This window comes from Dendronephthya gigantea, unplaced genomic scaffold (assembly GCF_004324835.1).
Source record: "Dendronephthya gigantea isolate DGI-Jeju-01 unplaced genomic scaffold, DenGig_1.0 000099F, whole genome shotgun sequence".
In the NCBI taxonomy this organism is placed as follows: domain Eukaryota; kingdom Metazoa; phylum Cnidaria; class Anthozoa; order Malacalcyonacea; family Nephtheidae; genus Dendronephthya; species Dendronephthya gigantea.
The window spans coordinates 558,921-630,000 of NW_021163109.1; the positions used below are offsets into that span (position 1 = coordinate 558,921).

Here is a 71,080-nt window from a genome sequence, read left to right on the forward strand (position 1 = left end):
TAAATGACATAATGTGCAAAAGTTTTAAGTCATACCCACTGAGTTATAATATAACTCATACCCACTGAGTTATAATATAACTCAGTGGTCACACCTGCATCATGACCTCATTATTACAGTTAATATATATATAGTTAATACAAAATGTGTTTGCAAGCAAACACAGTAATCCAATAAAATAATTTAACATATAAACACTTGAAATATCTGAAACTTCTGAAAGGCAAACACAACATTTAGACAAAGTTGTGATCATTAGGGTGTGACCCACTAAACGTCTGTGCATTATTGTTGTATAATTACAATATTATTATATTACCATATAATTTTTACTGCATATACTATTCATATTCTACATTCTTGTGTTATGAGAAGTGATTTTTTTGTTAAAGTTTGGTTACAGCAATTATTCATGGTAATATGGATACATAGGTATTCGACCAAAACCAAACAGTCTGTTTTTTTGGACATTTTACACCCTCTGCCTCTGGCTTGGTCCAAGATGTAAATTTAGATTTCTTACATGCAAGCAGACTATTTTTAAGAATTAGTATGATTGGCTTTTGTCAGTCAAAATAAGTTGTCGTTGAAATAGCCATCACAGAAATTACTGCTATTTATTTCTATGCTTTATATGATTTTCTAATTGAGTTGTGAAGTGGATTTTATTCAAATTTCAACACTGAACACCTTCACATTCATTACTATGTATACTTTTGCATCAATACTGCACACCTTCACATTCAATACTATATGTTACTTAATATTATAGTGCAATATATTACATGCAAGTCTAAAAGCCTGCCTTATCACTATATAGGGCCAGGGCTTCAATTTTGTGCTACAATCCTGGTCAAAACATTGACGACATTCTGTGTTAATTGACACTACAGTCAGCAGTCGCGGGGTTTATTTCAAAATTCTCCCCCTTTCCATCACAAACATTGACTAGGGGGGCAGGGGGGGAAACGAAACAGAAATATTATGTTTTGCGTATAGAAGAACAAACCTTTCAGAGTGTAGTCGATGGTTTTGGCCATGCAGGATTGTAGCTTAGAAAGCATTACAGTTAGGAAAGATCTTTAGAACTTAGTATTTTATATATTTTCAAATTAAGTGACATTTGTTATTTTTTAGTTCTAAATATTACCTGCATGGTTTATAATTATGTGCAGTATACTATACTGATATGATGCAGTATGCGATTTGAAAAAGGGAATGAAGCATACCTCACAATTCAATTAAGAATTTAATCATTTATATCTTCGAGATAATTTATATGATTGTATCTAAAATAAAATTTTAATAACCTTCCCATCAAAAGACAATCTTGTCATTAACAATAATTAGGAGTCGACAACCTTTTTATAAATAATACATCCACGGATCCACCCGATTAAGAAAATAATTAACTTTATATAACCACTTAAATACTTATTTTTCTAAATAAAAACTGTTATTAAAAACAATTTAAGGACCTGGTCATTCTTGGTAATAAAAACTGATATTTTTTTAAGGTGAATTAAAGTACCAAAATTTCGGCCAATTTACAAAATTTGTGTACGTTTTTCCAGCGCTTTCCTTTGAGTTCAGCATTATTTTTATTATGAAACTATAGTTTTATTATTCAACTTTAACCTACGGTAGGCATTTAGCAGTCGACGGGCCGTTTTACTATAGTAATTTGTGTTTTAATTTGTGAACATGTTGAAAATTGAGGCGAGAGTTTCCATCCTTCCCAATAATGTAGTAAGTTACGTCGCTAGTTGCATAGTCAAATCGCAGCGCCACTGGAGCACGCTACATACATGGTTCTAACAGTAGTTTTGTAGTGAAAATGACATTCTTTAATTTATTTTAACACATATCTCAAGTGTTTTATTTTTTAGTTTGTCCAGTGACCACTGACTGAGCCTGCTGGCTCAGGCCCAGCCCCAGCCTTGTTCCCTGGCGCTTTTAATAAAATATAGCAGATTCATCGCGCGCTCGCTCAGTTTAGCGCGCTCGCTCAGTTTAGCCATTTTATTAAAAGCGGCTGGGAACGAGGCTGGCCCAGCCCAATTTCCTTTCTAATACTTCCGTTAAATTCTTTAAATTTCTGCACCAAATATAACTTTTCAAAAACTTTAATTTGACACAAAACCCAAAGTCTGGCGTATTTCGTCTCAAGACTCTGAAAAAATATTTTGACTTCAAGCTGAATAGGGATGTTTTTCAGGAGTTATCGTTCCAGTTGTATAGAGTTCACTCGTCGCCTGCCTGGCATGGTCACATGTCACATATGGTACCCACTACGCATGTTCTTACTTCAGAACCAAGAAATTACATTTCTTTAATAGCTTGTTTATTGGAAATTTTGTCTAAAATCCATCAGCTTGAGAAGCCATCAGCTAATATTGAGTAAGTATCTATAGTGCATGTTATATTTAGCTATTTCTTTTAATAATCTATTCCCAAAATATACAAGAAAACGTCTGTATTGTTGCAATAGAATACGATCAATACGACTTGAATTGAATGCAACTTGTTGAATGGTTCCTAAAGTCTAACTGATCCTTCCATTATTACTGTTACTGTATCTAGCTAGATAGAATTTACCTACATCGCATGAAATGCCAAAAATCATGATTCATGGTCTACCAATATTCCTTAGATATATACTAAGATCATTTAATACACTTTGTAGCATCAATCTCAATCAGGCTTTCAGCCAGGAACCAAAGTACTTCATCTGTAGATATTTACTGATTAATGTTTCCTCCCCAAACTCTTGTCCACAATTGTAGTAAAAGTTAACTTTTTTAACAATTTGTAATTTTCTCCTCATGAAACTTTTAAAAAATTCATGGAGACATAATCATTATTAACTTAAACTTAAAACATGGTATAACTATTTCCCCATAAGCATAATTGATAAATACATCTTCTCAGACTCCTCTGAGTGCTGGCCATCCATGGCAATGGATACAGAAGTATACAATTCTTGGAGCCATTTTGCTTGTTACAGAACCTTACACAGGTGTTAGAAATACCAGTCCTGTGTTATGCTTTTGTCTATTACCGATGTTCATTATCATATACACCATATTCTCACATATCATAGTATTGTATTTGCAAGTTACTATTTACATGAAGGTTGGAATATTATCCATGAAATGAACATTATTTCAGTGTTTTACCTAATTTCTCTTTCAAAATGGTATCAATTTTTCCAACCATAATCATCAAGATTTGAAAATATGGTGGGCTTAAAGTAATCTTATCACAATAAATACAAAAACAGTCCTGATTGGTCACAAAATAACATGCAACATCCTTTAAGTAATAGTATACCGCATACTTGTGGAGGTGACATGGCTTTAAGATGAACGACAACTGCTCTTTTGGAACAAAATACTGTATTGCTACAGTGTTAAGTGTTAGTCTAAGGTCATAACTGCACCTGGAAATGGGTACAGTATTCATGTAAGTGGATTTGAATTCTTAAATGCTAGTCAAGCTTTGAGTTATCCATCTTAGGAATTCTTAGCTACCATCTAGATTTTCATGAGTTACATGCAGTTATTTGAATTAGGATAATAGTTGCAAAATGCATACCATTGAGGTAAGCAAATGAATATATATTATAATCAAAATAGTCCTGGCCAATAGAAACTATTTAATCTATTAAATAGAACAAATGTGAAAAGTACTCTTATTCAGTTAATGAGGCAAGTCATTGGTTCTTGTGCATGATACAGTGAAGGTTTACTAATTCACTTGGCTTTGTGCATTTCTAGCAACTCTTTGAGTCATTGATGTGCTATGATAAACAATCAACATAATACGTATGACTGATACTCCATTGTTTACTGTTTGTAAAGAACTGAGGGTAGTAACCTGATAGTATTTGTGATGTCATAATTCCATATAAAACACCTTTTAATGACTGAAAGTTTAAAGTAAAAGTTGTCGATTAAGAAAGGTACTTTTATGGCAAATTTTTACCCCAGAATACAATTTTTGTAGAATTTCTCACTTCTTGATGCTATCCCCAGTTCTTTTCAAGGTGTATTTTCCCTGCACAGCTTCTGCCATAATCAGCAAATTATACAACCTCGGGTCCAGGGTCTTTTCCTACGCTCCAGGGCCCATGCTGGAACTGCATAATTATTTCGGTTCAAGGAAGTGTTCCAATTTTGCCATGTTCTTGTAATATGTATTATACATTTTGTGTGTATTTTAGTTTCTGATTGATCAGAAAGCAACGGTTAATTCTTAATATTCTGTATTTAATACGTAATTTCAGCTGCTGACGTGCTCAGCGTTTGGATCGAACTTGCATCCAAAAAAACAATTATTGGCCTCTCTCATGCCCAGACCTTGGTGCGCCAGCAACTTCAACCCAAAATAGCACGAAAATAAGATAAACATTAATAAAATAAAATAAGCATTAATGAACTTTCTTTAATCGTTTCTGATGTCTTTAAAATTAATGTAAAATAAAACAATTATTGAATTCGGCTTTTGCATGATATGCTGAGGCGGATAACAGTGACTTTGGTCTGAGCATTTCTTGATATCATGCTCAGCCTCATCCACTAATTGTTTATTATTGATCAATCGAAATACTTCCTGCTTGAATCAGGGTTATGTGTTTAACCTGGTTCTTTAGGCTAGCTTCTACTGTCCGAAGTCAATCTTGATTCTGTATTGTTGTTGCGACAAACGTCTGGTTGCTTAGCTATTGGAGGTCATGAAAATTTTGCACTATCTTTGGATCCCTGGTTAACGATTAGGACTCACCACTGTCCTGTAGAGATTTTTGCATGGGATGTATCCAGCATCTTCCAGTCTATTTTGTGATATCCTCTTTTCAGTAATCTTGAATAACGCGGAAACAAACTTACTGAGCACAAGGGTTAATTTGTTCACTAAACGTATTTCTGTATACGAAGCATAATTTCCAGCATTGTTTTCGACTCGCCCAACAAGATCGAACAAATGATAATAAAAATCTATACCTCTCTAATATCTATGGTTTCAATCATGAGACTTCTAGTTGATATTTTCAACTTTTTGTTTTTGAAAATGAAAACGATGAATTGAATGAATAAAACTTTTCCCATTACTTTCTAGTTGATCTCTCACTTGCAATCATGCCTGGTATAAAGATGACAGATGAAGATCGTAAGAATATTGATCCTAAACTTATGTGCTCTTCGTGTAATCTGCTGCTGACGAGACCCATCCAGACTACTTGTGGTCACTTAATTTGTTCATCCTGTGTTGACACACTGCTGGAGTATGTTGATTTTTTAATTTTAGTAATTCGTATAGTGATATATACAGCATGCGTAAATAGAACTAGGCATTTTATTTGGACGATATATTCGTAAACCAATCAAATCGCAGGAAATTTAACGTCACATGTATTATCCTCGTACAATAACGTAATGGCCATGGATCACCACATTCTGTGAAGCCATGCACATTCATTCGTAGAAGCCACACAGTTTTATGTTCTCTGCTCTTGATCAGGGCTACATACCTCTTCATCGTTCGCGTAGTGCACGCATTAGGGAGCTTTAGCAGGACTACGAGTACGACCACAAGTACGAGATTCGTCATTCCTCGTACTTGTGGTCGTACTCGTAGTACGAGGTCGAATCTCGTACTTGTGGTCGTACTATTGTACGAGGTTAATACATGTGACGTTAATATTTCAGCCCAGCAAATTTATCATTTTAGCCCGCAAAATACAGCGTAATGCCCGCCAAAGTTTCCAGCCAATTCTTTGCCATCTTAAACGAGTCATAACAACGTGTCAGTCATAATCGTATATTGTCAGACAACACAAATAACATATATGTATGTAGGAAAATATGTCATTAAACATTATGCTGCTATGATTTTTGCTTCACATATTTCTTTCAAACATACTCTCCAGAATTTACCGCGCTCATCTTATTTTTTTGAGTAGAGACTTTATAGGGTAATCATTCACTAATCCTCCAATTTCCTGCTTGTTTTTCAGGTGTTCTAACCCAGTTTGCCCTGAAGATGGAACAGAACTGAAAATGGATGAGGTTGGTTGGTTTGAAAACGTGTAGTTAAAAATATGGGTTTTTTATTTGTTTATAAATACATTTTTCCAGGGCAACAATTCGAAATTCGCAATTAATTCAATTTTGAAATTGTTTTTATGGGCAGTGTGCCACATGTCTTCGCTCTCCGTCCAATTCCTGTATAAAAATGCTTCATTTGTTATCCGTGCAGAGCGGCTCTTCGCTTTTCCCCCAACAACTATAACATGTGCTATCATTTCCTTTATACTCCCCACGACATTGAGAGCCAGGGGCCGGTTGTATCAAGCCCGTTTAGCTTAAACGGTGGTTAAGTTCAAAATAGAAAGCAAGTCTATCGTTTGAATTATTCAACAAGCAAACTAAATGTTTTTAACCTTAATACAAAGATACTGTCTACAACTACATAATTACATTCAGTGCATAATATTCAAGTTGACTCATTTAAGAGAGATGTAAGAGTGTTATTTAGTTTTGACTTATCCACCGTTTAAGCTAAACGGGCTTGATACAACGGCCCCAAAGGTATTTACAGGAAGAAAGATCCAGTGTGGTTTTTCAAGGTTGTGCAGGCCAGCTGCTGATAATGGGGTAGGGTATAAGGTGTATAGGGTTACCGTGCCCATTTCATTCGTGCGCGGTAGCCTTAACACTGATAAAATTCGGTACGGGTACCCATTTTAGCCGTGCCGTGCCAATAAATTGAGTGTAGTGTGAACGGGTCTTGATTGTAGTGTAAACGGCTCTTAGCTATAACAGTTTTGTATATTATTCTCTGTCAGTTATTTATTGATCGATTCACTGAACGTGAGTTGCGAGGTTTGGTCTTGCGTTGTCCTAATGAAGGATGTCATTGGCATGGTGCATATGATCAGCTTCTGGTAAGTTTGTGAATGTATGTAAATGTTAACACCCAGCCGTTTACACTTGCAATCTATGCTGCGATTTTATGTGCGATTCTCTTCTTTTGATATAAGTTAACGAGTGAATTAGTTACTGATGTTCAATTAAGAGTTCTTATACACCAGAGCATTCGTAATTAATCACTCGATCACACCTGTCAAAAGAAGAAAATTCGCAAGTAATTACGCAGCAAAAATCGCAAGTGTAAACGGACCTTCAGCTTCGCTTGATAACGACAAACTTCGGTTTGATCATTCTTGGTATCATGTTAAACCATAGAAGCCCAGACAAATGAGTCGGCCATTTGACTATACAACTAGTGACGTAAATATGTACTATATTATTGGGAAGGATGGAAACTCTCGCCTCAATTTTCAACATGTTGACAAATTAAAACACAAATTACTATAGTAAAACGGCACGTCGACTGCTAAATGCCTACCGTAGGTTTAAGTTGAATAATCAAACTATACTTTCATAATAAAAATAGTGCTGAATTCAAAGGAAAGCGCTGGAAAAACGTACACAAACTTTGTAAATTTGCCGAAATTTTCGTGAATACATGCGGGATGTAAGTACCTACCCAAAATGGCGGCTGGCAGAAGAATCTGATTGGTCGATCATTCTTTGTTTACCTTTCTCGACCAATCAGATTGGTTTATCATACTTTGTTTACCTTTCTCGACCAATCAGATTCTTCCGCCGCCGCCATTTTGGGTAGGTACTTACATCCCGCATGTATTCACGAAAATTTCGGCAAATTTACAAAGTTTGTGTACGTTTTTCCAGCGCTTTCTTTTGGATTCAGCACTATTTTTATTATGAAAGTATAGTTTGATTATTCAACTTAAACCTACGGTAGGCATTTAGCAGTCGACGTGCCGTTTCACGACGTGCAGTAATTTGTGTTTTAATTTGTCAACATGTTGAAAATTGAGGTGAGAGTTTCCATCCTTCCCAATAATATAGTAAGTTACGTCACTAGTTCTATAGTCAAGTGGCCGACTCATTTGTCTGGGCTTCCTATGGTTAAACTGCATGCAACGCAGTTAAAATGCGTTAATTATGTAGCGGTCAAGAAGCTTTAGCTTTACCAATGGACCATTCTAGCTTCATACACATGTAAGCTAGCTATATATCAGCGTTCAAAGTAGCTGCTTTGTGTGACAAAACAAAATTCATTAACAACTGTTTTAACTCCTTATCAATGAATGAACTGCTTATACTGTGTAGGCTGGTTGTAAAGAAAGTTAACTGAGAATAATTTACGAGAATTTTTAACTGTATCAATGTTTTGAACTGATATAGGATCATCTCCCGCTCTGTGACCAAGCTCAGAAAGCATGTGTCCATCATCAATGGGGGATATCATGTGGATGTCGTGATGTGAAATCTGATATCGCATCTTCCTACTCTCAGGTAGAGTCCCAGTAACTATTAACTATGTGTTTATAATTTCAGTAGGATTACCTAGGGTACCCGTGCATCATCTGTTTCTTTAGATTTTTAAACTAAATCAGGAGCATTTTGTAGGCGGTGGGTAATATTGTGAATAGTGTGATATACTGCGCACGGTACTAAGCGGTTATTTCGCTCTAGCTATAACCATTTTTCAAAAATATTTCGTATCATGACTATTAAAGATATATATAGGATCCAGAATCAGTTGGATCTTGGAGTTGAAGAAGTAAGAAGCCCAAGAAGTAAATTGGCTAAGTATTTTTCTTTTCTGCCGCGGTGAAGTACCTATATATTATGGTTGCAGATTTTGAATATATCAAGAAAATTTTTTTTTGATGGATTTATTAGCCTTTAAAGTTACTGGACATGACGTTAAATCCAGAATTTCGTGCAACTTAAACGAAAGAAAACTGATTTGCAATTCCCGATTTGATGTCATGTCCGGTAACTTTAACTTTTAATTGTTAAATGCATCAAGACATAATTTTTTAATAACAAAAATTGCAAAAGTTTTTTAATATACCTTAAACTTTTGATATATTCAAAATCAGCAATCATGGCAAAGGCTGTTAAATAGCTTAGCGCATTTAGATTTAGATTCCGTAGACTGTCGGCAGCATTTTTACTGTCGATGTTATCATTATATTCTTACCATCGCTTGGCGGAGTTGTACAAATAAACAAATAAGTTACTTATAGTGCGGACTAAAATCTAAAGTCAAAGATGTTTTAATTTAATCATCCACGGAATCTAAATGCGCACCGCTAAATTATCGTCCCGTTTTCTTAAAGTTCACTGATTGACATACAGTGACAGTTTCTTTCTAGTGTTTCCATCTGCGCTGCTTACGGAAGATCTTTCCAAAATTTCATTTTACTTTATACGAGTTAGTAAATTTCAATTCAGAATACTGTAAAACGAGTGGAAGTGGCGAATGTGCAGTATTCGACATTTTGGATCCAGGTTATTTTCTCATAAATTTTTGGAGGACACTTATTTTCCTTTTTTTATTTTACCGAAATTGTGATGCGGTGATGGATGAATTTGGATGTGGTTACTCCTGTGAAACATTGCTGTGATCTACGGAGATCTCGCTAATGATATCACAAATGGAGAAATTAACCGTATTTGCATGATGTTTGATTCCTCAAAGCTTGCGGATTGGAGATGGTACTTTTTATGAACGTACTCAACCAGAAATAAATTATGAGCAGTTTCACGGATGGATTCGTTCTCGGTCCTCATTATTCCTACTATTCAATTAAGAATGTGTCATGATTAATTTCCCTGATGGTTCTTTCTTTGTCTACATTATTCCTACTACTAGAAATACATGCATGCAAAATCCCCTCGCCTGAGGCCATAAACATATATTTCCAACAAGGTGAAATTCTATAATACTCGTTTCCGCTGAATAATCGAAGTCGTATAAGTAAAATCCTATATCAAGTACAATTATAAAGTCGACTCTCGACCTATCAAATTCAACTATAATTCAAAGAGGTGTCATACATTTGTTGATATCGTATTCCTGGGATGCCTATGATTAAACTTACAAAATACTTCCATGCTTTATATACTTAAACACTTGCAACATTTACCTGTACAAAAATGCTTCGAAATCGTAGATTTTTTACCACCCATTTGAATCAAAGTTTTTTTGTATCCGAAGGCATCTTTTACATCCTCTTTTTTTAAGTGCTCCTGGCAGAAAAATTAGTTTTACATTTTTAGAATCTTTATTAGCAGTTTATATTCTGTTCAAAAACTGAATTGCAATTGCGACTTTAGTTTAGAGTTACTACCACAACATAGCATTTGGCAAAAAAAAAACGCACAAAAGGGATTGGTACAAAATCATTGAGGTGACGTCACAATAGGAACCGCGGTTTCACTCATTTAAATTTCAAGCGTGTATTAATCACATGTTGTTGTAAGAAAGGTGACGACGCAAAAAAGTCACGCAAGAAAACATGCCGAATAGATGTTTTGTCGGGGGTTGCTCTAATACCTCTAATGCCAACAAAGGAATTTCCCTTCATTTTATATTTTTTCTGGCGACGAAAGGCCAGAAACAAAAAAGAGACGAAAGCAGTGGATTGATTTCGTGTGGTTAAAGCGGGCAAAATGGGATCCGACTCCCAATGCGAGTAATTGTTCAGCGCATTTTGACAAGAAAGATTTACCACAAATGTTTTCTGGTTTCTCTGGTGAAGTACCGCGGTTAGCCACCGATGAAATTGACGTAGTCGCAGCCCCTAAGTATCACGCAGTAACTGCAGAGACAGAGGTCAAACCTTCGTCTGCGAGAGCTAGGAGAATGGTAAGTTCGTTCGTATCGTTAATTGTTAATTGTAAATAATCATTTTTATGGTTGCTGTTTCTTAAACGCAGTGCAATTTTCTTTTGTCGTCTACTTGAATACATACATATACGATTATATGCCGCTTTATATGTAAATATTTATCACATTGCAAAGGTTGTAAAAGAAGCGTTGTCTGTTAATGTTACCGCCCAAGGCGAAGAGCCGCATTAACCTTGCCGCGAAGTAGGAAGCAGACCCATTTGAACACACAATGGAAAATATTGGAGAACAACTGCCAAAAAACGCATCTCCGAACAAAGTACGTATAAAGTTTGAACAAACAAATATTTCGGTGTAACATTTGCGGGCACCAAACACTAATTGACAGGCACCCCATTGTGTCTATACATTTTTGTTTTTTGCTTATTGCTTTAGACAAACAGCGTTTCAACTGGGACAGACGGTTGTGTTCGTTGTGCGTATTTAAACGGAAGACTTGGAACAAGTATATAGCGCTTAAAAGCAAATACGATGAATTGGTGAAAGTTAAACATTCCAAAGGTAGCGTGTTTTTATGTTTGGTGCTTTACATATGTGCTGCAGAGAAAACCCATGTTTCATACTGCATGCGCACTGCTTTAATTCATTATGCAAACGTACTACAACGGCGAAATGTAGCAAGTCTAGATATAATGTTAATAATCTCAATAAAACGCATTATTTTGTGACGGTATATTAAATTAAAAATATTCTAATGAAATAGACCATCTACAATTATCCCCGAGCGGGCGCGGAGCGTCTGCGAGGGTAATAATTCCGCACGGAGGTTAGGAATTACACCCGGAACCCGGGAGTACATAGGCATAGCGGGATCCAAAGTTGTCCAAATTCTTTGTCATGGACGGTAGACGTTGGGTGGTTTTGTAAGTTATGCGCATGCGCGAGTAACGACTGGTAATCAACAACGCTCTGATTGGCTAAGACAGAAAGTTTCTAGTTCAATGAGAATGTCAGAAGCCGGTTGTATAAAAACGTAGTTAGCGCTAACTGCAGGTAAAAAGTAGTTAGAAATAGTTAACTTTAATCACGTAGTTAAGCCGGTTGCATAAAAGTGTAGTTAGCCTTAACTGCAGTTAAAAAGTAGTTAAAGTTAACTATCCTCAAGGGCATCGTTAACTTTCCAAATCGTAGTTAAAAATGGCGTCTTGAGCTTTCGAGGAGTGAGAAAACATTAAAATCAACACATACCATGGTTGTCAACCGTTATCCATTCAGAAAAGGTCCCGTCGAAGCTTGTAAACTTTCAATATGCTTTTATTTTTTTTTCATTTAAGCAGCAACGGAGTATATTTTTGCTTCGGGAGATTTGTCGATGCCAAATTACGATCCTAGCCAAGATTAGCCATCTCCATTTTCAACTGCAACCGGTAGTTTGACTCCAAGGGACCTTTTTATATTAAGAGCGCCTTTTTCGTTGAATTATTTGAATTTTTTCCTTGTTTTATTGCATTTTTCCTAATATTTTAGATCAAAATACTGTCAATTTTTGTAAATACGAGTCCACTGTCTTGTTCAAAATCAATAACAGCGGTGAATAATTTCGAGATGCTTCATGCTATTTCTCTGTTTAACAACCCCACCCAAGTTAACTGTATACGTGATTAGTTAATCATCGGACAAGCTACGTTTTGTGCAACGCAGTTTAGGGCCTGTATATATCATCCCGCCTAGCCGGGACGGGACAGTTTCCGAGATCCCGCTTGTACAAAATGAACTCCATATAAACACGCCATCCCGCCTAGGCGAGTTTCCCGGCTAAGCGGGATGAAAACATCCCGTCCCGGCTAGACGGGATCATATAAACAGGCCCTAAGTCGTGTAGTTAACTAATCATAGTTAAGGATTTAACTACAGTGATTAGCGCTTATCATAGTTAAAGTTTTTATACAACCGGCCCCGGCAATTTAACTGTCCTTTTTGTACAAATGCATAAACCTGTGCAAGGCTATTATTACACCTTTGCTTTAACTCCAAAAAATGTTTTTTAAAGTATAATTTGAATTTTGATATCAAAAATATACACTATAAGTATAAAACTTTTAGCCGTCGACTGCAAGATTTTGTACTGTTTTAATCCTTTGAAACTTCTATTTTAAACCATTTTTATTTAATCACTGCCATATTTTATGTACACTAGCTTTATGATTATTTTTGTATTGAATGATGGCAACATTAGCTATAATATACTCGGTAAATATAATAAGACTGATTTGAGTTCTGTGTGATTTCATAAATATAAGTTTAGGTCAGGTTAGGTCAGGAGATTGTGTACTTGGTTTGAAATAGCGAGGGGTTGCTGCATGCATGTATTTCTGGTAGTAGGGAATAATTCCCTATGTAAATAAAGGATGTATAGGTTTTTCCTGCGCACTGCGAGTTTTAGTGATCTATTCATCATCAAGTGCAAACGTTCCAATTTATGTAGGTGTTCAGTGCAATATACTAAATGTGGAAGAACCAAGCCGTGCTGAAATGCTCCTTACACTTCCCGAACCGGGCAGTGAAGAGACAGGAGATGATATGGGCACCAGCGACGAGGATTTCCAATGCGGAGATGAAAGTGAGTCTAATCAGAATTAGGAGACGAAGGCACAAGGTATATTTTTAATACTCAATAGAGTTCACAGACTGAATTTTTTTGGCTTGCAGACTTGCTTAGTACAAAGTTGGAGTATTCTATGATTTTGCATTGGTTGTATAGTGATATACTTATAAATCTTCTCACGTTTAGTAATCCCACTGAGAACCTACGCTAGCAACCTAAATACATCATTTTCCTGTAACAGTTGCTGTTGCTGTTTAAGTTTTGCCATTATGCAAAGCAGATAACTCTCTTGTTGAAACCACGACGAATGGAACCCTGCTAAATTGTGAGGACAACTTGTGACAATCCCGTTTGTAGCAAAAAAAACAACATATGGAGAAGTCAACCACTGATGCCTACGACAAAAGTAAACGCTTGCGATTTCCTGCTAAGTTTAGCTATTCTTGTATCTCCCACAAGTGCATGTTTCGACACATGGGACTTGTTGGAATGTGCAATGAATCTTACTATGGACACCAAAGGGTATGTATATATATATATATATATAATAAATAAATAAATAATATTATATATATATATATATATATATATATATATGTATATATATATATATATATATATATATATATATATATATATATATATATATATATCAAATATGTATTTAGAATCATATATGAGTATAGTGCTCGATATACCAAAGTATAGAGCTAGTATAAAGATAAAATAAAATAAACTTGGTTTACTTCATGAGATTTTATTTCATAAGATTTTATTCATAAGATTTTAAAGATAAAGACATAAGATTTTATTCATAAGATCCCAGAGCAAATTGAGGTTTAACCTCCACTATACCAGTTGTTATTTTTCTTTTAAGAAAATATTGTTTTCAACAAAATATTGTTTTCAACAATCTTTCTTCACTGGGAAGATTACCGAAGTAAGATTCTGGATTGGTTACAAGCATTGGAATCTTTGGTTATTTCTGGTGATGGACGGCATAATAGCATGGGGCATATAGTGCAAAATATGGTGCTTACACAATATTTTGCTGTACGTCTGCTGAAATAATTGATTTTAGTTCGATCCAGGTAATAGCTATAGCTATCAATTAAAAGAAACTTTATGTTCTCTTTTTTGTTCATAATTATAATCGACGCGAAATTATTATAGAGAAATGAAGTTGGATTATTGGAAGCAGCCCTGCGATGGAATTTAAATGGTTCCAAAGATGTTTGAACTTTCTCCTAGATGTAAACCTGGGCATTTCCACCTTTATCTCAGACAGACATCAAACAATATCGAAAAACATGAGAGAGAAACTACCAAAGATAACACATTATTTCGACATATGGCACTTAAAAAAGAGTAAGTATCTATTATTTGCAGCAGTTTTGTTTATAAATACACATCATAATAAGTACACTGCACTATTGTTTTACTCAACCTATGTATTTTTCACTTCAAGAGCTGCATAAGGTCTTTACTAAGCTGGCTAAAGAGGCAGATTGTGAAGAACTGGCAGAATTAATGGATACAACCCTGTATAAACCACCTTTACTGGAGTGCCACATCCACTTACTCAAGAGATGGCAGGATTATACTGGCAAGGTTAATTCCTTGGTCATATTGTTGACAAACATGATGGGTTTGATGATGTGTTCAATGTGTTCATGGTGAACTGACTCCGAGAAATGGATTCTACCTGGTATGTATTGTAAAAATGGCTTTTTGCTAATACCGCCCAGTTGTTATATTAATGTAATACAATTTCTTTCACAATAAACTATAGATTCTCCAGCCTACACAAAACTAAGTGGTGCTATGCTAAAGACGTCCTTTGGTAAGGGCATTGAACAAGCTTTACCATTAGACCAAACTAGTTGTTTGGAAGCTTTCCACTCTGTTGTCAATCAGTTCTCCCCAAAAATTGAATGCTTATTCATTTGCTGGTATATACTGCAGGTAGGTTTTACTCTGTTAATAATAAACTAACAGCAACTGATTTGGTTAGCTTATTATTTTGATTAAAATCTCCACACCATTTAGACACATCCTAACAGCAATCCATTTTAATGCCAACTTATGTCGTAAGACAAAACTCTATGAAGATGGTACACCACAGGTCAAGGTTTCTTATCCGAAGTTAAGGGTGGTGATGCCACTGTTAAAGAAAGCAAAGTAAAACAAAACTTTGGTAAGGAAGTTAAAAGAATGAATGGTGCAATGAGCATTAATTAAGTATGACTGATGTGTGTTATTGTCTCAATCAATAAATCTTTGTCATTAGAATATGTGGAAGAGATATAGTCAGACCTTTCTAAAAGCATCGGGAGATAGCTCATTGAAAAAGCTTGGGAAAACACCTGCCCCCATGAATATCGTGTTTGAAAACAAAGAATCCAAAGAAACTGCCATCAAAAAACAGAAGGCAAGAAAAAATCTTGTTGTGGAAGATGTTCCTCCAACAACACCAAGTATGTAAAGTATAATATTTATTGGCCACAATAATAACTCATTAGTTAAGTTAAAATAGTAATAAATAACTTTCTCAGTTTCAGTTGTTATTGCTCAAGAATAGGCAGCAAAGGCTGCTAAAGCAACCTCTGGCAGAGCAGCTTCAAGGTGTTTCTTGTGCAAGAATTTGATGAAAGGACACAAAGAAGTAAAGGATTGTCCCAAAAATCAAAAGCAAACACAGCAGTAAAACGAAATCAGTTGAAGAATAAATGTACATATAGTTTTCTGAAATAATATATAATGTGGAGTATTATAACATAGCTATAGCATTAGTAATATATATATACACAAATTGTCAAGATCTATCCTCTTCTTCTACAAATCCTACAAAGTCTTCATTGTCTGTAGTTAGGAAATGACGTCTTATTCTTTCATATGCACGCGCACACTATTTCCCTGTTTCCCAGATGCCAAAAACGACCACACAAAACTTTTGTAGGCTGTGCTTCGATAGAATCTACAAATAATAGAGCATGTTTAATGGTACCAACATGTCAGTACAGTGTGATTGTGCATTTAAATTTCATGTGTATAATGTACTTACTTATCTTCTGTGCTTGTTTGGCGGTATTGTTCTTTCTTCCTTGTGCGTAATTTGGTTGCCGTTAAACGAAGCAACCACTTGTCTAAGCATGCGCTGTTAAATTAACCCAGGAAGGTCGACAATGCAAGATGGAGGGTTTTCCGTTTCCAGCTGCTGCAATGCAAGCTCGCTATTTAGCGCTTCTTCACACTCTTCGATTTCTACGCAACACTGACATCTTTAGCATTGTGAAGGAGTTCAATAGGACAGTTGCCACACTTATACCTGGAATAAAATCTGTACCGACAAAGCAAAGACAGTTAACACGCAAATATAAAAGCGGGGAAAATATACCTTCTTTTCTTTGATACCATCAATTAGGTCTCGGGTGAAATTCCTTTAAACGCTCGTCATAAGTTTTCTTTTTTTTCCAGGGAGTTAGCGAGCGACTCTGTCAGCCGCCGGTTCATTTGCATACGAACCAAGTTCTGATGTTTCGTCTGTAGTTTGGTCGTCTATATTCGCTGCCGCTTCGCTCTGTTTCTTTATTATGTATGAATGAAATATAATATATATATATATATATATATTATATTATATATATATAATATATATATATATATATATATATATATATATATATACACTGTTATTTTGAGGGAGTTATTTTAACTCCTAAAATAGGAGTTACGGAAAAAGGTACAGAACAACTCACTTTTTGGAGTTAAAAGTAACTCCAGATTTGGAGTAAAATATTAACTCCGTTTTTGCAGTCAGAATAACTATCATTTAGGGGTTAAAATGTAACTCTTAAAAAGGAGTTAAGCAGTGGTAACTCCACTATCGGAGTTATATTATTTCTACTTTCAGAGTTCTGATGCAAATTGTGTTTGTGTATTGGATTATTAAACTAAAAACATTAAAGCCAAAGGTTCTCGTAGTGTCATATTGGTAAATTTATCTCACAAAATTTCTTATTATCAATTCACATGCATTTGTATAATATTGTGAGTTGTATATTTGAAAAGACAGATCAATACAAAAGCTCTGAATTGCTATATTAATTGTCTGAAAGGATCACCTTTTCATAGCCCACTTTTAAATAATTCTAACATCAGTTGTTGCTTTTAACCTCAATATTACTCTTCCTATACCCTTAATTATAAATTACTTCTGAAAGACTTTGATTACTGTAAATTTTAAAGTGATAAAATGACCTATTTAATATTGATTTTTGCATCCGGCCCGCTTGAAATGCATCCGGCCCGGTGTGAAATGTGAATAAAACGGCCAAACCAAAGCAACGTAAGGCTAAAATGTGTAAAAACCTTTCCGGAAAAGGCTAAAAGTATGTTAGAAATAAAAAACATACCCGAAAAACGTCTTAGTTTGGATTTTTTACTCCTTTTTTCGCTGCATTTTACGTTGTTTTTCTAGTCGATTTGCCCGAATTTGCCGTGATTTAGTTGCTATGGTAACAATATCTGCCATTTCATTGGCTGTTTCCCGACTAGGATATCCTTTTAAGGAGTTGTTGACGTATTAAAATTCTGAAATGGCTTGTAGCCTTGTAGATTGCAGAAATTATAGTTTTTATATAGTTATTTGCTAATTTTTTTGCTTTTTTTGTGTTTCATGAAGTCAATAATGTAAAGGTAAAAAAATAAACACGTTGTATACCGCAGCTTCAGCCCGGAGGCAAAAATCTGTGCTCTCGGTCTCGAAAACTTCCCTCGGCCAACGGCAAAGGTTAAAAAATAAACACATTATATTTTACCGGCAGCTTCGGCCCGGATACAAAAAACTGTGCCGACGGTCTCGAAAACGGAAATAACGACCTCACAGCCAGAAATAACATATATAATCAATAGATCATCGTCAGCCCTGCTATTTTTCCCTATTTTATGGGGGGAATGGCTTTGATATACAGATGAACAGAACAGCCTTATAAACTTGAACTTAAAAGTTAAATGCCGTAGGAAGAAACTTTATACATCGGGATGAAGAAAGCGATATAAGTTAAAATATAGGGTTTAGAAGTCAAATTACATTAGTGGCACAAACATTCGTAATTTTTACAAGCCTTTTCCGCCTTTTTCACTCCAGAGTTAAATCAATTCACGTTTATAAGACTAAAATTTATAATAAACTATTAACCCGCTCCTCTTGTGCACGCCATTTTGAATTTTATTTAACTCCAAAAAGAGAGTTGAATTTTTATCACCCCCAAAAAAGGGTAATAGGTGAGTCAAAATAACTCATAAAAGAGGGTTAGATTGCTTAACTCCCCCAAAAGGAGTTAATTCTGCATAGTTAATAAGGTCTAAAAATTATTAACCCCTCAAAGAGAGTTATTTTTACTCCAAAACTATAGTTAAATTTTTAACTCCACTAAAAAAGGATAATGGGAGAGTTAAAATAACTCCCTGAAAATAACAGTGTATATATATATATATATATTTATATATATATATATATATATATATATATATATATATATATATAATTATATTATATAATATAAACATGCATACATAATTTTCGCATGCTTCCTGGGCTGCTTATGGTTCAATCTCAAATATATAGTTCTAAACTATATTTGTCTGTCCTGTCTATAATGTCTATGTATGAGGCGAATGCCCAAACCGGATCCTACTGTGACGTATTAGTTACGAGTTTTCCGGCTTCGCGGTTTTGAAAAACTTTTGCCGTTAAGATTAAAAAATATTTAAATTTCATTACCCTATAACTCAGCGAAAAAAACCTCAAATTCAATTACGATTTCTATTTTCATTATCTACGTTTCACGAAGATTCTAAAAATGTAAAATTCATTTTTCTGCCAGGAACACTTTAATCAATTTTACGAGTCAATTTTTCGTATATTTTCAAGACCGTCCAAATGAAAAATATTATTTTAAAAAAGTTCTACCGGGTGTCCCAAAAAAAACTTTACCTCTTTGTCTTAATATAACTCAAAAACGAATAAAAGTCATTAAATTGAAATAAACTCCACTGCATGCAAGCAGGGCTAACTTAGATTTTGATATATAACACTAAATTATTGATGCGATATTTACGGAGATACAAGCATTTGATGTCGCAAGGTACTTTCAAAATCTGTGCAAAATTGACAAAAATCGGCTATTAAATTAATTCGAAACTAATACTTTAACTTTTACGTTTTTAACTTTAGTGATTTTAACTTTAAATGTACGCTTTTCCATTGCAAACTTACTCTTATATAAGAGCGAACAATTAAAGTTAAAATCGCTGAAGTTAAAAACTTACCACGGGAAGTGGCATGCAAGTATTTTCGAATTAATTTAATAGCCGATTTTTGTCAATTTTTCACGGATTTTGAAAGTAACTTGCGACGTCAAATGCTTGTATCTCCGTAAATATCACATCAATAATTTAATGTTATATATCAAAATCTAAGTTAGCCCTGCTTGTATACAGTGGAGTTTATTTCAACTCAATAGCTTTTATCGTTTTTGAGTTATATTAAGCCAAACAGGTAAAGTTTTTTTTGGGACACCCGGTATAATTCAAAATATCAGTTATGCTGATATGACCAAAATTTTAATTTAGCCAATTGCACGTTTGCAAACGTTTGCTAGTTACCAGTTTCAACTCGTCTTAAACTCACGCATGCGCATAACTTACAAAAACGCCCGACGTCCATGAAATAATGGCGGACAACTTCGATTTCGCATTTGCATTCCCGGGCGGAATTAGTACCCTCGCGGCTCGGGGATTAAGGCAAAATGACCGATACCTTGAATGGATCGTCGTCATTCCCAGTTCTTCGTTATGATGATTTACCTTTTTTCATGTTTTTCTCAACAAAAAATATGTTAATATTTTATATTAAGTTTTATTTTAAATTAAACGACCAAAGACGATCCAGCCTCCTCTATTTAAATAATTAACTAATTATCTCTTTATCTAAAGCTATATCACGTGAATGTGAACAAAAATTTTATATCCAACCCTGGAACAAAACATTTTATACCCAACCATAAGTAATCTATAGTTTTACGTATCTTTTAATAATAAATATTGTGTATTACTTTTAAATTAAATTTTGTAATTGAAAACAAATTGCTGGCAGTATTAACATGCACAAGTGACTTTCATTATCTTTCAATACAAATATATACAAGGCTTTCTGTTCCGCTCCTGAAATCTGAAGTACTCATAATTTACGAACAATAAATGAAACAGCCCTACTGAGTTCCCTCGAGTGTTCTTCACACAATGTAAATTCATGGTAAGATGATATAATATTTAAGGTACAATGGTGGCCAGTCACGTTCTTTCAAGCTCCGATATAAATGTTTTAGTGTAAATAATATCGATCAGAACGGTATTCAACCATTCACTGATGGCAACCTGCCAACCTGTTACTTCACGATGGAAACAAACGTAAATGGTTAAAGGACTTTGATTCTCAAGAATTTCCTTGAAATCACCGTTGGTCACTTGGTCTAAGCGGTAAGGTCTGGCGGGAAGACCAGAAAGTTCACTTGTGATAATGCCGTGGTGGTTACGTGGTTCCGGGCAAGCAAAATTAATTTCTGTTTTAAGGAGATGGTGAGTTAGTCAAAAATCATTTGATAAGGCTTTTAGACTCAATGGCAGCTGCAAGAAAAATATTGGAGGCATTTCTGAAAACTGATATTGCTACAATGAAAAATCGAATTCACCCAATAAACAACGTTGAGTCGATTAACACGATTATGGATTCCGTGAGTAAGATTATATCGAGCCCGATGGGGACGACCATAATCTTATAACTATAGATTGGAATCTATGCTGAATGAATTTGCTATGATTTTGGATGAAAAAAGTAAAGGAATCTCTCGTTATATTATGTTTACGCTGTATGATAGCCATAGGAGATCAAATAGCGGAAATATTTCTTAGCAGTAGAATTTTTGGATGAAAACGTTTTAGAAGTCGCCGAGTCTCTACCGCAATATATTTATGCGACCGCGGATTGGAAAGGGCAGTTTGACATAAACAAGGTGCCAAAAACACTTATGCTCACTAAATTGGATTGGATTAATTGCCTACATGATAAAAGAATATAACATTGTTATGCCAAAAACAATTAATTGTGATAATTTCAGATGTTCTGAACAATAGACCTTTTTCATAATGATGTCAAACGCGGAAAGTCTCATGTTACACGAAGTTTGATTGGCTGGATAGTTTTGTGGAGCCAATTAAATTTCGTGTAACATCAGACTTTCCACGTTTGACGTCATTATAAGAAAGGTCTATTGCCAAAAGTTGTTTACAATTAAAGAAAATTTAGATTGTGTCCCTGTATTTTCCATCCGACTACTTTATTTACATACGCACGAAACTTTTTTAACAAAAAGCAGGTTTCCAAAAGAGATGTGCACTACTTCATACAATCTATATAGAGTCGTGCTTTCATTGCTGTTTCGTATGAATACATAATGAAAGTCATAACTTTTTTGTCAAACTTTCGAATAAAACCAATGAACACCGTGATTGATTACGCATAATCAGAACAGAAGGTAGAACTTGCAGAATTTTAGAACGGTATGGACTGTATAGTACATGTATGCTACTTTTACTCAAACACTACATCAAAGCGATGAAGTTTTACTGTCCTATTTTAGTGGTTTTCACTCGTGAGTTTATCGGCTATATTGTTCTTATAGTATGACTTCCATGACCATGGTATAGGTCATGGCATACAAATATTGGTACCAATGTTGAAGAATGGTCATTCAGCAATTTCATTGTACAAAATTTAAACGTTCTTGAAACGAAAGTCTTTTCTGAATTCAAGAGACAAAGGTGGGGACCTAGCTTGCATGCTCTTTTGCAAGGATGAGGCAGCACTTTTTACTTGTGATATTGAGAACTCCTAGTACTATATATATACATTTTAGATTCATCGTAGATTTTAAAAAAATCATAATTAGCTATAAATGGTAAGTTCAACTCTATACATATTCATAATACACATTCATTGTCATTGAGTGTATATTTGAAACCATACAGAGTTACACAGAGTGATCCAACGTAAGGAGAATCAGTCTCAACGTGAAAATGTTTTCAATTATTTTGTACTCGCCAGACGCCAGACATTTTAGTTATTGTATAGAGGTCAGCTGAAAAAACGCCAAAGAAAAACACCCCCAGCATCCTTGCGCGCTTGCTTTTTCAGCTGACCTCTATATTACTACCTGATTCCAACGTTATATTTTATTATATTGGGCATGGGGAGTTTGGGGACACCGTAGTAGGTCAATTGCAATATTCCTTATACGATGGCAATTGTTTACTTCTCTGTGTGATTTTGAAGAACTAGCTGTATTTAGTTTAATATTATAGCAACAACCCTAATCTTATCAGAAATGCAATGTATCAGGTGGTGTTGGGTAAATGCAGACAAAACATGTTCTCATGTAACAAAATACTGTAGTAATTCATCACTAAATCACTATAAGTATCAATATTCAGAATAAATCGATTCTTATGGATTCACGGTTACATGATTCAACATGACGACAAACGGCAAGGTCGATGTGCTTTCGAATCTAAATTATTGCAATGTTCGTGACATAATTATGTATATGTACGCGATATATATAGATATATATGTATACGAGGATATATATGTATATATATATATCGTATATTACTATTATAAAGACAGGTTTTCATGTGAGAATATTCGTCTCAATTTACAAGTCGTACGTTATTCGTTGTTATGAAAGATGCGACATATTAAAAGTGAAAACCGAAATACAGCAAGTTACGACATTCGAATTCTGACGAATTATGCATGACATATACACCGGATTCCGGTTCACTGGAAAATAACAAGCGTTCGCAACGCACGCTGGGTCGTTTAGAATATGACGTTTGAATTTTGAAATGTCATGCACACGGTTTTGGCGCGCATCTTGCATGTAAACATATTCGAAACGCTTGCGGTATTTTAAATTGTGGAAAGTCGATACGAAAGGGCGAATATTTTGGAATATTTTGGTTTATAAGACAGTCGTGCACAAGACGTCGGCACAAGTGAAGACAGTAACATTATTTACATAATTTATACCCTGCATTTGGATATTATTACAAGTTAACGTCAAAAATTAATATCCTGGATCATTTTATCGCAGACATGAATGATATGTGCCAACCAAGCCACTGTTACCAGTGTGACGAAACGGTTGATGTTGATCCCAAATCACACATATATCTCCAGATAGACGAATATGCGAGGCAAATCACTCTTATTAACTTTATTCTCATATTCGCCATCTTGACAATAATATTATGTGTTTGCATACATATATATACTGCATGCGTTTGTCATGCAAACAAGTTTCATTAACTTTGCACACCTAGGATTACGTAATTTATAGCCTTTCGCTGTCAATCTACGGTAATATTTTAGTCTGAATGCCATAAGTGCTGATTTCCTTATAATAAAGAGAGCAGGTTCCTGCTTAAACAATTTTCCAACACATGCAAATTCGTATGTGCATGTATATTTGCTTATTATGGCAGAAATTTGATTTCTTTGTGCTCGCACGCGTGGGGGATTAATATGCGATATTATGTTTTAAATTCAGTCCTCCCCCTCAAAATAGAATATGACGAAATTGCCCGTGGCCTCTGCGAGAAACTATGTATACGAATATTTAACAATGATTCGCCGAAGGCGAGGTGATTATCGGGGAATGTTCACCACTGAGACGAAGTCGAGTTTGAATATTCCTCGATAATCACCTCGCCTAAGGCGAATAATTGTTTTAGTATTTTTGCACAAGTGAATTGACACAAGAACTGCATTTGTTCGCTTACCACTTTGTAAGAAACGTCTACAAAACGGCTAGCCACCATTTTGAAATTTGACCAATCAGAATGTACGATTTTTTATGTTCACTTGTGCAAAAATACTAAAAATCTTTAATAGGAAGTATAAAAAGAAATATTTTATTTTTCTAGACTGATGGGAATCTTCCCCACCGCATGAATTATACTGTGATCGACCGTGTCCGTCTACTTCTGCTTTTTGTTCTTAATTCGGCCAGTCAACTAAGCAACTACATCCCACGACCTGAATTTACGGGAATCATTCAGAAGATTCGAGACAGTATCTTTGAAATTCGTTCAAGCTTGGCTGAAAAATGTCTCACCATGGCTGAAAAATTAACTGGATTGGAGAGAAGAGTTGAACGTTTGGAAGCCAATGTTGGTGCTGATGCCAGGGAGAGAGATGAACTCGTGAAGCAAGATAGGGAACTCACCGATGAAATCAACGCTTTACGCGAACGCAATGTAATCCTAGAGCAAGCGTTGAGAGAAAAACATTTGCAATTGGAACGGATGCAAAGCAGGATGGATCAGGCGGGCGAGGCTCTTTCTCTTAGTTCGATGAGGATTGCTGAGTTGGAGTCACACGAAAGTGGTCGTGGTGGTCCACCAGTGAACCACGATTGCAACGGCACCTTGCTGTGGAAGATTGAGAATTATCAAAGAAAACGACAGGATGCCATCAACGGGGTCAACACGTCTTTATGTAGCCCACCCTTCTACAGCGGTCAGTATGGTTATAAGATGTGCGCTAAAATCTACATGAATGGCGATGGATCTGGAAAAGGATCTCACTTATCCTTGTTTTTTGTTGTTATGAGAGGTTTGTTGAACTTCAATTATTTTGTTAAATAAATCAAAATATCTTTAGTTTCGAGCGGCAAAATGTACTCTTTTTTAGTAAGCTGAACTGTCAGTGTGTTTCTCGATCAATTCAAAGTAGTTCCCAGGCTCTCGGCGTTATGATATAGCAGAGTATACAATTCCACGTACTGTTCATTGGACATCGTCATCATGGCATGGTAGCATGAAAGTCAAGGGTGGATCCAGCACTAGTGCACTAATTTGCGTGACACAAGAAAACTACTAAAAATAACCACTTTGTTTTGTAATGCAAATTAGTGCACTAGTGCTGGATCCACCCCTGATGAAAGTAACTGGTGATTTAGGTGTTATCACAATGTCAATTTTGTTTCTATGAAAAGGGGAATACGATGCTCTTCAAACCTGGCCATTTCGACATGAAATCACCATGATGCTGTTGGATCAAGGTAATGGTGATCACATGGTCGATTCATTTAATACAGATCCACAAAATCCATCTTTCCAACGGCCACAGTCTGATATGAATATCGCAGCAGGACGTCCTCAATTCATGCCACTTGAGAGTCTGAATGACCGTCAATATGTCAAGGACGACGTGATGTTCATTCAAGTTATCGTTGGCCCATGTTCGAATACTGGTGTTCTAAGTCAAGGTTATTCCAAAGCACCAGGCTTGTAAGGTTAGCTAACGTCTTCACACCATTGGCACGAAACACCTTATTTCATATCTTGCTAGGCTAGCTGCGATGCAGACGCTTCGAATTACAAAGAAACACACATAGGCTAATATCTTGCAAATCTTTTAAATTTTAAGTGTTAAAGATTTGAAGTATCCATGCCTATACAGGGTGAGTAAAAAAAAACCTGACACCTTTGAAATTCAAATTTGCTGCAAACTTATGGCTGGAATATGACAATTCCCATGTACAATCAACAAAAACGATTTGATAAAACTGTTCTTTTCTATTAACAGAGCTTAGAATGCATTTTAACTCCCAATGGGAAAAAACTTTATGCTTTAGGTTAATTAATATGATATGCTTCGTATACCGCTATGCGACTAATTTGAATTTCAAAGGTGTCACTTTTTTTTACTCACCCTGTATATGTGAGAGCTCTGTATGCAGACGTTTTATGTATTTTTATGATCATAAGACTATTTGTTTAAAGATTTTAATAACAGGTTTCCTTATAGGTCTCTTCACACGATCCAGTTTTGTTGGATCCAATTCACTTCTGACGGATGTTTTATAGTCTGTGGTCTTGTAATGTATATGAGCAACAAATCTACTGAAGCCAATGCAGTACTGCTTCATCAATAACCGACTGTATTTCATACGTCAGAAGTGAATTGGATCCAACAAAAATGGGTTGTGTGAACAGACCTAGCTTTACGCGATTTTCTTCTGCACCTTATCCACTTTCAAACTTTCTATTTAATGTATAGAAACAATCCCGATTATACCGTTTACGATCCATAATTACATACCACTACTCTTTTGTGCAACTAGGCTTTAATATTTCCGTTATGTTTTGTATTTACCAAGACTCGCTTTGGTGTGAAGAAAATATATTCCTATCACTATACTGAAGCTTTGTGGTAAAAATGGAGAGTTGCACTAAATCTGGCTAGTCGCTACGACGCGGACGTGACATTAAAACAATTACTAGTGTTAGGAAACCAGTATTAAGTTGTTTAACATACGGCTCTGACTTTGTTTTATTAATGGTAGGGTCTGTGGCATTCGAGCAGTATATTACTTCACGTCCGCGTTGAATCGTAAGCCCAGATTCCACGGGCGAAATTTTTAAGCGAAATGCGAAGTATTTCGCCTGCTCCTTTTGAATTGTGAACAATCAAGCAGAAGTAATGTATTCAAGTAGTCGAAATTCAAAAAAAAACTGGCGAAATATTTTGCATTTCGCCGAGAAAAAGCGCCCGTGGAATCAGGCCCTTAAACTCACTAATATATTATATTAGCATAAGTGAAACCCGCATTGTGCTATTGCAAAACTCCCTGGAGATCAAAATGGGCGCATTCAAAAAATAAGTGACGCTCTAATAGGTGTTTAGGTGAGTAGCTCAGGGTATAAGGGGGTGTCACTGGTGATGTCACGAGACGCTAAGTGAGAATCATTGATCGCAAATTTTTTTTTAAACTATAGCGTAAACATAAATGTCGAAATTTTTTCTTATCTAAAGATGTTTTTAAGTGTTTTCGTTTGTATTTCAAACCTTAGTTTCGTTTTATATAGGAACGAACTGAGATAATTTTTTTTAATTCGTTGCCACTGCTAAACGCGACATATGGAAATGCGCGCACCGTTCCCCGGATGTAGTGGGGTACGAGTTCTGCGAAATTGGTTATGATTATTCTAATCCAAATAGAATATGGCGTAGATATTGGCAAAGCATATAAGCAAACATAGGCGATATATACAGGTCATCGCGGCCCGGTCAGCCAGGAAAACAGTAAATTGGATACATATTAGAGCTATCTAAAAGCTGAAACGTTTTGAGGCTCGTGAATAAAATGGATTAAAAGAAAGTGACACTGAGAGAAAAAGTACCGCATAGTTTTTATGCTGGTCGTCGAATAGCTTCGACAGTTTGACATTTCGCAACTCCGTACCATGCACGGTAGTCTCAAAACTGGTATATCCATGTCAATCAATTTTCGTTTTTCAGATCGCAAATGCAAAAACAGTCACAAACTTTGTCCTTTTTCTGAGTCGTAATGCATAAAATGCATGTATATTAATATTTAATCTTGTTTCAGACCACAAATCACAAAATGCGATTATTTGCGGTAAAGCCCAGCCTCGTCCCCAGGCTCCATTACGTGCGCGTGGGGAATGTCGCGCGCAGGGATTTTAACACGAAATGGAGCCTGGCAGAAAATGCAAGCCATTCTACAGAAATCGAAGAGAAGTGTATTTTGTTACATTTTGTTACATCTTAATTTTTGACACAGTCTTCTCTCCCACACAAAACCTTTCCTCCAATAAACGCATCGAATATTGGTCTTCGCATTGTGTCCAACAAAGAACGCTCACTATCTGTCAACTTAAGAAATACTTGCTCATTTCTTTGTTTGGCCGCCATCTTGAATGCATTTTCTGCCAGGCGCTCCGCCCGCGAGAGCTTCCCCACTGACCCACGCGTGTTCCCCCGCCGCGCCGGGGACGAGGCTGGGTAAAGCCAGTGTTGAATCAGACGGCGGTGCCTCGATGCATATAGATTAGTATTTCTACATAATTGTCTCTTAATTAATATTACTAAAATATATACATGCTTCCGATTTTTACGGTTATATGACAGCGACCGGTTGAACGAAAGGCTACATGGATAACGCTATCCACCGGATAGTGATCTTCTCAACCTTGTAAAAATGTTTTGAAGGGATAAAACTACAGACTTGTGGCTGACAATCTTTAAAGAGGTGCCTCAATTTAAAACTACTAAGCTTTAAGCCATGTTATACGGAACAATGGGCAGTTTTAGCTTTAGAGCCATTGAAAAAACACCATCCGGTGAATAGCGCTATCCAGCTTTCGTACAACCGTTCTAGGTGGCTTTAATTGTGTTCTTTAAGTGGGTATATAGGTTACTCGTATATATAGTTAGGTATACCAATAGTTTTGTCCCAATGTTCATTTTTTAATTCAACAGAACATATCATTTAGTAGGGAAACATTGAGAACTTCATCTCATATTCGTGGGAATTGTTCTACGGCAAGTGACGCCCTCTTCAACGACGTATTACGAAACCTTGCTGGATAATATTACAATATATATTTTATTTCATGATTAAATTATTCAATAAATACTTCAGGAGAAGACACTTTGTGTGGCGACCACTAAATTTCGCAAGGGCAAGGGTGAGAAGTTTCGCACTGAACGAACAGCAACGCTTGTTTTAAAAAAGGTAAGAACTGAAGTTGCTTGTAACTCAAACTTTGCTTGTAAACAAAAATATAAACTACGAGAAGTTAGTTCGACAATTGGTGTACTAAAATTTCGGTGAGGGAAAATCGAACCCAAGCGAAACCAGCACGTTCTAAAGTGGTGTTTTGGCAACCATGGATTTTCAATATATGTGAAAGGAAACCTATGTGTCTGCTACTGAAATTCTTATTATCCACTATTATTTATGAAATTATTATTCATCACTAAACAGCCTCCACCCACTTTGCTGGGAATAGTCCTTCGACACCATTTAGTCTTCCCTTGCACCATCCTTGACCATCTTCGCCTGATAACTGGGTGATGATATCTCCAACTTGGAACGATAGTTCATCGTCTTCGCTTGCATCGTAATTATATTTAGCACGCACAGGAACACCAGTAACATCATCTGCGTTTTCGGGTATACCATTGTCTAATATATCACCATTCACCTTTGGTGCTTCAACTTCAGTACTAACAAACAAAGCAGTGTATGTATTAACATCACGTGATAGTCCAGTACCAATAAGTAGCCAATTAGAAGCCAATTAAACCAGAAATACTGCGATTTTATACAGATTCTTGTTAAGATGCAAAGAAACAAAATTTCCCTCTCTGGGTGTTAAAATACAGTAGAGTTCGCTTAGCTCACTGGATTATCTAAATATTGCTATCATAGATAGACTTTCTATGATTTTGTTTGAAACAAAGAAATCTAAGAATGTCTACAACAATGTTTACAGTAGCTTGTTCATTCAGTTATCCAGCAACATTGTGTTCGCAAGAGCAAGGAATGTAAAATGGTATTTACTGTACTTTTTATCAAAATTTATACACTCTGATTGGGTTAAACTTGATGATTGGTCTAAAACGAATTACCCCCTTGTTGTTCACAAGTTAGAACGGAAAAAAATTAGGAAATTTGTCATCTTACTTTTCATCTTCTACGAAATCTTCGTCATCGTCATTATCAAACGGATTCAAACTGGCTCCAGTAGTTTCTCTTTGCAATTGAGCTCCACCATCTACACTATCATTATCATGATCCACTGCAACATCAGTCGTTGGATGAGATTTAGCAGTCGATGTGCCACTTGGGTCATACTCCTAAAGAGCAAAAAAGAATATTTATAGATAAGAATGAGAATATTTATATATAAAAAGGCAGGTACTCATGTCAAAGAAAATACCGCGATTCTAAGATGAGTTGCATTTACAGCCTTAAAAACACTTAAGCTTTTCAATCAACTCTCAAGTCGTTAACAATAAATTATTAATATTTTTTATCAACACAACGTTAATTAGTCGCGACGCTACATATTCTTTCTTGAAGCGAATTGAGTGAGTCACTATACTAGATTTATGAGTATATATTTAGTGAAATAGTTTAGTTCTTCACCTTAATTTAAAACATTAATTATTTCATAACACACTCAGTTTACTTGCATATACGTAATTTGGACGACAATACTGTAGTTAGAATCATGTGTTTGTAGATGTTGGTTACCCAGGTTTAAATAAACTTTTGTGAGGAAAGAACTCTTCACGCTGCAAGGATTTCTTAGAGAAAACAGAAGAGCGAATGCAATTGTAGAGTTGATGGAGGTTCCAAATCAACAGCAGCACATTCCCTCTGAGACAAGTACGCCATCTTGGTACACCCGACTCACTGCAAGCGCGACGCAGGTTTATTCATATCAATTACTTCAGGTCCAACACTGGTCAATGTGTTTATGTCAATACACAAATGTTAATCAGTTAATTTTGTTAGGGTTATTTTGGTTATGTTATTGTTTTGCTTCATTTCGTTTTCTCTCGTCGCCATCCTCGAAGGCGGTTGCTTGCCTTCAAACATTCAGAAAGTGATCCATTTCGACGAAGATTAGGGGAAAGAGGTAACGCGCTTCGCCATTATCTTCGGGTTGCCTGGTATAGCAGTGACGTTATTGAATTGCATCTGGCTATTACGCGTATTGTAGTTTTTTAAACGTTCGTTTAATCTTTTAATGCGTTTGGAAATCTCCTTACATGTTCCATGAGAGAAGAATCTCCGGAGTTGTTTGATTGCTTGGCAACTCAGGGAAATCGATTGCAAACAAAGAATACTCACCCAACTCGTTTGGTTATAATAATCATTACCACTGGGTTGTTGGTATGCGGAATGAGCAGTTTGCTCCTGATTCGTCGGAGAAAACGTCGTGTTTCTATTCCAGGCGTCGTTATAAGAATCAACAATGTTTGGCGATCTATAATGTTCATCGTGAGGGAAGCCTTCCTGCATGCCATTTGATGGTGTCATGTAATATGATGATCTAGGGTGGTCATAGGTCACGTTATTATCTTCATCATTACCCCGCTCAGTGGAGGCACTCATGAAGGGATTATACGAGTCTGAATCGGATGCCCGTGTATTCTCAGGCTGTGCAGGTGTTGTCACGGTAACCGATGTTCTATATCGTTGCTTACTGTTCCGCCTTCGTAGACTAAGTCTTCTGATCATGCTCGGTTTCGATTTATGTTGGTTCGAGGAAATATCCCATACGTGAGGATCCTGTGGAGGAGCAGGAGACCACGTTTACACGAGAGAAAGGAAGTCGGATTCGCAGGAATTTCATCAGCTGATTGATCCGAGCGAGTGATTGCATGACTATGATATTTACAGGGTTTCCACAACTTATTTGCATATATGGCTGTCCTCATAGGGGGATGACAAAAAAGAGAAACAAAGAACTTTTGAAAAGAATGCATAATATATCCTAGTAACACAGACCCCTTCCTCTCTTCTGGTTGTCAATTTGCAAGGACATTTTCTTGCATTGCATGTGGAAACCCTGGATATTTATATCATTGCATGAACTGTCATAAGCTAGTTGAAGTTCTCAGTATAAACGGGCGACATTCCCACCGTTAATTCTGCAAAGATTTCTGCGAATCCGAACCTATTTAACTCGTGCAAACATTGGCCAGGGATAACGGATGCTGTGTCATCGCGGGTGAAACCAGGACGTCTTTAGTAGGAAATACAGACGTGTGTGCGATATGAATGACCATAGTCTGAGACATGAACGACGTCGTATAATCTATCAAGTGTCTGATACGAATTTTCCACGAATAAAACTTTTTCTCTCCCGTGTAAACGCAAATTATCGACGTTCAGCTTATAATACTTATGTACTATATGATTATAATAATCAGGGTAGCTAACTACGTCTAAAAATTAGTAATTAACGCGTAAGTCAAAAGGAATAAGAACATCCAGTTCCTATTTTGGGAATGTTATATAGATTCATGCAAGACTATAGATTTGAAATATTCTAAAGAAAGATTAGTAGCTAATAACGGCGTTATTCAAGCCAGTACATAATCTAGCAGTTATTTGATTTGATTTGCACTAGCATCCGCCACTGGGATTAGTTACGAAGAACTATGTAAGTAGTAAGAACTATGGAATAGGATATAAAAATTGTCAAAAAACATATCTGACGTTCTTAGTGTGTACGTGTATTCACTCGCTAACATAGTTATAATGATTAGAACTGAGTATGGCAGTATGGCTGCTCTCGAGGAACACAGCACGCTAATCTCACTGATTCTCACAACTTTCCATGGAATGGAAATGAACTCGTGCACGAGTTGAAGGCAAGCTATATACGTAGGGAGGCGAAATGCATCCCAAACTTTTATGAACGAGTATATAATATAACACTTTATATAAAACGTTGCTGCTATAGTGCGCAATTAACAGTAGCGCCCAAAGAACTATAGTGAAAAGTACATAGCTATAGTTTTGTATTAATGTTCATTGGTCCTGCTAGGAGTAGTATACTGTATGTGTAATAACCAGTGTTCTTATTAAGAGACGGTTACCCGTGATTTATTGCCGCCTATTCTGCATCTAACATTCAGCCTTTTCTTTTTTGAAACAAGTAGGATTTATTTGCAGTTTTATTGCTGCATGTATAGCTACAGTAAAGTTCTTTCATTTCTTGGAGTTATATGAAACTTGGCCTTCAGGCAATTTTCTGACTCAGACGCTACTGTACATTTCGCTACAATGAATCTTAATGAAGCTACCGGCAATTTAAAGTGTAGTAAAGCCGCGTTTCCTACGGCATTCGTTACTGAATAGGTGATTTCTATAAACTAGAATGATTTCATACGTAAAAACAGCTGTTTTTCTTGTACAGGTTGTTATACTTAGTACGCTACGCTTGCACGATTTGTAAAAATGGAAAAAGAAATTCATACCTCAAATTCAGGCCATTTCTTAGGCATCCCCGGTCCATATTGCGACGACCACCACTTGAGATCTTTGGTTGCATCAGAACCATCCACCTTTAGTAACAACCCTTTGTAAATATTGGTCAATCTAAATGAAAGAACAAATCATCGATATTGCACATTAAACCAATAATATAGCTTTTGCTTTGTTTTGAAAGTCAAACAGCTTAGATCACATGCACGGCAAATAAAAACTGGTCAACTTTCTTTATAATGGAAGTGTTGATATCATATCGCATCAATGCAATACCTAGCTAATATTCGGATGATTCAATTAAGGTTATATTTCAAAAACCAATAAACTTAAACTCCGACAGCGCGAGAAATGATGAGTCATTGTTTGTGAATTAACGTGGAAATTAGCTTGACCTGAACTATATATAATATAAAAAACTGGAGATGGGAAATTATTTCGAAGGCAATTTATAAACTTCCAGCGCTAATAGAGTATGCAGAGTACAAAGTTCGATGTCTTCAAAAGGCAACTTTATTCCATCAGATGCAAACTAATACTGGCGATGATTGATCACAAATACAGACGCACTATCTTGGAATTGTATCAAAATCTCGGATATCTCGCATTACAGTCATCTAGATTTAAGTAGCTAAGTCTAAGACGTTCTAAGTCTAAGACGTTTTACTGATACAAGCTTCTTTGAAAGAGACTATTTTAAACAAAAAAGCGATATTTTAGAACCACATGGATAACGCTGTAAAATTTTGATGATTGAAAAAATGAAGAGATTAATGTACCCGTTACAACCGGAACTACACATATCCGAGTGGATAACGAAGAATCTAAGTTGGCGGGAAACGACAAACGGCGAAGTCTAACTTCCATGACCTTACACTTTTTGCTTACTGGTAGTTTTTTAAAACATGTGAAATCATAGTTTGATGTACCATAAATTGAAAACTTTCTTAGGTAGAATCAAGAATGATCTAATCCTTCCCTAGAAGTGTTTTACCACTCCTTAAAATCAAATACGAGAGCACTGGGAAGTTACCCGAGTGAACAGTTATAAGCACTCAGAGAATGTGTGAGCATGCAGTGAAATATGTGATCATAGAATTTCACAATAAGATATCATTACACAATATCTCAGATTTGGGTTGAAAATAATTATTTATTAAGAGAAGTGGGCTGCACCTTTCCACCTGCTGTGTAATGAGGGTAATAACATGAAGGAGTGATGCTTGGCATGCCAGGGATTTTAAATACCACTGTTTCATTGTAATTAAGGCTGACCAAATCAAGAGTGTTTTCCAAACGGTAAAATCTAACAAAGGATCTAGTACCCACACCTAAAAAGCACTAGCTCTTTATCTGAAAAAAAATTTATGGTATTCATTGTAGCATTCCAATATGAGATTTACGAAGTAAAACAGCCTTAGCAACTTTTGAGCTGAATTCAAATAAAAGATTTGAATATATTAAACAGGATATAAAATGTGCAGTGCATTTTCACCTAATATTCACATACAGTTATGCAGAATATAATAAAAAATGCTTATAACAGTGATGTTCAGTAAATAAACACTTTTTGTAGTTGGTGTCACCAGTAAAATTATTTCATTTTTTGTAGTTGGTGTCACCAGTCAAATTATTTCATGTTTTGTAGTTGGTGTCCGCCAGTAAAATTATTTCAAAGGTACATTATTTCATCCTTCCACACTTGGTAAAAATGCAAACATATAGGACATGACTGTCCACACACCACCCTTAGGAGTGTTGCCACCTTCAGTGATTAAAAATGTTCTCTCAGGCCTCAGCCTGATAAAACTGGTGCCACTGCAGTTCTGTATTATGTAACAGCCTGTATAAGCGCGGTATAATGCGATCGTGGTACATTTTCAAACAAGCATTTAAAATTATTTAATTTCAAACTTCCTTGTTTAGCCAACCAGATCAGAAATAATAAGCTAAAAACATCCAGATATTACAGTATTTGCTAAAAGCTCAGTGTGACCAAATAGAAAAAGTATACACCAGGTAACTAAAATAGATCATGATTTTGGAATCACCAAATTATGAAATTACTAACAGGCCAAAACTGAAATGAGCTTTTTCCTTTTAGACTTTGCTGCTGTGTTTAGCATTTGTTTATATAATTCTCATGGGTATTTATTACTTTAATAACTCTTTAATAACTCTTTAAGAACCTAAAAAGTTTTCCATTTAAAGTTGTAACAATATCGTTCTTTGTTGATAATTATACTTGTGGGGTGCAGAAAAAACATGAATCAATTGTGTTTTAATCAACTTGGTTGAAAAAACTAGGTACAGACTTGTTAAGTATTCACTCAAGACGTTCAACCAGTCTTAATAAGGCAATTGATTGCACATTTTTATATGATGGTTTAAATTTTCAAACTGAAATACAAACAATCTGTATTTATTTGGTATGAACTATGAATTAATAGCCCGTAGCTAATATTAGGCAATCATCTTAATTAGCTAACAGAAATCGCTGAAAATTCGTGAGCAAATTCATACAGTTTGATAAATCACCGGGCAACAAAAAATCTATTCAGTATTCACACAATATCAATAAAAAAGCCGGAAACCGAACATGCATTCTAATCCCAGGCGAAGCACGAAATATGTTTAGCGATGATTTAATAACATGAGCGGTTGGAAATCAGATCAGTTATACACACAAAAGAGAGAAATTCATTGCATACCTTTCACTCTCCGACATATCCACCACATTGTGATATCTTTGCAGGGCGTCCTTGAAGAACGATAAACGGACTTGTTCAAAACGCTCCCACTTTTGGAATTCAGCTTCGAGTTCCTCAGCGTACGTATCGTTGTTCGCATTCATCTCAGATAAACGTCGCTCGTATTTCTTTCGGGCTTCCTCAAGCTCTAATTTTAGCTTCGCGTCCTGGTCTTGTAATTTCTTTACTTTCTCAGGCATACTGCCATCTTTGTCTGCATTACTCGCGACCAATGAAGCATGCTCTGAGGCTTTCGCTGCTCGGTGGAAATTCTTTTTCGATTTATCCATCTTATTATAACGCCTTGCCCATGGTTCGTATATCTTGCTGAAACCCGTCTCACACTCTTTGACCTCCTTCCACTTCAAAACAGATTTGTGGTAGTGCTGATTCTTCCACTGTTTTATAGATTCGCACAAATCGGCCTTTAAACGGTTGTGCCTTTCGACGTGAATTTCAGCCATGTCCTCGGCTTCGCGAAGAGTCGCTTTGAAAACTTCTAACATACTACCATACTCTGATATCCTGCCATTTATCTTCTCGTTCCAGCGTTTAGACCAATCTCGCAACTTTAAAGTGTATTTCATCTCAATATCTGCTCGTTCATGGACCATCTTCGTGAATTCGTCGCACAGTGCAGCACCATCTTCTAGTCGTTTTACAGTGTTTTTATAGCCGTCAATCCCCCAGAAATTTGTGTAAGTGTACGATTCTTCGGTACTCGAAGTACGGTTTTGTCCTTTCATAGACATTGTGTGGTTCTTTTACGACTAAAATGCGTAAAGATCGCAATGAAATGTGAAACAACCACTACGTTTGTCAAATACAAACAATTTTATGTCCACGAATAAAAGAATCAAAACATCGCCCCAGACTTCTGTATCTTCGCGGTCACGATGGAAAGTGTTTCATTGGTGGGATACTTCATGTTGCAAGTCACCTTGTGGGCCGATCTGTCGTGTTCTGGCACGATTTCATAGCTATTTCTAGAAGTTCGAAATTTGAAATATGATATTGTCGAAATAAGCGTGAGAATTTTGTGCATATGTTTTAAACCAGGAACGGGCGGGTCTCAGTCCCATCTTAAATCTGCTTTGAAACGATAATTCTTCTCAATAGTCCATTACCCCATTGCATGACTTCATAATCCTTAAGAGTTGTTCTTCAAAATGCTTCCTTTCCTTGACTAAAAATATTTGTTTTGCGAGCAATCAGCTTACAATCATACGGCTGAAAAAACAAATTATAACTAACCACTGCCTCTCATTGTTGATAATTCCTTTGGAAAAATCTAGGAAACCAGATTCTTGGTTGAAACTTACAAGGATAAGCTCGTGATATTTTCATTTTTTAGGACTTCCGTGTGTCAGTTAAGAAATAAAAAACATTTTCCGTGTTTCGATAGTTATAGAAACACGCTTTTTGACCAATCAGCACGCGCGTATTATAAATGTTATATTATAAAGTGTCATGGATCATAACTAGTTCATATTATAAGACCTTGCAATATATTGTACACTTTATAATTTCATTTTTTAAGATGTTCTGCCCTTCTGTTTATGTTTTGTTTTCTATTTAGTGCTAAAATATTTTATTGGTATTGGTTTTTCTTCTCACAACCAGACTCGCTGTCTTTTATTATTGAAGAGTATTCGACAGCCAGACTAAAGCTCATCAAAATCATGTTACAAAGCCGTTCTTGTGTCTTAATATGTGATCATTAAAAAAAACACACTGAAATTGAAGTTAAACCCCTGACACTGTAAGCTTGTCGGTGACTGCCTAACAAATAATTTGAACGGACTTGTCTTTGAGTTAATGCTTGTTAGTGGCTAGTTGAAGTGAATGCTGTTTGGTTGAATGATAATATCAATGAGATTTAGATCTATATATGAAGCTAAATTCTAAACTAGGAGGACAATCAGAATGAAAGTTTAGTTGCGAAATGTGTTATGAGTAGGTATAGTATAAGTACGGTTACGAAACCTAACCTTGAACGAATATATAGCTGTATGGAAATTTTGTATCATATTGGGATGTCCTTTAAAGCAGCTTTTCCAAGTTTTAAAATTTTAGTTTAATTCGAGAATTGGTCGTTAGATGCGGTCTAAAATTGCTTTCAGTAACATCGTTCTGACAATCAATATTCAAACCAAAAATGATACCGACACTATATATTAGCTTTTTGAAAATGGCGTTTGTAAAGAGATTTTAAGAACATTCTGGAGTGCGTCTGAATGCTGTCGCCGGAAATACCAAGCACATCAGAATGAAATGTGTAACTGACAATATTGGGTGCCAAGAAAAGTGACATATGAGGGTTTTCAAATTTAATTCGTCCCTCCCACTGATCTGATGTTCAGAAGATATATCATATACACCACGTATGCAGTACATAGCGATCAATAACACAACGATCCAGAAACACGAAGATCCATCATATCAATCAATGCACGACTTTAAGACTGATTTAGAATCTAAAGACTGAACTCCAATAATTAAAATACATGTAGAGCACGTAGAAAAACCCTCTCTGACTTTCCCGTGATGTTTCAATTCTTTTCAATTTTATTTTTTAACTTAACTTATAACTTTTATTTTTTAACTAAAATTCTTCAGTTAATCTTTTAGACGGCAATTGGATACTTTGTCGCGACTACTTCGTAGTATGCTTCATAGGATCTAATCCATTACTCTTCATTTTTACAGCCACTTCGAATATATAGTCGTAAGCTTCGCACCTAGAGTACAGTATATAAAGGAAAGAAATTAATTAACTGTCAAATAGCAGGCATAAATTAGGTGGTTTGGAACTGAGCTTTAACCAAATACTTTTGTCAAAAATACTTCAAACGCGAAAAGCCAACGGAAGTTACACGATTGGCTCGTTAGTTTTGCTGTCACCAAGTATCACCTAGGATCACCTAGGATCACCTAGTATCACCTAGGATCACCTAGTATCACCGGGACATGTTGCAGTGCTCAGAAGCTTTCGTGCAATTGGATAATGCTTTTCAATGCTTTCTAAAGAACGAAGCTATGCTGTTGGTTCAAACAGAAATGTATTGTGGAGTTCACCCAATGAAAATCATTATTGCGAGCAGCTGCGACACTACCCGTATCCACCTAGTATCACCTAGTATCTATAGATAAAGATCACTGATTTAGATATGCAATTGAAACAATACAAAATGATAAAATATACGTAATGTCCCTTTAATGAGGTTTATTGTTCGCATTGCGTTTGACGTGACCAAAATGCGACGTACTGATAAACTATAAGCCTAAGGAACGTCTACATTCGTATAAAACATTACTTACATTATTTTAGCTTTAACCCAGGTTTTCGCCCATAAATAAATTCCATGATTTCTGACTAAGACAGCTGATGTCTCCGGATATTCATCCATGGCTGCCACAATACTATCCTACATTTGATAAAAAAAAAGTCAAAAGTAGCTAAACAGGTAAAATACGTAAAAAGGGTAATCTCTTCCTCTATATAGCTACCTTTATCTCTATTTCTTCATTTTCGTTCTCAACTATTGGAATAACAAGCTCCTCGTCATATCTACAAGAAAATCATTACATAAATATTTTAATCGCACGGCTGCTATTAAGGAACATTCAACTACTGCAGTGTTGTAGTAAAACAGGGTTGGCTGGTGGCGTCATTAAGATGGTTGAAAAAAGGCTAAACGAGTAAGGAGTAAATGCCTTATTCTAGTCAAAATGAGCAACAAGTCTGGTTAAAATGAGCAATAGTGACCATAAATGTCTTTCGAAAAAAGACAAGGTCTTTCAAGCACAAGGGCCATCGAGCATTCATCACTTAATAGCCCTCAAAAAACCTCAGCTAGAATTCAAAGAGTTTGAAGTGAGCTCAATCACAAAGCATCTGAAAGACTTCAAATAGTGTCGCCAATGAAGTGGGGAGTTTGGCAACGATGCTAGCGCCAGAAGAAGGTGACACCCGAGAGTGAGGCTAGCATATCCTTCTGATTTGAACGACCTTTCTATATACATCCTTCAGGAATAGATCCTCATGAAAATTTAAAATGGTCGTTTCTAGCAACGCTAATTGCCGTGAAAAAGGCTGCATTTGTGCACTTAACGTTTCCAGCAACGCTCGACGGAACTTCTAACACTAAGAAATGTCATGTTTTGAAAGAACTTCGAAAGAACAATGTAGGCTAGTAATACGTAGACTGTAGTCAATACTCTGTTTATCTTAGCTACGAAGTTAACGTCTGAAAACAAACAGAAGCGGTAACAAGTCAGATATTACTATACCTATAATTTTTCCCTGTTTCACAATTTACAATTGCTTTTATCATTTGCTGATGAGCAATTCTAAATTCCTTTCCAGGATACAACAATGTCACCATAACTGCATTCTGAGCATGAACGTGAAATACAGCACCTGCACCTACGAAAATGGATACATAGTAAACAGATTATAAATTACATGACGTTTTAAGGTCTCTTTACACTCGTCTTGCACACAACTCATATTATGTGCCATTCCCTTACGTAACAATCCACGAAGTTGCCGTTTTATTAGAAGAACATGCACGGTACTTCACTCTTTAGGCATTTTAAATAGAAGTGTATAATACCTTTTTTCCGATAGGCATTCATAAACATTGGAGTGCAGGAACTTTCCTTCATATTTAGCCTAAAATAGACAACGTTGAAATTCTATTACTACTTGCAATCGCAGAAAACATAACAATTAATCAATATTCAATCTGCAACAAAGTACAGTATGCATATGTGTATGAATATATGAGAAAATATACTAAACCTTGCTGGCGGTCCATCCAAATAGGTACCTTGAATGTCACAAACAAATAATGAACTAGCCTTGGGAATATACAAAGGAAAACATTTTCACTGAAAGGCACTCATTTTCATTTCATTCTATACTTGTCGCTAAAATAATTAACATAGCTACCTTGACTCTTTCTTTCAATAAACCAGATGGAGACACAAAGATTTCATTCCTGAAGATTAAATAAACAGAACAAACATTGTTATAACATGAAATCAGGGCGCAAAATAGCAGGAATGTTGTCAGAATACAACTAGTATGTTCCTCCTAATGAAAACATCATTTTCCGGAGCACCATGCACACGGCTAAAGCAGAATAGAACAGCCAAAATGGTCAACAGAAACAATGAGGCCAGTCAGCAAACTGCCAGCATAGCTACTGGCCAGCATGACAGCCATGGTCATGCAGCTGAACAAACAAGTGTCAGCAGACAACTAGGACTATCAACAAGACAGCCAGCATGATCTGCAGGAGAGCCAGCATGGTTGCAGGAGAGCCAGCACTGTCCGCAGGACAACCAGCACTGTGCACAGAAGAGCCAGCATGGTTGCAGGACAACCAGCATGGTCTGCAGGACAACCAGCGCGGTCCGCAGGACAGCAAGCATGGTCTGCAGGACAACCAGCATGGTTGCAGGACAACCAGTATGGTCCGCAGGAGAGCCAGCGTGGTTGCAGGACAGCAAGAATGGTCTGCAGGACAGCAAGCATGGTCTGCAGGACAGCTAGCATGGTTGCAGGACAACCAGCATGGTGCACAGGGGAGCCAGCATGGTTGCAGGACAGTAAGCATGGTCTGCAGGACAGTAAGCATGGTCAGCAGGACAGCCAGCATGGTCTGCAGGACAGCCAGCATGGTCAGCAGGACAGCCAGCATTGTCTGCAGGACTGTCAGCATGGTCAGCAGGACAGCCACACATGGTCTGCAGGACAGCCAGCATGGTCAGCAGGACAGCCAGCATGGTCAGCAGGACAGCCAGCATGTCTGCAGGACAATCATCCTTGTTGCAGGACAGCCAGCATGGTCTGCAGGACAGCCAGCATGGTCAGCAGGACAGCCAGCATGGTCAGCAGGACAGCCAGCATGGTCAGCAGGACAGCCAGCATGGTCAGCAGGACAGCCAGCATGGTTTGCAGGACAGCCAGCATAGTCCGCAGGACAGCAAGCATGATCTGCAGGACAGCCAGCATGGTCAGCAGGACAGCCAGCATGGTCTGCAGGACAATCATCCTTGTTGCAGGACAGCCAGCATGGTGCAGGAGAGCGAGCATGGTCTGAAGGACTGGTCAGCCGGACAATCATCCTGGTCAGCAGAAGATGCAGCAGAAATTATTTAAGTGGAAATGTAACCAAATTATTTTTACCCTAGTTTGATGCTTATTGCACCCCCAGAACCAGTCATCCATCCTTTGCGATGAAATTCTTGACATATCTGAGGAATTAGCTTTCGTGGGTGGTCATCCTAATGAAGAATAGGGAATAGTACAGTGTAAAAGCAGAGGCTGTTATTGTGCAGAGCATAACAGGCCATCGGCATAGCTGCCAAGGGGCAGGGATAAACTAAATGCTAGAGCACAGAGACTATCCCTTTACAAGGAATTATTACATAGGTAAATCAAAACTCTAATTAATTCAAAAGCAAAATATAGGAAGGAGACATTGAGCTGATATATAGCTAACAATAAGGCAAAGTATCACTGCAAAATTCTGAGTCTGCATGAAATTAATATTTACCATTATGGGGATTTGGATCAATGGGTTAGGACGAGGCCTGAGTAATTAATGTGAAGGATTCTAATTTGAAAAAAAATCTTGATTTGTGCAAACCATGATGGCCCCTTGTGCCATATTTACAAGTGCTCTGGGAAGTAGGGTAAGCAGATAAAGATATTAAGTGGCTTGAGCAGGAATGTAGTTTTGATTGGGAAAAATTTGAAAAATTTAGGTTTCATATATCTGTAGTTGTAGCAATTAATTTTTATTAAGCCAACTTTACTTCACCTACCTTATCATCATTGTCGCATTTGTCACTGACGTGTTTACATATACACCTTATCTTGGTCATGACAAAATAAGCTGCCATCCCACTCACAGCACCAACACAAACAGCACCTAACAATTTGGAGCTGGGAACATGTTTACAAACTTCTCCTGAGGGCATTGCTTAATAACCAAGATTAAGTTGATATTTGGTTGTAATTTTTGTCCTGTAACCAAGATTATGATCAAATTTTCAATCCAATTCAAAATTGCAAATCATATTAATTAGTGAATGTAACAAAATACAATTTAAACAAATGAATTTTAAAATTATGTGAGCTGGGCATAGCAAGTACTTCATGTTATTTTACCATTATGGCATCCTGTCAAAAAGTGGCATTTTTATTGTTTTTTTACGCAAGACTGACTTTTCCAAAAAGTCATGTACAAAGAATATGAAAACTTGTGCTCGATGGTATTATGAAGGATGATGAATTTCGTAATTAATGCCTGGTGATAAGTCTTGCAATTAATATCTCATTTAGCAATTTTTGGCGGGTCAATTTGGCCAAAGGTGACTATTTCCCTGAATAGGAGCTTCAAAATAATCAAAGGTACGATATAACATATCGGTGAAAAAACAGCTCCCATTGGGAAAAGTGGGAAATTGAGGAAAGAGCTGCAATTGTGTCACCCCCCGCCCTTGATACTTTTTTTTGTATCATGTTGAAAAAGCTGTCAACCGGTCACGCGAAATTTCTTGCAAGTATTAATCTTCAGCGACCGCGGAGTACTTTTATATCGAGGGGGCTCATAGAAAATAAATGCATAAGTCCACTGCCGCCATGTTTGCCATAGTCACTCAAACGTTCGATCTGCAAAATATTGGAGGGGGGGGCCTAAGTTCCCTAGTACCCCCGGCTCAGCGGTCCCGGATCGTGCATAGTTCTGCGCATGAGCAAAAGCATAAAATCCATGCTTCCTTGAGCAGCAGCAACATGAAACCACATGCGAGGGTAGATACCATTATTTCATCTGAAAAAGGAGAAATTTTTAACGGACGAACTAACTAACTTCTAACAGTCTCGACGGTGGGTCTTAAGCAGAAATTTTCCTGTAAAAGGTGGGTAGATTCTAATTGTAGATTACAACCGGCGATATGCAGTGTGCGACACGATTTACGTACATCACTACATCTGGAATAATTCTGGTGAACACCGATGTTATAATCTTGATCACTACTGCACTTTGTTGTATACTTTTCATTTCTGTTATCTTTTTGTGTAGACTTCATTTTAAGATGCTCTAAAGTTCAGTGAGAAATCCAATATCCGGTAGCTTGATATCTAGGCGAGATTTTTCGACTGCAGAAATCCATGCGTTGTCAATCAGGCTGGATATTCACTTGCAGAGAAATACAGTAGTTTGCAAGCGAAATATTTGCATATTTTCTTTTGAATAATTGAGAACAGTCAAGCTGAACTAATTTATTTTTCTGTCAAAAGGAAATATAATCAGTACGATTTATAGCGAATTCATTCTCTGCAAGTTGAAATCCGATATTCACCCTTAAGCCGGGGTTTAACTATGCAACTTTCCTTGCAACGTGCAACGCAATTCTACTCCTAAGGCATCTAAAGTTGTCACAGTTGAACATTTCTTAGGATCTTCTAACGTTTTCTTAAGGCCCATTTACACTATGCGATCTGTCGTATACGATTCGTACCCTGGCGTATGTGAAAGTATGAGTATATTTCAAAGTAGTTTCAAATTCCGCCTTGAACACGGCAATATGAATAAAGATTGTTGCATACAGGCCCTCTTTTGCATTCGTCAGAATGATAATTGCACACAACTTAGCGTGTAGTCAAAATAGGCCTTTAGGCTTTAGCAATGCGAACACTCTTTACAAATGAACATCCCTCAAAATTATACGTTGCAATGTTTGCAAGGAAATTTGCATAGTGTATAAAGCCGGTTTTACCATAGGCGGCCCACAACTGATCTCACTGACCTCGCGCTACGCTCATGTTGTCTGAACAGTCTTATATTATTACAAGGTTGGCAACTCTCACGCCAAATAAGCTAAAAACGCACGACGGTTGACCCAAACACCTTTACAAAACCGCAAATATTTCATAAAAATATGGCGAGTAAGAAAAAAAAAGTACAACACATTAAACTTGAATAATTTTACTACATTTATACTATATTTTTAGCATTCAAATGTATTCCTATGCATGTATAAAACGTGAATGTTTTTATGGTTTCTGGCAAATATATTTCAAAACCTATGCTGGGGACACCTTGCCTATACCTTCGTCATATTTTTAAATTGAGAATAGAAAGCTGATTGGCTGTCGTTTAAAAAGAGCCAATAAGCTTTCTATTCTCAATTTAAAAATATGACAAAGGTATAGGCAAGGTGTCCCCAGCATAGGTTTTGAAATATATTTGCCAGAAACCAAAAACATTCACGTTTTATACATGCATAGGAATACATTTGAATGCTAAAAATATAGTATAAATGTAGTAAAATTATTCAAGTTTAATGTGTTGTACTTTTTTTTTCTTATTTGCCATATTTTTATGAAATATTTCCGGTTTTGTAAAGGTGTTTGGGTCAACCGTCGTGCGTTTTTAGCTTATTTGGCGTGAGAGTTGCCAACCTTGTCATAATATAAGACTGTTCAGACAACATGAGCGTAGCGCGAGGTCAGTGAGATCAGTTCTGGGCCGCCTATGGTTTTACACTAGTGATATTTTTCGCGTGAAGCGGATTTATTTTTTTCGAATTTGAGCAATTTGATTAAGATGGTTGCAGTTGAGAGTTCTGAAACAGCGTCCTCAGGGCCTTGAGTTTTCCAAAATTTTGATTCGATTGAAGGAAAACGCCCTAATCCATTGTTAATTCTATCCCTGACAGGTTATTTATTTCAATCTGACTTGATTTTGGAGCCCGTAGGTTCAGTGAACGGTTGACTGAAGTCGAATGATTATTCACTGATTACTGAGTATAAAAATTTGCTGAAGTATTTCATGGAGGGTAATGCACACAAACACTACAATTTGCATACGTCGATATTCAGTCAAATGGAATTTCAAGGCTTGTGGCACTATAATCATGCTTCTTCTGGGACTTTGTTCTGAATTTTTGAATACGTTTTAAAGTTTAAAATTCTGAGTCATGTCAGACATGTATAAGCAGAATAAATAAAACTAAGATCAGTAGCGTAGCTAGCCTGTAATTTAATCCTGTTATGCGGATATAGTGTTCATAGACAGCTGAAACCTATTATATAATCAGTGGCAAACCAACCTGACCTTTTTGTCCCGCTATGTAAATTTCGTGTTATTAGAATTTTCATTTCTTTAGAAATCTATTGTTTTCACAGTCAATAAACACCAAAATATTAGCATAGCGGGACAAATTGTCAGGCTGGCTACGCTACTGTATATAATAACCTTAAATTTGCATGGCAAGACTAAATTGTCAGGCTTGTTACGCTACCGACACTCCAAAACACTGAAAAATGTCAGGAACAGATTACTGGATATAATTAGTCCTATGTGAAATGAGAGGAAACAAAGCTTCTCTCCCCCTAAATTAAGCGCTAGGTATAGATCAACCTGGTTTCAATATAACCATCAAACATCTGTCCTATTTTTGGGCGAATTGAAATATTCTACTCATGCATTCTGACAAAACATCCTCATTCCCCTAAGATATGAAAAATTCTTTCCATTTTCAGTCGTCTGGTGGTTTGACCTTGGACTGAGATTCATAATCGTTTGCAAAAACAATTAACATTCCGCTTTCGGATCGGTATTCGGTGTGAATAATAAAGCGAACGTCTGAAATGTCCGAGCCGGCAATACAAGGCGAGTCCAGCCTTGTGGTTGAAAAGCTATATCTTCATGTGCTCTGAAACGTCCATTTCTCAGCTGTTTAGAGAAAATAAATCTTACAAATTTTCCCGCTCGGCGGCATCCATAGTGGCACCTCGTGCACGAGGCCCACCCTCCCTCCTTCAACCTGCGCTGCAACAACATTACGAAACAGGTTGCATGAGAAAAACAAGGTTGCGACCTGTTAATAATACTGCCTTACTTTGATAACAATTTAAAACGACGACCTCTAATGAACTCTTTCCGCGGCAAAAGGAAAGATTGAATGTTGTTTTAGTGATAAAATTGTAAACCTCAGTCGTAATCTGTTAATGAATCAGGCCGGGAAGATAAAGTTGAAACATTCATTTATAGCTCGTGTATGCATGGGATACAACATTTCTGACATGGGTGAATGCCACGAATTTCACAAAAAAGGTTGTGTTTCAGTTCCCTGCAGCGCTCGAAATTGACCCTCAACTGCATGCCTTCACGTCGTAACTGAACTAACATTAAAACTGGGGTTTGCAATAGATACGATATATATATGGATCAAGCGGAAATCTGATAACAGAAAATCGCCATCGAGGATCGGAATTATGATTATATAATCGATGTGTGTAGTTTGGTGTGAATATAATCGATGTGTATAATTAAACTAGGCTTAATTATCTGGATTACTTTATTTCTGGATTACTCTATTACACTTCTTTCAATGGTGCTATACGCGTCAATCCATCATAATCGTCGTCTTGGCCTAAATCACATGGCAGTACTCAAACAATTTGACGTATCGTTAAATATTTCAGTTTTAACTTTTAAGATTTGTAATTAGCCAATATATACTCAGGAGTAACGCTAGAGGACTGGTAATAATTTACTTACAATCTACAATGCTTCTTTGGGTTGCTTTGGAAATGATATTTCTGTTCACGTCCCCAAAATAGTCCTTTTTGCAACCTCATTCTCGCCAATCGTCTACAGTAGATTCGCAATGGCCAAACTACACACACTAAGTCTCGAGAACTGTGTCAGTAAAGTATTTTTACAGAGCTACCTTAGGTCAAATGAGTTCACAGATTCTTGTAAGTTTAGACGCGTTGCAAATAAATTAATCGGGTAGAATGGGCCACGTGCTCAAATGTGCTTCACATTCACATTCACATTCACAAGCACAACAGCTTCCACTGGGGTACGAACATATTTGAGGAGTTGAACCGTGAACGAATCATTTCAGCAAAATTGCCCATGCAATCTCGCAAGTACAAAATTCACGGCAGCAACAGCCATTCATCCCTGCCGTTTTCCACGACTAATATGAGCTTACACCAGATGTCAGGAATCAATCACAAACTTTTCTATCCCATTCGAAAATCGCACTTCGATAAGGCTAAACGAGGTACAATATTGTTTGTGCATGACTTGAACGGTTGAAGAGTGCCACTTTATGTCATGTGTAAAAGGTCGGGCGTCGAAGGTAAATCGTAGGGATATAAACGGATAGTTTTTTTTTTCGCCAAATCAAATTAAGTCTGAACAGTTGAACGTTCATTGTTAAAGGAATGCGAAGAACAATTGAGGATTTGTGCTAATAATTAGACTGGGTATTTGACTATTTGCTATTTGGATCTAGCCTTCAAGCCTTTAAGTTATTTTTAGGCGAACGCGACGCCATATTGCTCCGCGATATCTGCCTGATAAGTGAAGTAGCTGTGTAAAAGATTAAAAGCTTCATGGTCGCGTGCAAAGGTCAATTAAAATATGATCGTTAATAATATAATCTTTCATGTTGTTTTGCTTGCTAAATTACCGCTGAATGCATGAGTAAATGTCCACGCCATGTTTTGAGTATTGCTTGTAATGAAGTAACGATTTACGAAACTCCAAAAAGTTTTTGAAACAATACTGATATAGCTATATCACTGAATAACTGGCAACTTTTTTTTGAGTGTTTACTTTACCATTTTAGGTGTATAAATACTGTATATAGCCGTGAAGTCCATATCGTCTGACTGGTTCTGATTTGCGGTATAGATAAAAAGTATTTAATTAGCTATTATGTTTCGCTGCTGTCTCAATTAAGTTAGACTGATGAAGCAATATTCTTCGTGGGACTTTGTAATTTAATAGGACTTTAAGAACATGCACTGGTTTATAGTTGCAATTTTGTGTTCATCAGCAAAAACGATTGCAATGAATTTGCAAACATTAATTGCCAGTCGCTCATGGCCTTTGTGCACGCATCTATAAAAATGCTTTAAGTATAAACTCGAATTATAAGAGGTCTAGCGATAATGTGCAGAAATATCATCTTGCTGGAAGTTCTGTAATATTCAAGTAAGATTGATAGACAACAGAAATAAACACAATTATTATGGAGCAAAAAACGTAGCAAAAAAAAGCGACTAAGCGTCGAACGGAGGAACAATAGATATATCCGCTGAAATGCTTGACTATCTGTTGTTTTAATGCGTCAAGCATAGCGCAATGATCTGACGCATTAGAAATGTCAAGTGCCAGGTATAAGGCTTACATTAGGTAATAATTATATTGATTAATAAATGCATAAATCGGGTTTTAATACACTGCCACGCGTTAATTTCTCTTCGTCTTTTTAAAAGTTACAAATTAGTATGAAGTTGATTATACGCCTATCAACATGCAGGCTTTTGATATTGATTTAGACAAACAATATAATGTAAAAACAACAATTAATCCATGGATGGACGATGTTTAAACATTATGTTGCTCCAAGACGAGCGAATTTTTTTCTTGGTCTCTCAGCCCTTGCGAGAAACTCATTTGAAAACACCAAGGAGAATTTCGCGCAAAAGTCTGTAATTTTGTACTCGTAAGTTCACAGCTGAATTCAGTTACAGATGACAAAAAGCGCCAACCTCTCTCGGTGTCCAAATGAGTGAAAATTTGAAAACATGTTTACTGGCTTCCAACGTAATCAACATGTTGACATCAGGTCAAGGTGCAGGTGGCATTTTTTTATTGAGTCCATCCTTGTTTTCGCGAAATACTAGGCCAATGGATTGTGAGTTTCATCTGTTTCTAGATCTCTCTTTTTTATTGGAAGGTTCCGTTGCAATCGAGGAAGACATATTAATTAGCCGTTGATATAAAATAATATATTAGCATTTCTTTCCAAGACTTTCAATGCTACATTCATTCATCCCTGTGTTGCTTCGAAAACAGGAAATTCTAAAATATCAGGATAAGATGTGGCAATTAGATATATGTAATTTAAAAAAACTAACAAAAACTATGAGTTAATACCAAAACAGCTATGCCATTTTCTTATACGGACTACAGCAATGTACTAATGATTCTTGCGTTTAAAATTTTAACTATAAACGGGTCATATCCAGCAGTATTTCCAAGAAGAATCACTGGTATAAAAAGATAACTTCAAGACATATGTCAACAAGAAAGCAGCCGACGATAATCACGCTATTTTTTAGAAAAATCCTCTGGCATTTAATCTATATAAGAAAGGGGTAACACGCATGGCATCTCCACTCGATTTACCTTTTGGTAGATGATGTGAAATAAAATCCAACAGTTGAAATGTCCAACGGATAATTAATAATCGTTGGGAAGTTTGGGTTTGACGACTGACGTGCAATCAGCTAAAACCGAGGAATGCTACATTACTTATACGAGGAAGGATAGACGGCACGCCGCTTCGCATAGATAGAGAATAATACATGGATGCGCGGAAATATGGAATTTATTTCGAGTGTTGAGAATTATATCGAACGAGTGAGCGCAGCGAAGGAGTGAGATATCTTTCTGAACACGAACATCCATGTATTATTCTTTTTAGCTATTATATAATAAAAAACTATTTTTTTGAAAAGTTTTTTTATCACCAGATTCCAGATCGGTGGATCAAACACGATAATTGCACATGTGTTATTATCATGAATAATCGCACGTGTGCATGTTATTATCGCTTTTCAAAATGGCGGATTCGTCAATAAAACCGCTGCATATTATATAATGAATATTTCCCAAGCCCCCGCGTCGCTGCGAAACACGGCGATGGCGGCTCATCGGGACACTGGATCATTAAAGAGAAATGAATAACAATAAGAAAAGATATGAAATGAACACCTACCGACCTACGGAAGTTTCAGACGTGGCCGGCTACGTTCTGTTTCTCGTTCTCAACATGCATGCGCGTACTTTATATGTTATATTTGTTATTATAAACAGCAAATAAAATAAATTTATAAAAAGACACAGGAATGCGATTCGAGTTTGTTTGAAAGTTGTGCTAGGAACAATTGGCCAGCACTGGGCTGAACATAAAGTTCTATACTGCTGCTAGCTTTACTCTCTCATATATCCCGCTTCCTATAATATAGATTATATTTATTGTTGAGGTGCATTTCCGGTTTTTAAACTTTAAATATCCACCGTACTCCGTAATATTACTAATCGCCAACTAGCTCAACACTATGGACTTAACCATGTATAATGACTTAATAATATGAGTTATTAGTTCAATAACTTCTAAATTTAGGTTTTCGCCAAACTTTACCGCAATTTATAACTGTACCGCGACTGTTAATGAACAACGATGTTTACATGAGTGGTGCTTATTATTCACATGATCAAGTTGCATTAACAATAGGTACAAAAATTAAATGCCGGATTGAAAGTATATAGAAACGCGACTGTACAGATATATGAAAATATGAAAACGCCATACAGACAGTATATTTGTCGGAGTATAGGCCTACCACTGTCAACCGATTTTTTGAAACTTCATACACACTTTTCACAACGAGTATCTTTTTGACTCAAAAGACGAACTGACAAGAACATAAATAAGCAAAGACTTATTTTGCACACGCAGTGGTCATTATGTAAATCTACTAATCATCAAAGTCGGTCTTTGGCAGCATCTTTAAACAAACTCGCATCAAATGTATTGATATAGCAACTATAAAATTGACCAAATCTAACATTTTTTTATAAAGTCCCTAAGGTCGAAACGTCGAGAAAAGTTTTTCTTGATACGAAATGAAGTGTTTTTTAAAGTGTTTTGTTGCGATATTTTTTACTTCATAATGGTCGCAAAGTTTTCGGTTCTTCATGGAGTATGTAATGTGCGCTTTTGTATTGTAAAAATTAATTCGTGTAGAATTTGTACTTAAAGTTTACGTCATGTAAAATGCAGCGTTGAAATTTCGTTAGTAGAGACATATAGACCTGGCCAACACTAGCTGCTAAAATCTGCGATTCATTGTAATATTTTCCAATGGTCAAAGCATATTGCGCATGCACAAGTGATTTCAGACAAACTTTCCACATTTCATATAGTTGCGCAGCGCTTCTGATTATCTTAATCATACGCGTCTGTTTTTTATTAGATATATCCGTTTTTTAAACGCCAACTATTTTATCACACTTTGGAATCAGTTATTTATAATTAGCTAGTTCCGGTACAAACGATATGCTCGACCTCATCAAACACGCAGAAACAGCTTAATCTGATTATCACGGCCAATAATATGAATTAATTTTCCGATGACAAGCTCTCTCGAAACAAGTATTTTTGGCCAAATATTTGCACAATTGGAAACACCGCCAGCGCATAATACTATATCACGATGAATTATCTTGATACGATATTTTTACGTATGGTTTATCTTACTGCAATCCATTTGAACTAAAATTGATAAAATTTGCAAAATGCATTTCTAATTGGAGCTAATGTTGCCTCACACAATTAAAGCTGGAGGTTTTTAGACTGCGCAATACAGTCTCTAGGTTTGCGGATATAGAAAATAATCTATTTCAGAGAGTTTGTTCTCAACAAATGTGGCAAAACATAAGCTAACAATTGCCTAAAATAACAAAAACTCTCTCGTGGTTTCACTCGAAATGATATTAACTCCGCCATAAATACTTGCCGGTCTCGAAAATTCCCGACGATTTTTGTCTATTTTAGGCCGTTGTTGACCCAAATTTGATGGAAGTTACTAGAAGACGCCGCATACCTGGCCCGTGGATTGCTTTTTGCGCCTATCTGTTCGAAAGTCATTAATTGGTGCACAGAAAGCAATGATTGTGCGCGCGCTGTTTTGATAAGTGAGAAACTGTCCTATTACAGAGTATACCAAAAAGCAAAAGGGGATCCCTTTGAATTAAAACGACCTACTTATTTAAAAAATACGATACGATAGATCTATCCATTCATTCTGTCGTGTATGATGTGCTACTGACAGGATCTGATGCCCACTCACATGCAAATTTGCCCACGAACTTATAACTGACCTAATTAGGTCATTCTCTTGTGTCCAAAAAGACACAGTTGACTTCGGAGAGTTATCTCATGCACGATTAGAATGAAGTTTAACTTCGAAATGAACGCGATTAGCCTTAGCAGCAGCTATGTGGCAAGTTGCAGGTTTTTTACTCATCCTGTATTATCAACCAGATTGATCGGTTGGGTAATGTTCTATCGATTTATTTCCTGCTATGAAAAAAAATCTTTCGAAATCTGTTTATATTCGGTGGCGTGAAAGAAATGCTGTTGATTGAATTCGAAAATACTGCAATTCTGCACTCGAATTATTCTATGAAAGAAATTCTATTCGTCAGACTAATCCATAGTCTGCCATGTTTGATGAACCGAAAGCCAGTGCAATCCTTTACTTAGTTTTTCTTTGTTTCTTTGAGAGGCCCAGCTAGGCTTGAAAATTTTACAAACATGGGACAAACAGGAAAAATTTTCGTCTTTTAAATCAATGCCATCACGCAATGACGTCATTGAGCAATGTTGGTGGGTTTCGTTGTTTTTTTTCTGCAGGTTTTTAAAAACAATTTTTATTTTTTTAATGGGACAATTGCCAAGTCATCCCACATCACGCGTGATATTGCCAATAAAACATTACTATATGTATGAATTATTAAGTAATCATATGTATATATTTAGCCACGTACAAATTCACGTTCCATGCACGACGGGCTTGCTGGCAAATTTTCAGACTGAAAAACCCAATATATTGAAAAGATAATCATATAGACATACAGACGGAACAAGAAATCTTATACCATTTTAATTAAAATGTGGGTTTGTGGGCATTGCTCTGATTGTTTACCACATTTTAGTTTGGAATGCCAGTAAGGCAGCAGTATAGTATTTTAGACGTATTTACAGAATCATTCGCAGAGACAGGCAAATGTGAGCTTGAAGGCGATTCATTCCGACTTGTTCTCCGTACCTTGTAAATAACAAAGAAAGGGGTGAAAACAACAGCCGTGAAGAACGTACAATAAGAAGAATCACCCTAAAGGTAAGTAAACCTTTCCTCCAAACTATGTGGGACTCGATAAAACCCCCAATATAGCAGCGTTATAATTGCTGTTGGCTCGTTTCCTGTTCTTCCTTCCCATTTATAGAGTGTCCATTCTATTCTTGGTTATTAATGTTTCGCTCACCTTATGGCTATCTATATAATCATTTTTTATTACTAGTCATACCACAGGCAACCTGCACGTCGCGACTTTTTAAGCAAACCAGACACGTCGGTATTTTCATCGCAGTCAATATATATAACGACCTTCACGCAGACAGTCGCATTTTGAGCAAAGTTTGTTAGGAATTGACATCATAATTATTGAGTTCAATGCGTCCATGTTTTCCACTACGAAAGTCATAACTTACGGCCTTTTGCTCGTCGTCTTGGCAATGCTGTCAATGAGCTATGCAGGTGCTCGCTGTGGCGGAGCCGTGTGGATGGGTTGTAGCAGAACAACAAAAAAGGTAACTGAGAATGACACTCGGAAAAGCAGGATTTTGTTATGAATAATTTTCCCCTATACTACAATGGTCACTGCAGCAATATTAAGCTAGAATATATAACGACAGTGTTATATGACATAAAAAAAGTCAGTGTTATATAATATAGGATTATGAAACTTACATATTATTTTTGCAGTTTTGACTCGCAATACGAACGGCTGATTAAATGGTATAAATTTGTGAATCACGATTTATTTTTGACACGGCATGCAAATATCCCTGCCTAACTGTTCACAATGTCCGACAAAAAAAAGGAATGTTACCTAATATTTGCATGTTAACAAATTTATTTTGCCCTAATGATGTTGAATAACTATTATCTCAATGTTATGCATGAAAACCCTGAGGCGACAATATGAAGACTGTTTTCTAGTCGATCCACGTTTGTTTCATGTAGTCGATATAGTTTGATATATCTTCATTTGTGCATTACGTCAGTATAACTTAATATCATAAGGTAAAGAATTCTGTGCATTGTAGCTATATGTGCGAAAGCAGATAACTTTACGCTGAAAAGGAGCGTTTTATAATTAAATTGCGAAGCTGAAAATGATTGCAAGTCGAAAAATGCCTTTAAAAATCTATCTATAAATCTATCTATTAATTGGGTGTTATTATAATACAACCACTCACAAGGCTGCATGTCGGACACTTATATACGCGTTTTTCTTAAACCAGAGTAAAATGTATAATTTATATACGTCAAGGTCGGTATCATAGTATGTTATGAAAGAAATACTTATCAAAGAGACTGCACAAGATTTAACTTACTTCTGTTATCATGCAGTCTCTATTAGTATCTTCAATGTGAAAAGTATATCGTGACTTCTACCTTATTGTGCGCCATGCACCAGTGACCAGTTCTACTAATCTGTGCGCCATGCACCATAAGACTGTACTGCATGTGGAAAGCGGTAGCGTAGGCATTTTGCTGTTCATTGAGCGGAAAACAATCATTTCAAGAAAAAAGCGACTGAATTTGCTTACATTATCAGGCTGACTCCGCCACCGGTGTAGAAACCAGCGTTGAGGCATGTTTTTTCTGTCCGAAATAAGCAAATTTTTTAATGGAAAATCATAATTTTGTAATGAGCAAGTTCAGAGATTGTTGGATATAAAGATTATATAGGCTCGCCCTGTTTTTTAAACCAATGACAAACCTGAGTTTTCCTGATACTGCATGCAGGTAGATGCCAACTATAACATACACTCAGTGAGAGTATAAAACAACGCGTAAAGTTCAAATACAGGAGCAAACTGCAAAAATATTAAGTCTATATAGAGTGCTCAGTGAGCGATCTAGACGATCGATATGTACTGCTTGCATGCATGTCTAGCTATTGATCCAAATAATAGATTGTAGACCATGTTTAGTTACCCATTCTAACAGCTTCCTTCTTTATATCGAAACCTAGTGATATATGCCCTTTCTTTTCATTTTTTATGCTTATTATGCGACTGACATATTTTCCAGCCAGTAACAATCACGGTGAAAGCACACAGACACAGGCGAGTAACAAGACGCAAAAATAGTAAAAGCAGGTGGAGAATGGCAAGGAAACGAAAGCCAAAGTATCAATCAGCCACAGATTAAAACAATGGACACGCGTCTAAATTATTTTTTGAAAGCGTTTTAATTCTGTATATTGGCATGGGACCAATTGGAGAGAATTTTTTGTAAATTGTTGTAATTTGGGAATGTTGGGACAAAATGATGATGTAATTTTGAACATAGCGTATTTGAAAGACTGAGTATAGAACATATTGAGGCCCAGCTACATGCATTGTAAACAAATGCCCAGATGTATAGCATGTTGTTAGAATAGGGCATGAAAATGAGGCATTAATATTGGTATTACCGGCAACATTTAGCTTTCCATTAGAAAAATAGATCCGCTTTGCGTACATATGGCAAGCAAGGTGAAATAAAAAAGCCAAGTTGGAAGAAAAATTTATAAAATAAAAATAAAAATGAAAAAGCGCATTCTCAACAATAGCGAGTTTAAGAAAAGGGAGAGAAATTACTCCTTTTGATAAACTCCTTTTGATGAACAAAGTCAGAACCGTATGTAAAACAAATCATTACTGGTTTCTTAACACTATAATATCAGTTTTTATGTCACGTCCGCGTCGTAGATTTTGTGGATCTTATAAACTCGCTAATATCAGGATTGATCTGTGATATAACGTACTTCGGCTGGTCGAAAGTATTTGAAAGCCTGTTTTAGCTCACCTATAGTGGTCACGTTTTACTTTGAAATTCGAAAAAAAATTGTATGAAAATCTAACATATTACTTCGTGAGAAATTAAGCACTTTTCTTTTAATTGATTTTCTATAACGGAAGGAAACATTGGCATGCATACATACATGCATACATCGCCTTTATTTAAAACACGGTAAACCATTCAGTAAAATACATGTAAAGATGATAAATTACTCTAAACTATAATATATAAATTATGTGACCGATATATAAAAACCACTGTTCTACCAGGTTGCCGTGTGGGGGTCGGATTAAGCTAAATAGAATTACAATTAATTCTTAGAGATCTTTTAAATGAAGAAAGAGATTCAGAGAGACGCAAGGGCTCAGGCAAGCTATTCCATATTGAAGCTCCACTAAAACTGAAGGAGCGTTTAAGATAGTCAGTTTTAGGTTTAGGAACGAATAGTTTGCCATTAGTATATTTCTGAGACTATAGTGATTAACTCTAGTGACAAACAAATCTTGTAAATACATAGGTGTTAAATTGTTCCTGAATTTATACACGAGAATCGCTTTTTGCATTTTACGGTTGACATGCAAGTTATTCCAACCAAGTTTTTCAAGAACAGAGCTAGAGGAGGCATCATAGGGAGAGCAAGTTATAACACGTGCAGCTCTATTTTGGAGTTTTTGAAGTTTGTCGTTCAATTTACTACCAATGCCGTCCCAAACAGGAGCACAATATGAAAAATATGGCTCGATTAACCCCTGATACACTCTAGCTGCTGTATCGTGGTTGACAAAACTTCTTATTCGTTTTAAAGCACTTATTCCTGATGATACTTTTTTAGAAATATCGTCAAATGAATATGTTTTTTCCAGGTCAAGTTTTCGTCAATAGAAAGTCCTAGTGATTTAGTACTCTCTACCTTTTCGATTTGTTTCTTATCGACAATAACATTAATATCATGGTCATCGAAAGTTGATAGTCTTTGACGAGAACCGATAACCATGAATTCGGTTTTGGCAATGTTCAAACTTAATTTATTAACATTAAGCCACTCTTTAAGTCTTTCAAGTTCAGTATTCATAACTCTTTCGAGGTCGTCAAAGTTATTACTTCGAAAACTTATATTCGTATCATCGGCAAACATTCTTGGTAACCCCTCAAGTAAAGACTGCGAAGTATTAGTCACTCGTGTTGGTTCCTCAATAAGTTGAGTAAGATTGTATATGTCGAATATATCCGAAAGCTCGAGGGTATTAGCATTAGGAGTTTGAGTTAATAAATCACAATTTAGGTCACCTAGTAAATACATTTCGGCGTTTTCGGAATCAATTTTATCAATTATCTGCTGGAAGAGAGAGAATAGATGCTGTGCAGAGTTAGGAGGTCTATACCAAGTCCCTACCAGGAAAGGCTTAGAACGAGGGTTAGAAATCTGGACAAATAGTAGCTCAAGTTCAGAGTTTACTAAATCACTACGGACTTTAAAGTTTAAATTACTTCTAACATACAAACACACCCCACCACCATTACGACCATGGTGTTGTCTATCACTTCTAACAACGTCGTAACCAGGGATTTAAATTTGATTATTTGTAATCGAGGAATCTAGTTTAGTTTCATTAATTGCTAGTACATCAATGTTAGACCTTATACTTTGCATATAAATACGTAACTGATCATAACTTTGATCATACGTAACTGATCATAACTTTGGCTATTCTAAATAACTATTTTTTTTTAATTTTATTGGATTGGTAAATATGATTATGGCTTAAGTTCGAGACCTTTGTTTTTAAATAATCTATATTGAAATTGGCCAGCATTAATACTAGCTTTTTCTATGATACGGATTTAAAAAAAAAAATAGTGCAAATCTGTAAAATAGTTTGCATTTCCAGTGCAAATCCAACCTACTAACTGGCGAGACCAGCGCTGAAGCGTGATTGTCCGGTTTTGAAATGAGCAGAATATGTAACAGCAAATCATTTGTAATGTGCAAGGTCAGAGGTAGGGGGTGGTTGTCAGTCTCGCACCCCCACAACCCCCACAGCTTTATGTGCAACTATATTTACAAGTGACTACTTCTGGAGATACTGCAGTTTATTGCTCATCTTATCATACTTGTTTCCTGAGATAATTACAGGTACTACCATAAGTACTACCATACTACATGTGCGACACCACTTTGATTAACTTAAATACTTCTGTGCTAACTTTAAACCTTTTAGAAATCTATGTGCAACTATATTTACAAGTGATTACTGCTGGAGATACTGCAGTTTATTGCTCATCTAATCATACTCGTTTTCTTAAATAAGTACAGGTACTACCATAAGTACTACCATACTACATGTGCGACACTGACTTTGATTAAATATTTCTGTGCTAGCTTTAGCGAGCGAATTACGGAGAGTGAAAAATGTTCCCTTTGAGCAAAAAATATTGCCCGTTCAGGCCAGTGGTAACGTGAGAAGCATGCTCAGATATCTGTTCCCAGGAGGTTCCTCTCGGTGTTGTCACACTGATACCAACACGTCGGTAAACGACTCCATTCATATTGATGCCAAAGACATCGCCGGTCAAACCAGCCTAGAAAATATGATTCTTTGAATTAATAATGGCATAGTATGTTATTCAAACGTGAAAAATCGTTCCAGCAGAATTTTAATAATGGATAGCTGCTGTAATGATGCAGTACGTGTCATTGCCAGTTGGAAGTAACTGGTGATGCATGCCACAGGTCTGAGTGGACCCTACCGTTGACAGGAAACTCCACTTTCACTCTCTAATAACTAGTATTATTATTCATTAAATAAAGTAATCGTCTACTGATTGGCTGAAAATGTACGGATAATTTCAGCTATCTCTGGGTGCTCGCGCAATTTTTTAGCGGACATAGTGTTATCTGGCGTTGCCTGCCGTATTTTTCAGCGGTTAGGTTGTTATCTGTAGAGGTTATTGGTCCGCGCCCGCCGTTTTACAGCGGTATGGTGCACAAGCGCGGGAAATTCGCGAGCTTGTCCTCTTTATTTTGAGTATTTACTATTTGTTCATGCTCATGTGCTTGTTTTTCAAAACCCAATGAATATTTAATCAGTCAATGTTTGTATATCCTGCTCAGCCTCATCCAATAATAATTGTTTATTATTTGTACTTATCATAATTTAAGCATGACTAAAAAATCCAGATTACCGATATACAAGGCATGCACTATACATTAAGTACATGCACTATTTACTTTTAACTAACCTCAATTTGTGTTAAATAAACTCCTGGTATTGAATGCCATGCTAAACCGTTACAGTTCGTTTCAGTAACTCCAGAGCGGTAATAAACATTGTGATGTCTGTTCACACCCCAGCAACCGAGCGCACCACAGCTCATGTATATTAACCTACCAAGAACTTCGTGCCAAATCGTTCCTTCCGGCTTATCGTCAGTAATACCACCACGACAAAATATAATACCATTTTCATTCACTCCAAACACTATATGACGAGGCCCTGAATCAATTTGTTTTAACATCGAATGAGGTAATTTCTTCCATCCAGTTCCAGATGAATCTGTCGCAGATACTCCTTCTCTAATAAACACCTCACCAACACCATTAACCCCCCAAATACCAGCTTCGCCTAAAACGTTGAAAAATTTGGTGAAAACAACAATTTATGTGGGAAATTTCAAAAATAGGTTTAAATTCGTCATCACTAAGCTATGGGTACTAAAAGATCTAATGTGCAATGACGTCACTTAGTAGTCACGCAAGAAAAACGTCAAGAGAATGGATCATATTGTTGATAGTTTTAATTGTAGAAAAAGACTAAGCTGTAAAATAAATATTGAAGTTATTTGCTGGATGTGTCATATTAGGCCTAAGGTTCTTATCCACTAGTCGGAAAGACTAGCTCGCAAGCTCGCTGCGAATAATTTTGTCCAATCACAATGCTTGACAATTTACTTTAATTAGATGCAAACACTAGCAGCGAGCTTGCGAGTTGATTTTGCGATGAGTGGAAAACAGCCTTCAAACAGTAGCCATTTTTGAAGACTTTCATTCGCGGCGACAAGTGACGTCATTATGTATAAGGGCAACGTCTCGATATTTATAGCTGGACAAAATGGGGTCATAAGCCTTTCTTTACACTATCAATATTTTACTGCATAGTGGCATTTTGAGATCTGAATAGAAGTCAATTCTGTCCTTAGCTACAGTTAAATGTTAACTGGTCTTTCATACAACTGCCCCCGCCAACCTCAAAGGCCGGGCTCTTCCAGCTACGCTCCACGGCCCACGCTGCGGCGAAAACCCTGGCTGGTCATGTGATTCTTTTGTTACGCTTCTCCCGTGTGGGGATGGGCAGAAGTGATATATTGACTTTGCCACCCTTCCTTGTAAAAGACCCTAGATACGAGGTTGCCCTTCGCTTACATTTTCAAGTGACGAACTTCCGACATCGCCAATTCGCACTCCGTTTCCGGATTCAATAGCCGGACGATTTAGAATCCTCTACCCAGTTTTAAGTTCAAAAATCTAATAATCATAAAAAGACATAAAAAAAACTCCACCTGGTGAAACGTGTGTCATATTACCATCGACTTCTCTCCATATGTTCTTGTCTTCCAACCGAAAAACACGGTTTGCTGAATCAACGCCCCAAACCTCTGTAGTTAAACCGTTGTCGATTTGAATCAGATTGTCTGGTACTTCTGACAAATTATAAATATTCTTAATAAATGGCAAATCAATATTACGTGAGTAACGTTCCAACAAATTGTATATGTATATATATATATATATATATATATATATATATATATATATATATATATATATATATATATATATATATATATATATATATATATATATACACCCGTTTGCAAAAACGTTGGCCGCAGATAGATATATAGATAGATACCCGAAATCTAATTAGAATTGCATATGTTGTGTAATATGATTGAAATCCCATGCAAATGTATTCATATGCAATTCTAATTAGACTTCCAGTATCTATCTATCTATCTATCTGCGGCCAACGTTTTTGCAAATGGGTGTATATATATATATATATATATATATATATATATATATATATATATATATATATATATATATATATATATTCTAAAGAATTCAAAATAGGCGATTTGGGGCCAAGCGTTACCTTTCTTGCATTTTTCTCCGTACCATGTATCATTGGAGGAAACACAACTACAATTCAGAGGCTGCAAAATAACATAATAATAGTAATTAGTAAGCCTAATCATACCAAATCTGATAGGAATCTTCTGTTTGCATTTTCTAAATTGAAAAAAACTACATTTGTCTGCAGTGAATTTCGAAATATTTAATACGTCTGGAACCTGTAAAATAATGCTGGCACCAAATGTGCCCAATACCAAGTCAAACTCTATAAATGCAAGGGTCCTGTTTCATAAATACTTATTTGAGCGTTTTACCAAACTTTGTACTAAACTTCATCACTTTTTACCACTTTAACTTCAGACTAAAACATAAATACCTATGTATGATTCATAATAATAACGATACCTTTGTTGGTCGAAGTATTACTAAGTGATTAAAATGTTCATCTGATTTCAACTGCTCAGGATGTTCCTCTGCGACTGCATGCAATAATTCACAATTGGTCGAATTTTCAGATGGCAAACATCGTTTTTTGTAATTCACCGATCTACAACAGTTGTTTTGTAAGCAAAGAAGTACACACTCTGGTCCAGAAGATGACTTTAGGTTTTTCAAAACTGTTACATCCAATCGATGGCCTAAAAAAAGAGATTTTCTGATTCTGTAGTGGAAAACATAATTTTAATTCTTCTCTATTTGTACCTTTAGACAAAAAAAAATACAATTTGACCATCGTGCAGTTGAGTATAGTAAGCCACAGTCACGCGGGAAGAGAACCAACAATTGAAACATGCATCAGAGACGTAATCGCCATCGTTGTTTCATTATTAATTTAAACAAGACTGTAGAGTTTTTGCCAAATTACAGGAGAGGACGTCCCGCCTCATTGGAAGTGAAATCTGAGGGACAGATAAATCACAGTTTCGCAAATAGTAACTCGTTTTTTTGTATTTCTAAAACATTTGGTTTCGGTTAAAACTTTACACTTTTGCCTGTAATTGTAACCAAAATTTGTAGATTAGTTATGGAGTTCAAGAAAAAGTAACATGGTATAGATATAGACATCTTAATGCTCAAGAATGGATTTACAGTTGAATTCCTCTAAATTTAAATATATATAAGATGAATATTACGAAAATATCGAAAATATCCGTTATTTGACAGGTGCAATTACATAATTATTTTTTGTCAATCAACTGATCTGTTATAGCGAATTTTAGGGGAATTCAATTGCAAATCAATTCTTCAGCAATAAGATGTCAATATCTACAATGTATGTTTATTTTAAACTTCATAACAAAGCTACAAAATTTTGGTTACAATTATAGGCAAAAGTGTGGTTTTGATCGCTGTTTTGGCCCCTCCCAGAAAACCTTTGAGTGTCAAAACAAATGTGTTTCCGTTGAAAAACTCATTGATTTCAAACTTTTCAAAACCTTATTTCGGGCGCGCCGTTAATGGAAGCTTGCATATGGTTGTATTGGTTTAAACCAATTCAGTGTGTCTATATTGAGGCGAAAGTTAATCATTATGTCATTATTCAACTCGCCTGAACAATATGTATATTTATTCGCGCATGGTGACAAAATTTAAAAGGTTTCGTCTTGAAGGCTTGAAGCCGTTACTGCATGTATAGCTCTGCTCAGCAACTCTCACCTTCAAAACTTGAATCGTAGCAAAAGTCTACGCTGACGATCGTGTCCAACAAAGCTATCACCAGGGTCAATATTGGAGCAAGGACGTTTATTGTATGACCAATGAACCACATTGCTGTTTGAAACGAAAGTTCCCAAAACTAAAAAGATATTAATTTGAAAATTACGAGACGGAAAATAATGTAAAAATTTCAATTGTTCTTTAATTGTTAAAAAACGCATAAGGATGGGACAACGTGTGGCTTTATTCAGCCTAAACATAACTCGCCGAATGATTTCGTTCTGTATGCTTATATTTTCAGGGTGCAATTTTTTGAGATCCAGGCATTCAAACAATATTAAAACACGATGATTCATTCTGAATCACTGCTTACCTTATAATTATATCGATAATGTCTCTCCTTGAAGTACAAATATTAACTTGAATTTCCCAGAAAAACATCGATTCCTCTTACACTCGTTGTTGCAGCTTTTAGCAAGCACGCAAACTCAGTTTAATTTAACTCTTTGCTATAAGCAATATTAAACATCGTTCATCCGCTTAAAACAGTTACTGACATCTAGAACAATGAAATTCATATTGGACCTGTTTTATATATAGCTACGTCTTTTTCTGAAGTGTCAATAAAGAATAAAATGAGATGCTTATTAAATACTATAACGACATGTAAAAGTAATAAAACATGCTTACGTGCTGCGGTTACAACAGATTATTTTACACGATTCTTCAAGAGCAGACATTTAATTGTGACCTTTCACAAAAAAACACACGTCTAAGATACTTTATTAGATCTAAATATTAGCTTGAATTTCTCAGCAAAAACCTCGATTCCTCTTATAATCTTCGGTGCAGCTGGTAGCATGCACGCAAACTGAGTTTAATTTAGCTCTTTGCTAAGCAATATTAAACGTCGTTCATCCGCTTAAAAAAGTTACTATAACATCTGCGACAATGACATGCATTCATAATAGTCCTGTTTTACAGGTCTATATATAGCTACGTCTTTTTCAGAACTGTCAGTTGCAAAAAGATATAAAACAGTATAATAAATAATAAAATGAGATGCTTCATTAAGTAAGTGATAAAGCATGCCTTACATGCTGCGATTACGACCGATTATTTTACACGATTCTTCAAGCTAAGAGTCAACATTTATTAATTGTGACTTTCCATAAGAAAACAGACGTCTAGGATTCTTTATTAAATTAAAAACAAAACCTGTTAAAACGGATTACCAACCCGTTAAAACGCATTACCAACGGATAGAGAACTTTCCGTGCTATAACTTTTGTCGAATCTAAAAAACGTTTGAGACGTAAAAAAGATTTGAAGATTGCACATGGCAAAAACCTTGTGTATACTTTTAGCCTCAAAATGGCCTGTTCACAGCTGTCAGATGTTCTTTATGAGGCTTGGAACTGTCAAAAGATTGCAGAATGCGTATTCAGAAAAAATTGCACTTTTTAAATTAAGTCAATCAATAGTTTACTCTTTCACAGCAAATATACCTGACAAACAATTAAAACGTGCATCGGCGCACAAAAGTAGATACACAAGCATATAAAATTTATATAAATACATTTGAATGTTCAACATCAATATTATCCATACAATATAAAATTATCATACTAATTTATTCTAGATAATTATTGTATATGTATATCTTTGTACTGCATGAAAAAAAGGGTTAATCAGGGATAGAAAGCTTTTAGATTATAAATCATGCATGCAGTGAATTGTAATGTGTAGAAGACATTATAATTTGAAAACAATAAATCTATAATACATCAAAACGCCCTTGCATAAAATATATTATACTCTTGTGTTTATTTGAAACATGCATCGTTAAAGGTGATTTTTTTTAAAAAACAAAATTAAATATATACGAGATTCTAAAACTGCAAATGTACATCCTTGCAAAAGTGCTGAAATCGGGTACAAAATTGATGTAGATATGTCAAAATAAAGTGATATTAATTTTTTATGAATGCAAAAATTAAATAGGAAATTGTAAGTCACGATGGCGAATTTTGATAAATCAAAGCTCATTTCATCAAAAATTATTGATGTCTTCAAGACAGTAATAAAAACTGAACTCCATTTCTTGAAAAACAGACATTTGACCGACTTTTGATTTTAATCCAAGATGGATATAAATCCGGAAGCCGTAAGTTTGAAAATAGTTGGCCTAGCGTAACAACAACAAATTACATGCAAAACATATCTTAAGCAGGCAAAATATCTTCGGTTCCGTTTTTTAATGCATTATTCAGATCAATGTCAGTTGTAACATAGCAACAGCGAAAAGAAAATAATGGCGATCAAAAATCACTGTACGAAATTGATTAACTTCGTTGCGAAGTTTAAGCTAAAATACATAATCACAGGCAGCCCGGTCACTGCTGTTACGTCATGCTATTACATATGTATATATAATTACAATAAGGCTGGCCACTATCTCGCAAAAGATATAATACATACATTAATACCATCCCTTAAAACAAAAATGCTACGCTATTTACTGTATCTGTTGTTTTTAGACTTGAAAAATACTCTAAAATGGTCAAAGGCCAACTCAATGAAGAAAAAAGATCTTCGTAATTTTCCAAACTTGCCACAGCCAATCAGAAGTTTGCCGACGAATTCTCCGATGATGACGTTTGTCGAGTAAATTGCATCCCGCCTCTGTTTCGCAAAATTTCAACCATAATACACTTTTAATTCGCAAAATTTGAGCATTTTAGAGTATTTTTCAAGTCTAAAAACGACAGATAGATATAGTCAATATATCCAAGGTGTTTTGTATGTAGTTTGTTTTTAAGAAACTAGCGTAGTATTTTTGTTTTAAGTAATGGTATTAATGTATATATTATATCTCAACTGTAAATCATCCAATCAGAAAGCTCGATTTGTACCACGTGATCAGTAAATTAATCATGGAGTTCCATCGAATTTTTTCACATTATGCTATAAAAGTCGAATACCCCGCTGCAGCGGGGTATTCGAGTTTGCGTGTACCACGCGTGGATGCCTCACACACAACTCGAGGTTGTTAACAATTTCAAAATGGAGGCAAAAGAAGCCATTTCACCCAGCTTTTGCGCTGCTTACACGTTGTTTCGATATAATATATAATTTGTAGACCTTCCGCTCGGGGAATTCGACGAAATATTACCCCCTCGGGAAGATATATCCCTCGGGCGAAGCACTCGGGATATATCTTCCCTTGGGGGTAATATTTCGTCGAATTCCCCTCGCTCCAGGTCTATAAATGATAAGTATTATATTTTTCGCGAGAGAGTTGCCAGCCTTATTGTAATTATATACATATATGATAGCATGACGTAACAGCAGTGACCGGGCTGCCTGTGATATAATGTTATGTAATATAAGATTATGAAAGCTATATTATTATTTTCGCAATTTTGACTCGCAATACGAACGTAACGGCTGATTAAATGCTCTCAATTTGTGAATCACGATTAATTTTTTACACGGCATGCAAATACCCCTGCCTAACTGTTCACAATGTCCGACAAAAAAAAGGAATGTTACCTGGCCAGCTAGTTTTAATTAATTTTTTGCATAATAACAAATTTACTTTGCCCTATAATGATGTTGAATAACTATCATCTTAATGTTATGCATGAAAATCCTGAGGCGACAATGTGAAGACTGCTTTCTAGTTGATCCACGTCTACTTCATGTAGTCGATATAATTTGATGGACCTACATCTGCGCATTACGTATAACTTCATATAAATTAATATCATAATCAGCCTTTGATTTAAAGAATTCTGCGCATTGTAGCTCTATTTGCGAAAGCAAATAACTTTAAGCTCAAAAGGAGCGTTTTATAATTAAATTGCGAAGCTAAAAATGATTGCAAGTCGAAAAATACCTTTAAAAATTTATCCGTGAGTTTAATTATAGTTTAGTCTTATTTCAATGCAACCACTCACAAAGCTGAATGTCGGACACTTTTATGGATGCGTTTTTCATAAACCAGAGTAAAATATATACGTCAAGATCGGAATCATAGTATGTTATGAAAGAAATACTTATGAGAGAGACTGCACAAGATTAAACTTAATGCTGTTATCACTTTATATAAGTATCTTCATTGTGAATAGCATATCGTGATTTCTACTTCTTATTGTCCGCCAACAGCTAGTGACCAGCTACGTATACCGCGCATATAAATCTAAAACTATAAGACTGTACTGCATGTGGAAGGCGGCAGCGTAGGCATTTTGCTGTCCCTTTAGCGGAAAACAATCATTTCAAGAAAAGTCACAGTAAATTTGCTTAAATTATCAGGCTGGTTCCGCCACCGGTGTAGAAATCAGCATTCAGGCGTGTTTGGTCGTTCCGAAATTAGCAAAATTTTTAATAGCAAATCGTAGTTTTGTAATGAGCAAGTTTAAAGATAGTTGGACATAACAACAATATATAGGATTGCCTGTTTTTTAAACCAATGTCAAAGCTGGTTTTTCGTGTACTATACATGCATGTACATGCCAACTGTAAGATACACTGAGATATAAAACAATGCGTGAAGTTTAGATACAGGAGCCAACAGCAAAAATATTAAGTCTATCATTCAACTGAGTGCCGCTGCTCGATCGGTGAGCGATCGAGACGATCGATATGTACTGCTTGCATGTCTACTTATTCATCTACATAGTAAATAGTAGATAGTAGACTATTTAGTTATACCCATTTTAACCGCTTCCTGCTCTGTATCAAAACCTTGTGATATTCGTCCTTTCTTTTCATTTTTGATCCTTACTATGCGACTGACATGTTTTCCAGCCAGTAACAATCACGGTGAAAGCGCACAGACACAGGCGAGCGACAAGACGCAAAAATAGTAAAAGCAGGTGGAGAATGGCGAGGAAACGAAAGCCAAAGTATCAATCAACCACAGATTAAAACAATGGACAAGTCTAAATGATTTTTTAGAAATTGTTTTAAGCCTGTATATTTGCATGGGCCTGCATGATGGGAGAGAGTTTTTTGTGCATTGTTGTAATTTGGGAAAGTTGGGAAAAATCGGATGACGTAATTTAATAATATTCTGAATATAGTGTATTTTAAACACTGAGTATTGAGCATATTAAGATACAGCGACATTGTAAACAAATGTCCAGATGAATGGCATGTTGTTAGCATAGGGCATAAAAATGAGGCATCAATGGGTATTACGCGCAAAATTTAACCTTCTGTAAGAAAGATAGATACTTTTGCGTACATACAGCAAGCAGGGTGAAATAGAAAAATAAAGTTGGTAGAGATAGACAGATATGAAAGAGCGCGTTCTCAATAATAATATCACGCTTGCTCTACGATGTATCGTACATCGACTGATCGAAAGTATTTGAAAGCCTGTTTTAGCTCTCCAAGTGGTCATATTATACTTTGAAATTCCCATGCCATTTGAATATAAATCTCACATGTTACTGCGCGGGAATTTAGGAACTTTTCTTTTACTTGATTTTCTGTAACGGAAGTCCATTTCTAATGAAACATTGGCTATATTCTAAATAACTAATTTTATTAAAATTTTATTGCTTTGGTAATGTGAATGTGGCTTAAGTTTGAGACCTTTATTTTCAAAAATATTATATTGGAATTGACCAGCATCCATACTAGTTATTTCCATAATATGGCTTTTGAAAAAGAATTCCAGTGCAAATCCATCCTATTAACTGGCGAGACCAGCGTTGAAGAGTGATTGTGCAGTTCCGAAATGAGCAGAACTGATACGTAACAGCAAATCATTTGTGATGTGAAAGTTCAGGGGTAGGCGGTGGTTGTCAGTATCGCACCCCCACAGCTCCCTAATGTGCGTCCCACTATGATTACCATACAGGCTTTAAACCTTTTAGAAATCTATGTGCAACTATATTTACAAGTGATTACTTCTGGAGGTACTGTAGTTTATTGCTCATCTAATCATACTCGTTTTCTTAAATAAGTACAGGTACTACCATAAGTACTACCATACTACATGTGCGACACTGACTTTGATTAAATACTTCTGTGCTAGCTCTAACAAGCAAATTACGGAGAGTGAAAAATGTCCCCTTTGAGCAAAAAATATTGCCCATTCAAGCCAGTGGTAACATGAGAAGCATGCTCAGATATCTGTTCCCAGGAGGTTCCTCTCGGTGTTGTCACACTGATACCAACACGTCGGTAAACGACTCCATTCATATTGATGCCAAAGACATCGCCGGTCAAACCAGCCTAGAAAATATGATTCTTTGAATTAATAATGGCATACGAATATGGAATAAAAATCCAGCTATACCTGCTGCTTGTGCTATATCATGTTCATCTTAATGTCATTTACATATAATTATATTATGTTATTCAAACGTGAAAAATCGTTCCAGCAGAATTTTAATGATCGATAGCTGCTGTAATGACCCAGCTTCGCAGTTGGTGTCAGAGCCAGTTGGAGGTAACTGGTGATGCATGCCACAGGGCTGAGCAGATGACCCTACCCTACCGTTGACTGGGAACTCCGCTTCCACTTTGTGAATAACTAGTATTATTATTCATTAGATAATGTAATCGTCTGATGAATGGCTGAAAATGTATGGATAATTTCATATATCTCTGGGTGCCTGCGCTATTTTTCTGCGGACACAGTATTATCTGTGGGACTCGCGCTTTTTTGCCAGCAGAAATAGTGTTATCTGACGTTGCCCGCCGTATGTCTCAGTGGTTATGCTGTTATTTGTAGAGGCTATTGGTTTGCGCCCGCCGTTTCACAGCGGTATCGTGCACAAGCGCGGAAAATTCGGGAACTTGTCCTGTTTATTCTGAATATTTACTATTTGTTCATGCTCAGTAGCTTGTTTTTCAAATCCAATGAATAATGAAACAATTATTATTTAATCGATCCGCGGCAATGTTAAAATATTGACCTCTGCCTGAAATATTTTGACGTCCTGCTCAGTCTCATTATTATTTGTACTTATCATAATTTAAGCATGACTAAAACATCTAGATTAGCGATATAATAGGCAAGCGCTATACATTAAGTATATGCATTTTTTCCACACTTTCAACTAACCTCAATTTGTCTTAAACCAACTCCTGGTAACTGATGCCATGCTGAACCTTTACAGTTAGTCTCAGTAACTCCAGAGCGGTAATAAACATGGTGATGTCTGTTCACACCCCAGCAACCAAGTGCACCACAGCTCACGTATATTAACCTACCAGAAAGTTTATGCCAAATAGTTCCTTCCGGTTTATCGTCAGTGATGCCACCACGACAGAAAATATTTTCATGTTCATTCACTCCAAATACTATATGACGAGGCCCTGAATCAATTTGTTTTAACATCGGATGTGGTAATTTGTTCCATCGAGTTCCAGATGAATCTGTCGCAGATACTCCTTCTCTAATAAACACCTCACCAACATCATTAACCCCCCAAATACCAGCTCCGCCTGAAACGTTGAAGAATTTGGTGA

At 36.2% G+C, this 71,080-nt stretch overlaps 3 protein-coding genes and 1 long non-coding RNA gene across 7 annotated transcripts; 2 read left to right on the forward strand and 2 right to left on the reverse strand.

The window, feature by feature from the left end:
* Positions 1–2,307: 2,307 nt before the first annotated feature.
* On the forward strand, positions 2,308–25,917 carry LOC114534401 (TNF receptor-associated factor 3-like). Of its 3 annotated transcripts, XR_003688123.1 has the most exons (13): positions 8,297–8,387; positions 8,622–10,752; positions 10,909–11,053; positions 11,170–11,295; positions 13,220–13,390; positions 13,526–13,861; positions 14,217–14,430; positions 14,513–14,707; positions 14,808–15,047; positions 15,132–15,304; positions 15,389–15,536; positions 15,630–15,816; positions 15,895–16,890. XR_003688123.1 is itself a non-coding variant. In XM_028555840.1 (7 exons), exons 2-7 carry the CDS (start codon positions 5,139–5,141, stop codon positions 25,758–25,760), a joined length of 1,398 nt encoding a protein of 465 aa, XP_028411641.1. In that variant the 5' UTR covers positions 2,308–2,400; positions 5,119–5,138; the 3' UTR covers positions 25,761–25,917. The 3 variants fall into 3 exon arrangements, 1 of the variants encoding a protein (XP_028411641.1); XR_003688124.1 differs by having other exon boundaries at positions 8,294–10,752; positions 14,591–14,707; positions 15,895–16,893; XM_028555840.1 differs by lacking the exons at positions 8,622–10,752; positions 10,909–11,053; positions 11,170–11,295; ... (7 more) ...; positions 15,630–15,816; positions 15,895–16,890 and adding exons at positions 2,308–2,400; positions 5,119–5,284; positions 6,017–6,068; ... (1 more) ...; positions 24,389–25,079; positions 25,462–25,917 and having other exon boundaries at positions 8,277–8,387.
* A 1,538-nt stretch (positions 25,918–27,455) lies between these two features.
* LOC114534357 (protein kinase C and casein kinase substrate in neurons protein 1-like) lies at positions 27,456–36,969 on the reverse strand. 2 transcript variants are annotated; one of them, XM_028555795.1, is made up of 5 exons: positions 35,997–36,969; positions 33,279–33,399; positions 31,141–31,581; positions 29,965–30,137; positions 27,456–29,504 (listed from the first exon to the last, which is right to left on the reverse strand). In XM_028555795.1, the coding sequence occupies exons 1-5, from the start codon at positions 36,785–36,787 to the stop codon at positions 29,255–29,257; spliced, it is 1,776 nt and encodes a 591-aa protein (XP_028411596.1). In that variant the 5' UTR covers positions 36,788–36,969; the 3' UTR covers positions 27,456–29,254. The 2 variants fall into 2 exon arrangements, with proteins under 2 accessions (XP_028411596.1, XP_028411597.1); XM_028555796.1 differs by lacking the exon at positions 31,141–31,581 and having other exon boundaries at positions 27,459–29,504; positions 35,997–36,956.
* Positions 36,970–38,528: 1,559 nt separating this feature from the next.
* LOC114534355 (methylthioribulose-1-phosphate dehydratase-like) lies at positions 38,529–43,163 on the reverse strand. The gene is made up of 9 exons (XM_028555793.1): positions 42,876–43,163; positions 42,235–42,332; positions 40,993–41,041; positions 40,843–40,901; positions 40,655–40,713; positions 40,329–40,464; positions 39,546–39,606; positions 39,357–39,463; positions 38,529–38,776 (listed from the first exon to the last, which is right to left on the reverse strand). The coding sequence occupies exons 1-9, from the start codon at positions 43,029–43,031 to the stop codon at positions 38,692–38,694; spliced, it is 810 nt and encodes a 269-aa protein (XP_028411594.1). The 5' UTR covers positions 43,032–43,163; the 3' UTR covers positions 38,529–38,691.
* A 10,633-nt stretch (positions 43,164–53,796) lies between these two features.
* Positions 53,797–56,076, forward strand: LOC114534405. The gene is made up of 3 exons (XR_003688128.1): positions 53,797–54,057; positions 54,239–54,527; positions 56,041–56,076. It is a non-coding gene; the product is annotated as an uncharacterized LOC114534405 (long non-coding RNA).
* Positions 56,077–71,080: the final 15,004 nt, after the last annotated feature.

Coding starts and splice junctions, on each gene's coding strand:
- LOC114534355 (XM_028555793.1), bottom strand. CDS start 43,031: ATGCCCTCAGGAGAAGTTTGTAAACATGTTCCCAGCTCCAAATTGTTA. Junction 42,333..42,875: donor AATGCGACAATGATGATAAG/GTAGGTGAAGTA, acceptor ATTCTTCATTAG/GATGACCACCCACGAAAGCT. Junction 39,607..40,328: donor GAAACAGGGAAAAATTATAG/GTATAGTAATAT, acceptor ATTTTCTTGTAG/ATATGACGAGGAGCTTGTTA.
- LOC114534357 (XM_028555795.1), bottom strand. CDS start 36,787: ATGTCTATGAAAGGACAAAACCGTACTTCGAGTACCGAAGAATCGTAC. Junction 33,400..35,996: donor GATATGTCGGAGAGTGAAAG/GTATGCAATGAA, acceptor TCTTTCATTTAG/ATTGACCAATATTTACAAAG. Junction 30,138..31,140: donor ATTATAACCAAACGAGTTGG/GTGAGTATTCTT, acceptor TTTGCTCTTTAG/GAGTATGACCCAAGTGGCAC.
- LOC114534401 (XM_028555840.1), top strand. CDS start 5,139: ATGCCTGGTATAAAGATGACAGATGAAGATCGTAAGAATATTGATCCT. Junction 6,947..8,276: donor GTGCATATGATCAGCTTCTG/GTAAGTTTGTGA, acceptor GAACTGATATAG/GATCATCTCCCGCTCTGTGA. Junction 8,388..24,388: donor TCGCATCTTCCTACTCTCAG/GTAGAGTCCCAG, acceptor TTATTTTTCTAG/ACTGATGGGAATCTTCCCCA.